Here is a 72,089-nt window from a genome sequence, read left to right on the forward strand (position 1 = left end):
ACAGGTGCCCTGAGACTTTACACCTGCCGTGATAGAAGACATAAACACAAGTTAATTAAGTCTATTGTTCAAACAATGTGTTTCTCACTGAGGCTGACTCGCTTGCAACTACGTCTGCACAATTTTATTTTCATAAATAGCTTTCCGCCTTCATTCTGGGTGTGAGGACTCTCTCTTTAGAAATTCAGTTTATTTCTGAGACTCTTGGGTCACTGACAGAATAACAACCAAAAAAAATTTTATATCAGCAATTTAATTAGCATTTTAATAAATATATATCTAATGGATGACAAGCTGGTTTAAAAAAAAAAAGTATGTGATACTTGGACCAGGTTCGGTGGCTCACGCCTGTAATCCTAGCACTTTAGGAGGCCAAGGTGGGCAGATCACTTGAGGCCAGGAGTTCGAGACTGGCCTGATCAACATAGTGAAACCTTGTCTCTACCAAAAATACAAAAATCAGCTGGGCGTGGTGGCACGTGCCTGTAATCCCAGCTACTTGAGAGGCTGAAGCAGTAAAATTGCTTGAACCTGGGAGGCAGAGGTTGCAGTGAGCTGAGATCGCACTATTGCACTCCAGCCTGGACAACAAGAGTGAAACCCCGTCTCGAAAAAAGAAAGCAGTATGTAATACTTGTAATTTCTTTTTTTCCCTATCTATAAAGTTCCGCAGAGTAACATCACTAAGAGGAAACTGGAACAAGTCGAATGTTGAAGTTTCGTATTGTGTAGCATTCTTACTCAAAGTCAGGACTGAAAGCTGCTATTGAAAGGCTTTCATGGTCTCTCTGGCAGAGTGAAGCACAGAAAACGAATGGAAGGTTGAGTCGAAGGAGAAAAATGTAGGCAAGACGTACACGGAGGGAGGTTTGAAGCATGCTGCTTTGTTGTGGTACAAAAGGATCAAAGGACATTTCTCACATTAATTGCTTCTATTTTTACTTGCATCCTTATTGTGCTTCCATTCATCTCTCGAACTGATGTCCTGGACACTCTTTTTGTCCTTGTTCCTCTCTCGTCACATGCCACATCAGTTCTGCCTTGAATCATATCCTCCTCCTCTTCTCTCTCGCTCCCTCCCTTCTCTCTCTCTCTGTCTCTTTCTCTCTGTCTCTCATTAGGTTCTGTATTCTAAAGCAGCAGAGAAGGCCGGCTGCTACCCATATGCTGCCCTTCCATGTTGTAAAGATGTCCCTGAGCAGCAGCCAGCCAGCAGGGCCCTCATTTCCCAGCTTCCCTTGTAATAGGTTGAAGCCAACTGACTGGGTTCCCCCCAGGGGAATGTGAGAGGAAGGGTGCACCCTCTTTCCAGGCCTTTATGCAATCTTCTTGCAATATATCTTCCCTGCAATCCTCTATGCTCTCACTTTCTACTTGACACCTGACACGGATGCCCATTCATGGTCACATTGGAAGCCATCCACTGAAGATGGCAGAGCCTCTGTCAGCCGAGCACCCTCATTGATTTCCCTTTTTATCTGCCTTCCTCCCACGGGTGGACCTTCTATAAGCAAGAGACAGATTTCCTGTTACTATTGAAACAGCTATGAGTACCTTAACTAATACATGAGGGCAATGAAAGAAATCAAAGCCATAGTCTAACACTCACAGAACAAGTTCCTTAATTTCTAAATCATCTTCTTCTCTTAACAGCACCTATGCTGTTGCATTTCATCTGACATCTCTGAAGTAGGAAAGCAATTTAGGCCTATTTTACATGTGAGGAAGCTACAGCCCAGGCAGAATGGCATTTGGGTAAGCCAAATTCATCTTCCTAACAGAGCTTCCTACACAGCATGGTCTGGAGAACCACCAAGTAAAGTAGAACTGGCTTCTTGATGTAGTTTAAATATCTGAAGCCCAAATCTCATGTTGAGTTATGATCCCCAGTGCTGGAGGTAGGGCCTGGTGGGAGGTGTTTGGATCATGAGAGTGGATCCCTCATGGTTTGGTTCTTTTTTCATGATAGTGAATGAGTTCTCGTGAGATATGGTAATTTAAAAGTGTGGGGCACCTCCTCCCTCAGTTCTCACTCTCTTGGTCCTGCTCTGGCCATGTGACAAGCCTACTCCTCCTTCATTTTCTGACATGATTGTAAGCTTCCTGAGGCTTCCCTAGCAGCTAAGCAGATGCCAATACGATGCTTTCTGTAAAGCCTGCAGGACCATGAGCCAATTAAACCTCTTTTCTTTATAAATTACCCAGTCTTGGCTATTTTTTTTTTTTTTTTTTTTTGAGACGGAGTTTCGCTCTTGTTACCCAGGCTGGAGTGCAATGGCACGATCTTGGCTCACCGCAACCTCCGCCTCCCGGGTTCAGGCAATTCTCCTGCCTCAGCCTCCTGAGTACCTGGGATTACAGGCACGCGCCACCATGCCCAGCTAATTTTTTGTATTTTTAGTAGAGACGGGGTTTCACCATGTTGACCAGGATGGTCTCGATCTCTTGACCTCATGATCCACGCGCCTCGGCCTCCCAAAGTGCTGGGATTACAGGCTTGAGCCACCGCGCCCGGCCCATTGGCTATTTCTTTATAGCAAAGCCAAGAATACACTAACATACTTCTCCACAAGCCCTACCAAGTTAAGAACATGAACCACATTTTCCAGCCACTAAACACGAGACCTCAGTTGCTCACTCAGTGAGCACTGTGGTTTGAAGCAAAAAAGGGTAAGAAAAAACATAACCAGAGATTTTTTTTAAGATAAATGATACAAACATCCAGGGTTTTCTTTCTTGTTATCTCTTTACAGAACTTAAAGAAATAATTCATTTTACGAATCATCTGCTTTTAATCACTTGTGTATGCAGTCTTAAAACTAGCATATATAAAGAAAGGAGACACAGCTAGATAACTCAGGCAAGGGTGAAACTTAAAACCTATACATTTTTGAAGATTCCTTTTAAGAAAAAGAATACAAAATTACAAAAGCAAAATTTGATACAGGGGCTGGAAAGGGCTCTGGCAAATGAAGCTTTTGCATCACTGGTTTTATGGCAAATCCACACACAAGCTGAAATTTTAAAAATTAAGTGATGAATTAAAACAAGGGTTGAAAATTTTTCTAGGTATAATCTCACTTTGTTCTATGGCCCAATTAATTGTGAATCAGCTGTCTATAACCAGATATAGCAACAGTCCATCAAAACTGTGTTTTTCAGTTCCTGTGTTCTGAACCACGTATCATGTCACATGCTCCTGCAGTATTCATATCTGCTTATATAAGACAACAAGAGTTTTTTAATGAGAACACAAATATGGATACTGCAACATAAAATAATAATGGCAGAAGTCTTGTCATCAATTTAGGAAACTTATTTTAATGATAGTTGAAAAAAAATTATTTTTGTCATTGATGGTTAGACCCAAGGAAAACCACCATGCCATTGTGTGTATAAATCAGTCAAGTATAGTAATTAGAAAATGGGCTGGGCGCAACGAATCGCACCTGCAATCCCAGCACTCTGGGAGGCTGAGGTGGGTGGATCACAAGGTTAGGAGATTGAGACCATCCTGGCCAACATGGTGAAACCCTGTCTCTACTAAAATACAAAAAACTAGCCAGCGTGGTGGCGCGCACCCGTAGTCCCAACTACTCGGGAGGCTGAGGCGGGGGAATCGCAGCACTATTCATGGTAGCTGAAAAGTGGAAACAACTCAAATGTCCATCAACTCGAGAGTGGTTAAACAAAAGGTAGTATGTCAACATGATGGAATACTACATGGGAATAAAAAGAAATGGAGTGCTGATTCATGCTGCAACATGAATGAATCTGGGACACATTATGCTTAGTTCACAAAGAAGCCAGACAAAAAAGAATATATACTTATGTAATTTTGTTTATATGAAATGTTCAAAATAGACAAATCCATGTAGACAATAAGTAGATTAGTAGTTGCCAGGGGTTGAGGGGAAGGGCAAATAAGAAGTGACTGCTAAGGGATACTTTTTGGAGTAATGAAAACATTCTGGAATTAGAGAGTGGTGCATTACTTTGTGAATATACTAAAAACCACTGAATTGTACAATTTAAAGGGGTAGATTGTATGGTATGTAAATAAAGCTGTTATTTAAAAACAAAACGAAAACACATTTATGTTCAGGAAAGAGGGTGCTCTGGTCACAACTCCTCTAGCAGAAATATTGAAGGAGATGGATGCCATCACTGTGTGGCGCCAGCAGTCAACAACATCTTCCAAGGAACCTTCTTTGCTCTGAATCTGAATGTAATCTGGCTTTCCATTTAGGTTTTCTCACAGAAAATACACTTGTTATCAGTGTAAAAGTACACGTTTCATCAGCATTTCAGTTCCCTGTTATTCATGCATTTGATAAATATTTTTGAGCATCCAGAGTGGCATGCATGGCAATATGCACACAGTGTAGAGCAGTGAGGAAGACAGACATGCTCCCTGAGCTCACTATTCTCAGCACGTAGTGGGAGGCACATGAAAAGGAAACAAGGAAATAGTATTATTTTTCATTTTTTATTATCTCAAAAAACCTTCTCTCCCTACCCAAAACCCTACCCTGACCTCATATAATAATGTTATTATAGCTACATAATCCTGTGTCTTTATATAATAATCTAATATATATATATATACACACACAATCATATATATCAAGATAGATATATAGTCTATTAATTGAGATCATATCTGTAAGCACTTAGACTGCCAGGCACATAGTCAGTGCTCAGTGACTGTCATGATGATCGTCATTGTATGATTTTCTCCTGAAGAAGTGTTTGTATGAATGGTATTGTAAGTAAAGATGATTTTAGGTGTTGGTTAGGCTGGTCTCCCTAGAGGGAGGGAGCCTCCTGGAGCCAGTCATCACAGAAAGAGGAAGGTGTCATTAGGAAACTGGGTGTGTTTTAGGCAGGGGTGGTGGTGATGCAGGGGACACCTTTGCTCTCTCCCCGCTCTCTCCCTTGACTTCACTCTTTCAGGCCTGGATTTCAGGGTCTTTAACTTGTGTTTCTGCAGCCTGGTTGCTCTGAATCCTTGGGGGAGCTTTTATTTATTTATTTTTGAATAATAAATATTGGGGTACAGGTGCTATTTGGTTACATGAGTAAGTTCTTTAGTGGTGATTTGTGAGATTTTGGTGCACTCATCACCTGCGCGGTATACACCGTACCCTATTTGTTGTCTTTTATAGCTCCCCTCCCACCCTTGACCCAAGTCCCCCAAGTCCATAGTATCCTTCTTATGCCTTTGTGTCCTCAGAGCTTAGCTCTCACATATCAGTGAGAACATATGATATTTGGTTTTCCATTCCTGAGTCACTTCACTTGTCTCTTGGCTGGGCGTGATGGCTTACGCCTGTAATCCTAGCACTTTGGGAGGCCGAGGCGGGTGGATCATGAGGTCAGGAGTTCAAGACCAGCCTGGCCAACACAGTGAAACTCTTTCTCTACTAAAAATACAAAAATTAGCTGGGGGTGGTGGCAGGTGCCTGTAATCCCAGTTACTTGGGAGGCTCAGGCAGGAGAATCGCTTGAACCCGGGAGGTGGAGGTTTCAGTGAACCGAGATAGTGCCACTGCACTCTAGCCTGGGCAACAGAGCCAGATTCCATCTCAAAAAAAAAAAAAAAGATTGACATTCTTATTTTTATTTCGGTATAGCTGAGTAATTTGGAGCAAATTACTTAACCATTCTGAACTTCAGTTTCTTCATCTATAAAAATGAAAGCAGGCCGGATGCGGTGGCTCACGCCTGTAATCCCAGCACTCTGGGAGGCCGAGGCAGGTAGATCACGGGGTCAGGAGTTCAAGACCAGCCTGGCCAAGACAGTGAAACCCTGTCTCTAATAAAAATACTAGCTGGGCATGGTGGCAGGCACCTATAATCCCAGCTACTGGGGAGTCTGAGGCAGGGAATTGCTTGAACCTGGGAGATGGAGGTGCAGTGAGCCGAGATCATGCCACTGCACTCCAGCCTGGGCAACAGAGCTATACTCTGTCTCAAAAAAGAAAAAAAAAAAAAAGAAAGCAATGATATAATTGATCACAGGAAGCTGTTGTGACGATGCAATAAGGTAATAGATTTGAGACACTGAGCCTGGCAGATGACTAAACCTCTAATAAATAGTACCCATTAGGTGGACATTGTAGCTTACATCGGTAGTCCCAGCAAAGTGGAAGGCCAAGGCAGGAGGATCACTTGAGGCCAGGAGTTCATGACCAGCCTGGGTAACCATAGTGAGACCCCATCTCTACAAATAATTTTTTTTTTTTTTTTTTTTTTGAGACGGAGTTTCGCTCTTGTTACCCAGGCTGGAGTGCAATGGCGCAATCTCGGCTCACCGCAGCCTCCGCCTCCTGGGTTCAGGCAATTCTCCTGCCTCAGCCTCCTGAGTAGCTGGGATTACAGGCACGTGCCACCATGCCCAACTAATGTTTTGTATTTTTAGTAGAGACGGGGTTTCACCATTTTGACCAGGATGGCCTCGATCTCTTGACCTCGTGATCCACCCACCTCGGCCTCCCAAAGTGCTGGGATTACAGGCGTGAGCCACCTCACCCGGCCATCTACAAATAATTTTTAAAAAATTAGTCAGGTATGGTAGTACGCACCTGTAGTCCTGGCTATTCAGGAGACTGAGGCAGGAGGATCACTGGAGCCCAGGAATTCAAGGTTATAGTGAGCTACAATCACACCACTGCCCTCTAGCCTGGGTGACAGAGTGAGACCCTGTCTAAAAAATGAAAACAAACAAACAAAAGCCTATTATTGGTAGTAATAGCAAATTTTTGAGGTAGTAGTAACATCAGCAGTTGAGCCACAAAATCCAAGCTCTGAATCTGTCAAGCTGAGGGCCAGCCCTCAAGCCACAGTGACTTCATTCATGCCAGTCAGGCAGCAGGCATCCTTTTTAAACTTCTTTGTTGAGTCTTTAGCTAAATACTTTAGTAAGTGTTTGTTTGTTTGTTTGTGATGCAGTCTTGCTCTGTCACCCAGGCTGGAGTGCGGTGGAGTGATCTCAGCTCACTGCAACCGCTGCCTCCCAGCCTCCTGAGCCTCCTGAGTAGCTGAGATTACAGGCTTAGGATATCATGCCCAGCTAATTTTTGTATTTTTAGTAGAGTCAGGGTTTCACCCTATTGGCCAGGCTGGTCTCAAACTCCTGAGCTCAAGCTATCTGCCTGCCTCGGCTTCCCAAAGTGCTGGAATTACAGGCATGAGCCACGGCATCCTGCAGTCTAAGTTCTTGATTTATAAAAAATGAAGGCATACATATTAGTTCTCACAAATTTCATAGTCTTTTTTTCCAGATACAAAGATGGATGGATGGATGGGTGGGCAGACAAAAGATAGATGATAGATAGATAGATGATAGATGATTAAATAGATGATAGATAGATAGATAGATAGATAGATAGATAGATAGATAGTTAGATAGATAGATAGATAATGTGTCATTGATCTCCTCATGCGGGACACCAGTTGTGGAGCTGGTCACATCAGGGTCACCACCTGAGATGCTGATCACCACCTGCAGAGGTCTGTCCTGCAGACCCTGATTCAGCAATGGATGAATGAAATACACTCACACACAGAATGCAGCGTTAAGAGTCAGGCTAGGGGGTCGGTTAGCTGCAATCACCCTCTGAAAGCAGCTAGCCTGACTCTTACACTGCATTCTGTGTGTGAGAAGTTTACATGAGTAAACAGAGTAGAGACAAAGGCATGTGAGGTAAACAGACTTAACTGGGGAAGCTTTTATTATCCTTAATCTTCATCCTATGACTTAATGTTCTAACATAAGAACTGGCTGCCTTCAGCCCAATCCATAAGTTAATGAAAACCTTTCAGCCTTCCAAAAGGTTTGAGACTATAATCTTATAACTTTCCTAATATTTCCCTTAATATTTTGCCAGCCACCCTGAGTGAATCCCAACATGGATGGATGGATAGATAGATAGATAGATAGATAGATAGATAGATAGATAGATAATCAATAGTGGAAAGTTTAAAATATTATAATTTGAATATTTTTAGTTTACCATGCCAAATTTTACTATCAATTCCTCCAACAAATATTTATTGAATGCGTATTACATGCCAGACATTTTGCTAAGTGCAGGGAATTTGATAGTGAGCAAAGCCAGGCATGCCCTCTGCACTCATGAACCTCGAACACAGAACATCCCAATGTAATTTGCAGGGCTATAATACACCCAGGCAGTGACCTGTATGATGCATTCCTTTTTCAATGTTTAAATCCTTTAAGTTCCTCCAAGAACCAGCATCAAGTGATTGCTAGCCCTAATCTTCCTGGGTACAAATCACTCCAAGAGTAAATTTCCCATGGTTTGGAGATCACGTATTCAGGTCTTGCTGGGTGTCGTTCATCACTGCCCTGTGGTGGGAAATTTATAAAAGAATATTCTGGGTCACAGACTCTTCGTGTCAACAATCACTTATAAGGCCATTCAGGCTACCCTCACTCTCCATAAGGGAATGCTCCCATTATATCTGAAAGTGTTCTTTCAGCTTCAGAGAAACACATGTACCTGCGGGAAAAAAAAAAACATCATTGCTCTCAAAAAGTAGCTTTTCCCTGATGGCATCATGCTAATTACTTGGAATGACTTTCCCTTAGTGAACATATTGTCATAAAATGATAAATTTCCTGAAGCTAACATTTATCATTTCCAGACCCTGGTCACGGACCTCACCAGGCTTCTTCAGTCAACTCTACTAAACAAATAAAATTAGATTCATGACATCTGAAAAGGCAGCATGGGCCAGGTGCGGTGGCTCACGCCTGTAATCCCAGCACTTTGGGAGATGGGTGGATCACAAGGTTAGGAGTTCGGACCAGCCTGACCAACATGGTGAAACCCCATCTCTAATAAAAATACAAAAAAAATTAGCTGGGTGTGGTGGCGAGTACCTGTAATCCCAGCTACTTGGGAGGCTGAGGCAGGAGAATTGTTTGAACCCAGGAGGTGGAGGTTGCAGTGAGCAGAGATCGTACGACTGCACTCCAGCCTGGGCAACAGACTAAGACCCTGTCTCAAAAAAAAGAAAAGAAACAGCAGCATGATTACAGTCATCACTTAGAAGACAATGGGGCAAAAGATACTCAAAAAATTAAAAAACAATAATAAAAACAATGAAATCCATAAGTCAAGCCTCCAGCAAACCCAAAAGATTTAAAATGAGACATGTAAGGTATATGTGCAATATATATATATATATACATAAATTGTAAACTAAATTGAAACAAAAAACATTTAGAAATTCTTTTTTCTTTTTTTTTTTTTCTTTTTTTTTCCTAATACAGATTTTGGTACTAGCATTTAGAAAATTTAAACTCTGGTTTCAGTTTAAATCAAGAGACAGAGGTGTTGGGAAAAAAAAAATGATCACATTAAAGCAATTGGTGAATATTTGCTAGGATTACAAAATTCCAAAATGAGCACAAAGCCCTGATTCAGGGTCTAATTGCTCCTGATGGCTACACTAGACCATCACTAAATTCTCCTTTGTCAAAACCTCTAGGGAAGAGTCTTAAGTAAGACAATGTAGGGGCGAAATATAGCAAACAATTTAGTACTGAATGATTTCACTTTAAAAGAAATCTCCATGTGCACTTTAGAAAAGATAGTCTTTATCCCCTCAGCATAAATATGTGTTCTATAAACCTGCAGTTTGTGTTATTAGAAAGCACTGAGTTTTTATCAAGTCATTTGAATTTTTTATCCATTTACTCACAATCTTGATAAGGTAGATAATTATTAGGCCAAACATAAAGATAAATGGACCTTCCCAAGTACAAGAAGCTATTAACTTTTTGCATTTGATCTTGGGTTCTCATTTTAACATGCAATGTAGACATCTAAACACCAGAGGACAGTGTGTGAATGAAAACAAAGTTCAATTGCTATTCATCTAACTCAATTCATTTACTTACTACATCAAAGTAAAAATCTTAATTTTAAGTGCTTTCCCCCCAAAGACATTTTATGTCATTTCATGCTTCAGAAATTAAAAGTAGAGGTTGATAGAAATGTGAATCATGAGACCAACTAATCAAGTTAATTTGAATCATAATGGAAATTAGAAAGATTAATTTCATAAGCAATCATTAATAATAGAAGCTCTCATGTACGAATAATCAAAGCTTTAAGTATTATATGGTAATTAATTCATTACTATGGCTTACATATTTTAAAATAGCTCATCTTCCTTGCTTTGGTGTGCTTTTTAATAGCAATCCTTAGGGAAAAAAGGCTAAAAGGTTTCTTTATAAAAGTTTTCTGTATATGTTTTTTAATGGGCAAGCAAGAAAGTCGAATTAAATTCTACAATAAATAGGCTTGCTCATTTGGGAACTGGCCTTCTTCAACCATGGGAGAAGTCAATTGTCACCCCTTGGTGAAAGAGTAGAAAATTGTGCCATTGACAAAGCGATGGCCTAAGGTGGAAGATTAATTGTATTATTTTGTTGTCCAACATTGAAACTAGTATTTTGTATATGTTTAATTTCATTTCTAAAGGCATTTGATTTGGGGCTTGATTTGGAAAGTGGTCTTGTATGCTCTCACCATTTCCCGCAGCACACATTCAAACATTAGCTGAATAGTTACACTTCTCATTTGCAATGCCCCTGTACTTTTCCCACATTCAAATTTATATGCAAAATACTTGTTATTATGAGTCATCTACGCAAAAATCAAGGCACAAATGGACTTAGAATGTGCTTTTAAATATCACCTCTTCTTGTCTTAAGGAACGTGTTAGTATTATCTTTAAAGAACTATGAAAACTGTTAGTATATTGTTTGTTATGATAATGGAATCTCTAGAATACAATGGATTCCTGTCATATTAAAACATATCTTCTGTATAAATCTTCTTATATAGGGAGAGATCTGACCTTGTTCTCTACCTCCCCTTCTTCCATTTTTCTCAGTTTTTTTTTTTTTTTTTTTTTTTTTTTGAGACGGAGTTTCACTCTTGTTACCCAGGCTGGAGTGCCATGGCACCATCTCGGCTCACCGCAGCCTCCGCCTCCTGGGTTCAGGCAATTCTCCTGCCTCAACCTCCTGAGTAGCTGGGATTACAGGCACGCGCCACCATGCCCAGCTAATGTTTTGTATTTTTAGTAGAGAAGGGGTTTCACCATGTTGACCAGGATGGTCTCGATCTCTTGACCTTGTGATCCACCCGCCTCGGCCTCCCAAAGTGCTGGGATTACAGGCTTGAGCCACTGTGCCCGGCTTTCTCAGTTTTCTAGGTGATCTGGATTTGACCTGGCTTTGATAATACTTTGACTATAATATTTCACTTCCACAATTCTAACTTTACTCATTCCTCCCGCCTATAGCCTACAAGTACTGGTGTCCCCCACCACCACTCTTTTTTTTTTTTTTTTTGAGATGGAATCTTGCTCTGTTGCCCAGGCTGGACTGCCATGGTGCGATACTGGCTCATCACAACCTCCACCTCCCGGGTTCAAGTGATTCTCCTGCCTCAGCCTCCCATGTAGCTGGGATTACAGGCATACACTGCCATGCCCAGCTAATTTTGCATTTTTAGTAGAGACAGGGTTTCTTCATGTTGGTCAGGGTGGCCTCAAACTCCTGACCTCAGGTGATCAGCCCACTTTGGCCTCCCAAAGCGCTGGGATTACAGGCATTAGCCACCACACCCAGTCTGGTATCCCCCATATTCTAGCCACTCTTTCTAGAACTGGAAATACTATATGGCAAATAAGACTAGATCTGGAGAAAGAGGTCTACAAAGAGGCTTGCAAAGACTCTGTGCTTCTCTAAGAATCTAAAAGAAGGCTATTACAACTGACCCACTGAAGTCAGTAAAGGAGAAAGTGACAGATACTGTAAGATACCACAGGGTCTTGGCAGACCGAGTGAGGGGCTTAGAATTTACTCTGTAATAGAAAGCCACTGGAGTTTTTCAAGCAGGGAAATGGTTTGATCTGATCCCCTTTCAAAGTATCCCTCTGCCAAGGAGGCAAGTGGAAAGGCAATGGCAGCGATAAAATGGTGGTTGCACTAGGATTGTAGCAGTGGAAATGATGGGAAGCAGGTAGACTGAGCGCATATTTGAGTTGGAGTGACAGGACTTCTTGATGGATTGGCCATAGTGTGTGAAGAACAGAGCAGAGTCAGCGATGGCTCCTGGGTTTTCAGCTGAGAAATCCGGTGACGGAGAAGTCTGCAGGAGAAGCAGGTTTGCTTGGGGTAAGGAGTTGTTTTGGCCATGATAAACTTGAGGTGACTATTAAATATCCAAGTGGAAAAGTTAAGTTGACAGCTGGATGTAGAAATATGAAGCTAAGGCCGGGCGCAGTGGCTCACGCCTGTAATACTAGCAATTTGGGAGGCCGAGGTGGGCAGATGGCCTGAGGTCAGGAGTTCAAGACCAGCCTGACCAACATGGAGAAACCCCATTTCTACTAAAAATACAAAATTAGCCAGGCACGGTGGCACGTGCCTGTAAACCCAGCTACTCGGAAGGCTGAGGCAGGAGAATCACTTGAACCCGGGAGGCTGAAGTTGCAATGAGCCAAGATTGTGCCATTACACTCCAGTCTGGGCAACAAGAGTGAGACTGTCTCAAAAAAAAAAAAAAATATGAAGCTCAAAGAGGAGGTCAGAGCTAGATGACTAGATATAGACCCTCATGAAACTTACCAATTAACAGGAAAAGAGAGAGTTAGGCAAATAGTATGAGTAATAGATAATTCTTTTCTAAAAAAGAGAGTACAGCTGACACACACAAGAGAAAAAGAAAGAGCACAATGAGAGGAAAGCCATATTTAAATTGCAGGATTCAAGACAGCCTCTTTGAGAGTGAAAGCTCTGAAGACTTCTTTAGCAGCATTGTATTTAAGATTTAATGACCTCAGATTACAGACAGGACCTTTACTTGTAAAGTGATAATTGCTCAGGTAAATAGATCCCTAATTACATGCACTTTCTAATTCACAGCGGCACCCTAGATCACTTTCCTACCAATTACAAATATTATCCTTCATAAATATTATATGGAGCATATGCTCACACAATGGAATATGACCAAGTGGCTAAGCCCTGGTTGTCAATTCTTTGACTTTTCTCTTGCTTGTAACTCTTTGTAGAGAAAATAGGGGGACAACAGCATCGATGAATAAGGAATGATATTTATTGAAGTAGCCTGTTTCATATGCTTAAACTCTCCCTTTCACACCTCTCAAAATTCCAAATTTTCTTTTCCATTTGGAATACTCATTGTTGTCGTAAGTTAAAGCCAGTATCTCAAACTTCATTTTCCAATTTCTCTTCCTTTCTTTGGGAGACTTAAGCCAAGTTCTTCCTGTAGTCTGTCAGACTGTTCACAGGTAACAGCACTCTCCCGTGGCAGGAACTGCAGAACAGCTTGCTATAAGTCTCATCTGTCACATAATTCATTATCAGAATGTTTAATATTTTTCCTCAGGAATAAGAAGTTGTACTTCAGGAAAAAAAAGTAGAATAACGTCCCAAATAATGGTTCATAATCCTCTTAAAAACCAACCATGGTGAGGCTAACATTGCCATTTTCAAATTGATTTATTCTACCTAAGCTCCTCACGCAGAAATTACTGGATACACAGACACAGACACAGACACAGACACACACACACACACACACACACACACACACACACACACAAATGTGCATAAAACAGACTAAATGGTTACGTGCGTATTTTTAGGGTTTGGTTTATGCTGCCCTTAGATGCTGTCACAGAGGATCTAGTTGAACAATAAAACCATTAGAGATGCAGTTATTTTTACTGAGTTGATTAGAGCAAGCGGATTGTAGCCTCAGAATATAACAAAGCTACTTAGACGCTGTCGAGCTGGTAATCAAATACTTTTTTATTAACATTTTAGTTTCTAAACCATAAAACCTAACTACTGACAATTTCTTTCATTTCTGTTTCAATGGATTATACCCTATTTGGACTGGATCATTCCCACTGAGCCTCTGACTTCACCCTTTTGTTTGATCTCCAGGCTACATACCCTTCCTGACAATCCTTCTGCCCAGCTCCACCAGATTACAAATCCTAAATGACCTCTTTGATCATGTCACTTTCCTGCTCAAAAACATTGATGGCTCAGTATTTCTCCGTGAAGTCCAAACTGCTCAGTATAACACCAGCTGACATCTCACTTCTCTCATACACAGACCCTGCAGCCCAGCTAAGCAGAGGTATCCACCATTGCTGTGCCTCATTCAAGAAGAACTTCCCCTCCACATCTTCATTGAAGCTTTAAGCTTCCTTTAAGGTACAACTCAAATGCTGTCTTCAAGATGATCTCTTTGATCATCTATTCTTCAAAAACAGCTTATACTCTCTGTAGCTATTAGTAGATAGCCTCCAAAGTGACACCTGTTAGGTGCCATGTATACTTGCAATTTGGGTCCTGCATTTGCATTGTTGTTTGCTTTTTAATCTTTCCCACTAGAGTGTACAGTCCTTAGGTTGAAGACAGCCTCTGTCTCCTTGTTCATCACTATAGACCCATGTTATATCACAATATCTGGCACAGAGTAGGTGCTCAACAAGTATTTCTTAGCTCAAATCACAAAGTTGTCTGAAACTTTAGTAGTGACATTAATTTTAGCCTGATCTGAAGAATCACTGTTTTTAGAATATTTACATTGACAGAAATTCTTCCTATTTCCTCTCTTACTGCATATCTTATTAATTAAATTTTCTTGTGATTTATGCTGTGCATTTTTACATTTGCTTACTGTCATCATGTGTTACATGAGAACAAGCAGGCTGCCTGTTTTATTTATCTGTATTTTTATTTATTTATTATTATTATTATTATTATTATTATTTTTTTTTTTTTGAGACGGAGTTTCACTCATGTTACCCAGGCTGGAGTGCAATGGCGCAATCTCGGCTCACCGCAACCTCCGCCTCCTGGGTTCAGGCAATTCTCCTCCCTCAGCCTCCTGAGTAGCTGGGATTACAGGCACGCGCCACCATGCCCAGCTAATTTTTTGTAGTTTTAGTAGAGACGGGGTTTCACCATGTTGACCAGGATGGTCTCGATCTCTTGACCTCGTGATCCACCCGCCTCGGCCTCCCAAAGTGCTGGGATTACAGGCTTGAGCCACCGCGCCCGGCCTTTACTTATTATTTTTGAGATGGAGTCTCACTCTGTCACCATGCTGGAGTGCAGTGGTGTGATCTCGGCTCACTGCAACCTCCACTGCCCAAGTTCAAGCGATTCTCTTGCCTCAGCCTCCCCAGTAGCTGGGATTACAGGCACGCACCACCATGCCAGGTTAATTTTTGTATTTTTAGGAAAGACGGGGTTTCACCATGTTGGCCAGGCTGGTCTTAAACTCCTAACCTTGAGTGATCCACCCGCCTCAGCTTCCCAAAGTGCTGGGATTATAGGCGTGAGCCACCACACTTGGCCTGTTTTACTTCTAAAAAGAACCATGCTTGAGAGGTTTTTAGATTGATCCTCAGTCCTACTGCCCAGTAAACCAATGGTTCAGCAACGGTAACATTGAGACTTTCAGCTTTTCAATGTAAGGTTTTCTATTTTCACCCTCTACAAGACTTAGCTTGAGCCATGAGGGGAATTACCTTAGTTTTCTTAAGGGTCTCTAGCCAATAATATTACCCATATGTCTTTTTAAAACCTTAAATGGAATCAATGCAAATTCACTAGCATCCATTTATTTCAGTTCTGCAAAATCAATTTAGTAGAGCCATGGCAGCCAAGGTCATACTGTTTATTCCAGAAATTTCTTTCCCCCGTGTGCCTTTTAGAGCTCCCACAAAGGACTACTAGTGTCATATTTGCCCAAAGTGAAAGCACAACATGAGATTCTTGTGGTGATCTGTATTCTCCTCCCTCTCTCTTTCTCTTCTCCCCTTGTTTCCCCACCCGCTCAGTCATCAATGAGTACTGTTCTGTTCCCACCCTAATAACTACAAATGACATCAATGTCCAGCATGGAGCAAAGGTCAAACAGCTCTCCTGTATTATTTATTTTTCTACAAAGATTGCAGGATTTATGTGGCAACAAAGGTTAATGAACTGGACAACAAATCCAAATTTGTAAATTTTGAGAACAGAGAGATTAAAACACAGTGCCCATGAGAAAAAAAATATGTAATTGTTTCAAGCCTTGAAAAAGAAGTAGTTTTTGCTGTGGCGATTGTTGCGTCGCAACTCCACTCAACAGGCAAATAACAACAGATTCCTGAGGGAATGTGATAGGCTTTTCCTGTGATAGGCTTTGAATCAAGTGAGTACAGGTCATGGATTTCCAAATATTTTTCTAGCATGTCCATTTCCTTCAAAGAGATCCATCTCTCTGCTGTTGCCACAGCTGCTGGGTTCTCAAAACAGAAAGAGGGAGAGAGGCTCCTGCAGCTTCCCCAGGAATATCAACCCCTCCCCCTACACATCTTCATAAAACATTCAGATACCTCTCTGCTCAATTATCTGTGCATTCAGCACTGCACACTAACTCTCCTAACCAGATGTTATCACAAATAACCTCGATGGCACCATTATGACAGAGTAGGACAAGGCATGGGGACCCAGCCAGGACTGTGTAATAGGGTTTTGACAATAAAGAGGGTTTTGGCCTGTCTTGATGTCAGGAGTGATTATTTCTACTAATAATAGCTATTGTTTATTAAATTGCCACCAGGTGCCAGCTGCTTTATATATGAAATAATGATGACAAGTGGTCACATTTATTGAGTTGCTCATTATATGCTAGGTACTGTTACAGATTTGTAAAATGTATTTTCTCATTTAATCCCTACTCTCCCCAACTACACTATGGACTAAATACTAATTTTTTTAGCGCTAGTAAATATACAAGGAAACTGAGGTGCCGACAGCTTAAATGACCTGCCAAGGTCACACAAGTAGTAAATGCTGGAGCTGGGACATGAAGCCTGGAAATTCAACTCCAAAACCACACCCTTAACCATCACGTTAAATTATCTTCCTGGTTCAGTTACCTTTAATCCTCATCAAAGCTCTACTTTTTTTTTTTTTCTTTTTTTTTTTTTTTTTTTGAGACGGAGTTTCGCTCTTGTTACCCAGGCTGGAGTGCAATGGCGGGATCTCGGCTCACCGCAGCCTCCACCTCCTGGGTTCAGGCAATTCTCCTGCCTCAGCCTCCTGAGTAGCTGGGATTACAGGCACGCGCCACCATGCCCAGCTAATTTTTTGTATTTTTTTAGTAGAGACGGGGTTTCACCATGTTGACCAGGATGGTCTCGATCTCTTGACCTCGTGATCCACCCGCCTCGACCTCCCAAAGTGCTGGGATTACAGGGTTGAGCCACCACGCCCGGCCAAAGCTCTAGTTTTATACCCAGTTCAGATGGGAAAACTGAGGTTCAGAGTTGTTAATTAATATAGGTAGTAGCTGGTTTCTGTTGAGGGTCATGAAACACCAAAGCCTGGGATGTGGGGTACAGAGCCCTATCACCCCAGAAACTTCTGTGGCTGTCTGGCCTTGACAAAGCAGTTAAGTCACTACAGTTTTCTTCAGAAGCTTCTACCTTCTCTCTTTCCCATGTTTGATCCCCTTTCCATCTCTGAACTCTTCCTGAGGCCCATCTCCCCCTGCCACCCACCCCCGACCCTACCATTATAAAACTCTTGTCTCCTTTCTAGAGGGGCCTCTATAAGATAACTCACAAATTAGCCCTTGCTACTTTTCCATGGTATAATATAGCAGTTTACAGTGCTGACTCTGCTGAAAATGCAAGTCTCAGCCCACAGACACAGTGGTCCTGACCCGGTAAAACTGGGTGGGACCTAGGGATCTGCGTTTATCAGTAAGCATCCCATAATTCAGCTGTGGGCAGCTCAGCTTGATTGACTCTCATCCAGTATGTCCGTATCTTCTGGCAGCAGATTTGCATCATAGAGAGGGATTCTATGGTGGAAATTTCAGGCCTGGGGAAGTGAGACGTTTTAGAGCAAAAAGGCCGCTCTCAAGTCACTCTGGCGCTGCTCTTGTGCCGTGTGTGTGTTGGACAGCCAGCCCACTTTGCTTTCTAATACCTGTGAGCCTTTTCTTTTCAAGATGCCTGAGGAAGTGTACCATGGAGAGGAGGAGGTGGAGACTTTTGCTTTTCAGGCAGAAATTGCCCAACTCATGTCTCTGATCATCAATACCTTCTATTCCAAAAAGGAGATTTTCCTTCGGGAGTTGATCTCTAATGCTTCTGATGCCTTGGACAAGATTCGCTATGAGAGCCTGACAGACTCTTCCAAGTTGGACAGTGGTAAAGAGCTGAAAATTGACATCATCCCCAACCCTCAGGAACGTACCTTGACTTTGGTAGACACAGGCATTGACATGACCAAAGCACATCTCATAAATAATTTGGGAACCATCGCCAAGGCTGGTACTAAAGCACTCATGGAGGCTCTTCAGGCTGGTGCAGACATCTCCATGACTGGGCAATTTGGTGTTGACTTTTATTCTGCCTACCTGGTGGCAGAGAAAGTGGTTGTGATCACAAAGCACAACGATGATGAACAGTATGCCTGGGAGTCTTCTGCTGGAGGTTCCTTCACTGTGCGTGCTGACCATGGTGAGCCCATTGGCAGGGGTACCAAAGTGACCCTCCACCTTAAAGAAGATCAGAGTACTCAGAAGAAAGGCAGGTCAAAGAAGTAGTGAAGAAGCACTCTCAGTTCATAGGCTATCCTATCACCCTTTATTTGGAGAAGGAACGAGGGAAGGAAATTAGTGATGGTGAGGGAGAGGAAGAGAAAGGTGAGAAAGATAAAGATGATGAAGAAAAGCCCAAGACTGAAGATGCGGGTTCAGATGAGGAGGATGGTAGCGGTAACGATAAGAAGAAGGAAACTAAGAAGATCAAAGAGAAATACATTGATCAGGAAGAACTAAACAAGACCAGGCCTATTTGGACTAGAAACCCTGATGACATCACTCAAGAGGAGTATGGAGAATTCTACAAAAGCCTCACCAATGACTGGGAAGACCACTTGGCAGTCAAGCACTTTTCTGCAGAAGGTCAGTTGGAATTCAGGGCATTGCTATTCATTCCTCGTCGGGCTCCCTTTGACCTTTTTGAGAACAAGAAGAAAAAGAACAACATCAAACTCTATGTCCATTGTGTATTCATCATGGACAGCTGTGATGAGTTGATACCAGAGTATCTCAACTTTATCCGTGGTATGGTGGACTCTGAGGATTTGCCTCTGAACATCTCCTGAGAAATGCTCCAGCAGAGCAAAATCCTGAAAGTCATTCGCAAAAACATTGTTAAGAAGTGCCTTGACCAACAAACATATGAAAAAATGCTCATCATCACTGGTCATCAGAGAAATGCAAATCAAAACTACATTGAGATACCATCTCACGCCGGTAAGAATGGCGAACATTAAAAAATCTGGAGACAACAGATGCTGGAGAGGATGTGGAGAAATAGGAACACTTTTGCACTGTTGGTGGGAGTGTAAATTAGTTCAATCATTGTGGAAGACAGTGTGGCGATTCCTCAAGGACCTAGAAATAGAAATTCCATTTGACCCAGCAATCCCATTACTGGGTATATATCCAAAGGATTACAAATCGTTCTACTATAAGGACACGTGTACACGAATGTTCATTGCAGCACTGTTTACAATAGCAAAGACCTGGAACCAACCCAAATGCCCATCGACGATAGACTGGATAGGGAAAATGTGGCACATATACACCATGGAATATTATGCAGCCATCAAAAACGATGAGTTTGTGTCCTTTGTAGGGACATGGATGAACCTGGAAACCATCATTCTCAGCAAACTGACAGAAGAGCAGAAGATCAAACACCGCATGTTCTCACTCATACACGGGTGTTGAACAATGAGAACACATGGACACAGGGAGGGGAGCACTACACACTGGGGTCAGTTGGGGGGAAATAGGGGAGGGACGGTGGGGGGTGGGGAGCTGGGGAGAGATAGCAAGGGGAGAAATGCCAGATGTAGGTGATGGGGAGGAAGGCAGCAAATCACACTGCCACGTGTGTTCCTATGCAACAATTTTGCATGTTCTTCACATGTACCCCAAAACCTAAAATGCAATAAAATAAAAATAAATTAAAAAAAAAAAAAAAGAAGTGCCTTGAGCTCTTCTCTGAGCTGGCGGAAGACAAGGAGAATTACAAGAAATTCTATGAGGCATTCTTTAAAAATCTCAAGCTTGGAATTCATGAGGATTCCACTAACCGACGCCACCTGTCTGAGCTGCTGCGCTATCCCACCTCCCAGTCTGGAGATGAGATGACATCTCTGTCAGAGTATGTTTCTCGCATGGAGACACAGAAGTCCATCTATTACATCACTGGTGAGAGCAAAGAGCAGGTGGCCGACTCAGCTTTTGTGGAGCAAGTGCGGAAGAAGGGCTTCGAGGTGGTATATATGACTGAGCCCATTGATGAATACTGTGTGCAGCAGCTAAAGGAGTTTGATGGGAAGAGCCTAGTCTCAGTTACCAATGAGGGTCTGGAGCTACCGGAGGATGAGGAGGAAAAGAAGAAAACGGAAGAGAGCAAGGCAAAGTTTGAGAACCTCTGCAAGCTCATGAAAGAAATCTTAGATAAGAAGGTTGAGAAGGTGACAATCTCCAATAGGCTTGTGTCTTCACCCTGCTGCATTGTGACCAGCACCTACGGCTGGACAGCCAATATGGGGCAGATCATGAAAGCCCAGGCAGTTCGGGACAACTCCATCATGGGCTACACGATGGCCAAAAAGCGCCTGGAGATCAACCCTGACCACCCATTGTGGAGATGCTGCAGCAGAAGGCTGAGGCAGGCAAGAATGAGAAGGGAGTCAAGGACCTTGTGGTGCTGCTGTTTGAAACCTCCCTGCTCTCTTCTGGCTTTTCCCTTGAGGATCCCCCGACCTACTCCAACCGCATCTACCGCATGATCAAGTTAGGTCTAGGTATCGATGAAGATGAAGTGGCAGCAGAGGAACCCAGTGCTGCAGCTTCTGATGAGATCCCTCCTCTTGAGGGTGATGAGGATGTGTCTCACATGGAAGTAGTAGATTAGGAGTTCATAGTTGGAAAACTGCCCTGGTATAGTGTCCTCATGGCTCCCCCTGCAGCCTTGAGTGCCCCGACCCACCTGGCTCCCCCTGCTGATGTCTAGTGTTTTTTTTCTCTCCTGTCCTTCAGTTGAAGGCAGGAAACAAGGGTGTCAAGCCCCTATTCTTTCCCTACTCTGACAGCAGGATTGGATGTTGTGTATTGTGGTTTTTTATTTTGTTTGTTCATTTTGTTCTGAAATTAAAGTATGCAAAATAAAGAAAAGAAAAAGCCTTTGAGTTTTGGGTTTTTTTCTTTTTCCTTTTTTTTTTTTTTTTTTTGAGACAGAGTCTTGCTCGCTCAGGTGCTCAGCCTGGAAAGCAATGTCGAAATCTCGGCTCACTGCAATTTCCACCTCCCAGGTTGAAGCAATTCTCCTGCCTCAGCCTCCCGAGTAGCTGGGACTACAGGCGTGGGCTACCACACCCAGCTAACTTTTGTATTTTTATTAGAGACAGGGTTTCACCATTCTGGCCAGGCTGGTCTTGAACTCCTGATCTCAGGTGATCCTCCCGCCTCGGCCTCCCAAACTGCTGAGATTATAGGCATGAACCACCATGCCTGGACAAACTTTGGATTTTGTTTCCTCTAGCTATCATATTGGTCAGATTTGGGTATAAATTTTACTGATGTAGATTGTAAAGCAAGGGCCCTTCAAATACTCTTCTCTTAAATTTAAATAATTGGTCTTTTTAAAAGACAGAACAAAATCAAAACCTCCAGTTTATTACTACAAAGCTTACTAAATTAATAACCTTTCCTTTATTTGGTCATTAAATATATGCATACATCCCATATGTGACATAAACAGTACTGGAGTTCCTCCTTCCTTTTATGCTATAAACCGAAACCAGGCTTCTTTCCCAGGTGTTTCAAAGGGGGTGTCCTGAGGAATAATGCATAGTTTTTAAATACACAATTTCCTTTTTTTTGAGACAGAGTCTTGCCCCGTCACCCAAGCTGGAGTACAATGGCACGATCTCGGCTCACTGCAACCTCTACCTCCCAGGTTCAAACAATTCTCCTGCCTCAGCCTCCAAAGTAGCTTGGACTACAGGTGTTCAGCCCAGCTAATTTTTGTATTTTTAGTAGAGATGGGGTTTCACCATGTTGGCCAGGCTGGTCTTGAACTCCTCCTGCCCTTGTAAATCTGCCCACCTCGGCCTCCAAAAAAGACACAATTTATTTAACAATACCTTAAAAGTTATGTTTTGAAAGAATTGAGTATTTATCTCTGTAGTATTTCTTCCAATAAGATTCAAGATGATAAAGTTAAAACTACTAATGATAAGAAAATATATAGAAAGTAGAAAAACTAGAGGATTATTTTTTAAGCCTCAGAAGGTTGAACATGAAGCATTTTGAACCATTAGACACCACACAAGGATGAAGAGTCCCACCCCAAGGGGACTTAACAGTGGGCAGAGACAACCATAATGTCATAAATAAATTAAGCCAGAAGAAATATGAATGTATGCCCTACCTCTTACTTTAAGTGCAGAGCTTTCTTGCAAAATTCTTATTAGTAATAAATTCCCTTTGCTACCATGGTGACCTTACAGTTTAAAATGTTCCGTTCTTTTTTCCAGCCAACTTTGGATGTGTTCTGAAGGTTTTATCTGAACTTTTTTTTCCAGATACTGTACTCTTCTGGTTTGCATTTGCATAGTCATTTGCATAATGTTATTCCTGATAAAGCTCTGGTTCTCTGAAGAAGAAAATTAGCAATTATTATTTTGCCATGGAATGAATGATAGCTCAGGGTGTTAGCTACCAACCTCATTTAAAAACTTTTGAAACAGGGCATAAAAATAATATGAAGACATGTGGGATTAAAAAAATTGCCATCCCACCAAGCATGGCACAGGCTTCTCTTGCAGTAATTAAGGGTGTCCACGGAAGGTCTGGAGGGAGGGCTAGAGGGGCCAAGTTTTCAGTTGCTAGAAGGGCAAAAAGAGCAGGCAAATTATTCGGAGCAAACCATTTAATGAAGGCTTTGTTAGCATGTAGGGCTGCCATGCTGTATGACAGCTGGCACTTAAGAGTCTCATTATTAAGGCAACGTAATTCTGTCCATCTGCAAGCTTGGGAAAAGGGCAGTAATGGCTCACTATGGCCCAGAGCAACAGTGGCTCTAATTACAATTTTCCCTACTCAAAGACACTGTACATAGATGCTACCCACACCCATACAGGCACCCACTGTTGTTTAGAGTAAGGGAGGACATTTCTTCATCTCAACACTTCTCTTAGATGACTCCACATTTTCTTCCAGCCATTAGGGAAGACCCCTCTTGTTCCTGAGAAAGAAGTGTCCAGCTGCGCATTCTCCCCAGGGTTATGGTAACAGCGCATCAAGTCTCATCATTAACAGGACTGCCACAGAAAACAGGGTGAGGGAGAGGGCTTCCAGCAGAAGCTCATCAGTGTCATCTCACACATCCAAAATATTAAACAACCTTAGCATTTTTTAGTGGGTTGAAAAGGTCAACGGTCACTAGCACTGATTTATTTATAGGATAATAGCAAAGTCTTTCATAAGAGGACCCTGACAAATTTAAATTTTGTCTTATAACTGAAGTTATAGAACAGTCAGAACATAAAAATAAAGAAAAAAGAAAAAACTCTACTTCTATTACTCAGAGAAAAACAATACCCATATAAAATCCTTTTATTCCATGTGAGATATATATATATATATATATATATATTTGTTGATATCTACAGATATATACCATGATACTGATTTACAGCCTGCTTTTTCCCATAAATATTCTGCTAACATATTTTCCTTGTTATTTAATATTTGACACTACAATATGGTTTTTAATGGCTGCCCAATATTTCAATTATGAAAATGTACAGGTTTTTTTTTGAGACAAGAGTGAGAAAACAGTTTCACTCTTGTTTCCGAAAAAAAGTTTCACTCTTGTCCCCCAGGATGAAGTGCAGTTGTGCAATCTCGGCTCACTGCAACCTCCACCTCCCGAGTTCAAGCGATTCACCTGCCTCAGCCTCCCAAGTAGCTGGGATTATAGGCACCTGCCACCATGGTTGGCTCATTTTTGTATTTTTAGTAGAGATGGGTTTTACCCTGTAGGCCAGGCTGGTCTCAAACTCCCAGGCTCAAGTGATCCTGCCACTTTGGCCTCCCAAAGTATTGGAATTATAGACGTGAGCCACCATGCCCAGCTTCTTTCTTAAACGTAAAAAGAGATAATCACAGCCACATAATATTCTAGTATTTCACTGACTGAAGACATTTCTAGAAACAGCTACTATTAATTTAGCAATACTTTTCAATGAATTTTTACTTTATTAATTACAATAGCATCTATACATATTTAACAGGTAGTCATACATACACAGAACTACAAAACCTATTTGATTCCCATATAATTCCCTATATCCTGTACCTTCCAGAGACTCCTCTCTGGGGATCTCTAACCCACAGGAGGGAGATATTTGGTTACACCACTTATCTGGGAAGAATCTTCCAAGTGTAGATGTAGAGGCCGGCATTAATATCTCCTCAGATTTTGGAACCACGGTGATATCGGCTCCTTAAAAGTCAAGTGTTAGGCCAGGCACCGTGGCTCAAGCCTATAATCCAGCACTTTGGGAGGCCGAGGCAGGCGGACCACTTGAGGTCAGGATTTCGAGACCAGCCTGCCCAACATGGAAAAACCCCATCTGTACTAAAAATACAAAAATTCGCTGGGTGTGGTGGTTCGTGCCTGTAATTCCAGTTACTAAGAAGGCTGAGGCAGGAGAATCACTTGAACCTGGAAGGCAGAGGTTGCAGTGAGCCGAGATCGTGCCACTGCACTCCAGCCTGGGCAAGAGTGAGACTCTGTCTCAAAAAAAAAAAAAAAAAAAATCAAGCGTAAATTTGTTGTCAATTTTCTGTATTTGTTCTTTTATAAAGTTTAAGAAAATTTCTTAAATCTCAGAGTTAGAAATTGCAATTTCGAACTGTGCATGTCAGAAGAGGTCATGGGATGGAAGGAAAGGAAGAAGCAAGTCTTCAGGTCCCGGTTAAGAGCCAAGTGCTCTGCTCGAAGCTTTCACACCTGGTATCACAGGTCCATGCATCTGCTTGTATGAACAGCTGATATTCAAGATCAATATTTTGCCTTAAAAACAAATGAAGAGTTTGTATGCACCAGAAAAATTCATCCATAGTCAGTTTTGAAAAAAAACAAAGAAGCTGGCTACCTCATTGACCCTGATGTGATTATTACATATTGTATTCCTGTATCAAAATCTCTCACATACTCCATAAATGGGTACACCTACTATATACCCATAAAAACTGTTTAAATAAAAAGTTAAAGAAAGAAGCTAGCCTCAGTCGGGTGTGGTGACTCATGCCTGTAATCCTAGCACTTGGAAGGCTGAGATGGGTGGATCACCTGAGGCCAGGAGTTCAAGACCAGCCTGGCCATCATGGTGCAACCCCATCTTTTTTTTAAAAAAAAAAAAAAAAAAAGAAGCTAGCCTCATGGCATAAGGCAAACTCAGCCTGGGTCTTCATTCTTACATCCAAGAGTTGAAGAATAATGCAGGAGTAAGAGGAAAATCAATTTTGAAGAAGGAAAACAACCACACAAATCTGTTTTAATTGTCCACATCAATTAAACTCAGCACATCACATTTATTTTGAGGTTTTGGCACATTTTATGCAATTTTACTACTTAAAATTCAAGAGGACAACTCATTGGCTATTTCAGCATTTAGTTATTTATAGGCACACAATAAAAATTAAATACTTGTCCAAAGTGACCCAAATGAATTTATAACAACTGCACAAATATCTTCCATTATCATCCAAAGTAGCAGGCCTATAAAATTTCATTTTATGTTTTTGAACGGGAATAGGATATAAATCATATTACAGTTTTTAAGAATTCATATTTAGATAGAATATATTTTCAAAAACATGAAAATGCTTCAGATATGTCGGCGGGGGGGAAGTACATAAAGCTGCTCAGTGACATGGTATTTATTTTAATTCTATCAATGCAACCCAGGTGTCAGCTGATACCTCTTGCCTTTAAGATTTAAATACAATTGTTTTCACATCTTTCCAAATTTCATGGGGAGCTTGAGATCGTCTCCAAAATTCCCGTGCATTCTGGGATGTACTTTGTCACTGTCACTTGTGGTACCAGGTTTCTTCTATTAAACTTGACCTCCTGCAAACATCGCCACCCTCGGCACTTCTCAACCCCCTTTGTCCACCTCGACCCAGATGTGGAATTCAGTCATTTTTATTGCCCCCAAATACATGAAGCATTAGGGTATGAGGCTAGACAATACAGAGTTGGGATGTCCAAGACGATCACATATCAGGAACACAAGCTGGAATGAAATTGTTTGTAAAAGTTCTCTCACTGCCCTACTGTCGGGATCTCTCGTATTGAATTCAGGCAGTAGCGTTCTGCCTGGCTGCTCTGCTCTCCCCTCATTGTCTCTCTTTCCTCTCTTCTCTTCTCTTCCCAAAGCTATACTCCTGTTCATTCCACATAGAGGGGAATTTCACTGTCTCTGCTGTTTCTTTCTAAATGTATTCTGGAACCTCATTGTCTGTATACTAGAGTCTCACTAAGCACTTTTCCAAAACAATGTATCATCTTCTTCCCCCACTTCACTTTATCCTCTCCCCCATTTCCTCTGCCCCTCCTCCCCCCTCCACACACACACATGCAAACGTGCACACATACACAGTGTGATAAATATTTTTTTGATTACATAAAATTACTTTTATAGTTAGAGAACATTATTTAAAATATGTATTTTGGAATAAAGACTTAATGGGCTTTCTTCTCTTTTTTGGTCTGGAGGCTGCTGGCAAAGTTGCTTGGGAAAGGCCCATTGTTAGAATGAATGTAGGGTCAGTAATAACACTGTTTATTCTTTGTAATTTCCTAATGCCAAGAAAGTTGCACTCTTACAAGGTTTGTTTTCTTCCTTTTTTTTTTTTTTTTAAACTAAGAGGTGTTTCAAAGTTCCTGTAGGTGTTGGGGGTGGTTATTTCTGCCAAGTTACATTCCAAATTGTTGAAAAGAGGTCTAGATTATAAACAGGATCCCCCAAAAATGGCCTTACAAAAAAGAAAACATATGTATATGTACTCACATATCCCAAACCGTATGTGTAACAGGTACTTTTGGTTGCCAACACAACAGCGACCTCCTAACTGCTCCTTTTTAAAAATAATGTCAGAGCCCTTATTTCATTCCTGAGGCAGTTCCCCTCCCATGTGATTCAGGGATAAATCTTGATTGGTCTGAGGCAATTGTGATGGCGCAGTTTTCCTTGCCAGCACATTTTAAGCATGTGTATGTGATCCAGTTCTGATCAATCGGCTATGAGCAAATTTTTGCTCAGGCATTGGGGAGGGTTGGACAGTGGTTTCTTTATTCTTGAGAAAAAAAAAGCTCAAAGAAGAGACTCCCGTCTACTTGTAGACATTTTCGTGTCTGCACAGAACACCTGGTGGTGCTGTGACAGTGTCTTATATCTGAGTATGGCCAGCGAGGGGATGAGACTGAAAAGATGAGACGGCAGAGTGAACACACAGAAAGAAAAATGGAATCCTTCATGACATCCTTCCACCTCTGAATTAACCAACCTTTGAGCTGCCTCAGCACTTTTTTTTTTTCTGAGAAAAAATAAATTGCTCTTCTTACTAAAGCAGGTGAGTTTGGATTTTTTGGCTTCTTGTGCCAAAAGCATCCTCCTGATATGCTGTAGTTCAAGTCCATTGACGAAAACTAAACCCCCTTAACACAATATTTATAGGAATTCGTGTGGACTTCTATCTCAGGGGCTGTCATGTTGTCATCAACATGATTAAAGATACCTCTTTCACCAACCCCTCCGGAATTGTTCTCTTTATGTTGTCTTCCTGGCAACTAATAACAGCTATTTTGGCTCAGAAAAATCAATAACTGGACCCTGTGTTTTTTCTCCATTGTACCAGACACTGTCTGGAAGAAGAAAGGTGCCATAGAGAAGATGGGTTGGTGACATCACTGGAATGGCTCCCCTTGACTCATAGCCAAATTTATGGGGAAAAGAATCACCAAAGCAGTCAAGGTTCTACAGTTTGATGGAGGTCACTAACAGCATCCATTTATTCTGTCTTGTATGTAGACCTAAATTCAGTTCAAAGATAGCAGAATGACATTTTATAGGAAATTGACAAAGACATCCTAGTGAATATTTAAGACTGACTTGTTTCAAAAATGCCTCTGTTACCCTACCCTTTCTTGCTATCCAGCCAAGGGGGTTTCCGGACCAGCAATGCAGCTTTGTCATGTCCTGATCGTGCTGGCTTGTAATATCTGTCTTACTAGCAACCCGTACGCAATAGAATGGGTGTGGCTAGAAGCAGTAATGGAGCAATCCTGACATGAGGCACTTTCCACACCTCCTGACAGCGGAGTCCCACCCCCCGTCTTGCAGCATAACTAATTTCTGTGTTATTTACCAAAAGTATTCTGTTTCAACATTTAATTTAACCTTGCAAATAATTTAAACAATATGATCCACCCCACATACGAGCTGATTATCCTTCAAAATATCACAAAAGGAAAAAATAAAAACCAAAACCCTATGGATTATTTACATCTCTCTCAGCTAATCTCCTGAAGGCCAGGATTTGAGAGAGCAATATGTGCTTATTATTCTTTGTTCCTATGTCTCCATTTAGGATCATTGATATTAATCCAATTTAAACTTCAGCAATTGGTTATGTGACCTTGAACAAATTGCTTAACCTCTTTAAGCCTCAGTTTCCTAGTAAAATTAGACTAATAATTTTACTGCAAAGAGTAAGATAATTTAAGTGACATGCTTGGCCTAATGCTTTGCGCAAAGCAAATGATAATAAATATTAGCTTGTTACTGGTGGAAGTTACCTGAGTTAATGGTGGCAAATCCCTACCGGTCTGTAGCAACCTCAATTCTTGCCTCCTCAAAAGAAAGAATTCAACTGAGGGGCATAAGGCAGAAAAAGAGACTGAGACAAGTTTCAGAGCAGGAGCGGAACTTTACTAAAAAAGCTTTAGAGCAGAAAGGAAAGTACACTTGGAAAAGATCCAAGCGGGCTACTTGGAGGTCAACTGATCCATTTGACCTTGAACCTAGGATTTCATATGCAGACTCACTTCTGGCATTGTGCGTCCTTTTGCCTTGATTCTTCCCTTAAGGTGAGCCTCCCACATGTGCAGTAACCTGCTAGCACCTGAGAGGTGAGCACGTGGTGTGTTTACTGGAGTTGTAAGCATGCTCACCTGAGACTTTCTTCCCTTTTCCAATGGAATTCCCTGAAGGTCATATTCCGCCATTTTGCCTCTTAAGGCGCCTGCTCGAGCCCACTTGACCAATTCCTGAAAGCTGCCCATTACCAGTGTCAGGTGTTTTTGTGTACAGGGAAACTGCCTCTCCCTGCCGCTGGCTCCAACCTTAGAGAGGCACTGTGACAGCTGCCTGGTGAGTGGGAGATGCCTTCTCCTGCCCTGCTGATGCCTGACTAGCCGCCTACTGTAACAAGCTATTGATGTCTTGTATCATTGTTGCTAACAATTCTGCAAAGAACTTTGGAGTCTGGCTGAAGAAACATGAATTTAGTTTTGTCATGGTCCTCCTTTTACCTTCCTTATGTAAACCAAAAATAAAATTCTAACCCCGCCCCCAACCATCTGAATGGCTTCCTCCTCAGCCAGGGTGCTCTTAAAATTTAACCTGAGAGACAGGTTCAGGCAATGACAGGAAGTGGGAGTCAGAAAGATTCATTCTACCTCTCCACGCATTAAACATCAACACAGCTCTCTAGTCTGATAGGAAGTATTTACAATTCATTCTCTCTGAAGCCTTCATCTGCATGATAAAATTTTGATCTCCACAACCTCTTATTAACCTAGACATTTCCTTTCTATTGATCCCAGGTCTAGATAAACTCAATCAATTGCCAACCAGAAAATTTTTAAATCTACCTGTAAACTGGAACCAGCCCCCTACCAAGTTCGAGTTGTCCTGCCCTTCTGGACTGAACCAATGTATTTCTTAAATGTATTTGACTGAAGTCTCTTGCTTCCCCCAAACATGTAAAACTAAGCTGCACCCCAACAACCTTGGGCACATGTTCTCAGGGTCTCCTGAGGGCTGCGTCATGGGCCATGGTCACTCATATTTGGCTCAGAATAAATGTCTTCAAATGTTTTACAAAACTGGACTCTTTTTGTAAACACTTAACCATAAACTGGAGAAGAAATTCAGTATAATATTGAAGAATTAAGTAAAACTAAATCTTTAAGCACTAGATTTTACAGGCAGAATTTTGGTACTATAAAGGGTTACACTGAAAGTTTATTTCTAAATATTTGTTCAATTCCGAAAATTAAAGCTTTTTCTTTGATAATTACAATACTGCTGTCTTTTCTTGCACAAAGACAGACAACGGAGAGACAAGAAGTCCCCATAAGTTTTCCTCTTATTTTACCAAACCCTGTGCAACCAAGAGGTGGAATTAATTCCACAAGAGGGAGATAGGTCCATGCTGAATTTCCTCAGGGAAAGCAAAAAAAAAAAAAAGAAAGAAAGAAAAGAAATGATGATTCTCTTCAAGGACTTCTTGAAATTTCCAAAGACATTTTAGATTTTGTCATATTTTTAAAGAGGTTAGTTTGTGTGCTCCTTCCTTTTTCTCTCACCTTTCAATGAGTTATTAGAGAAATGGGTCCTGTCTAAAGATAGCCAGAAATTGAAACCTGGCTCCCAAGCAGACCTTTCAACAAAGGCCACAGCCATCTCCCAATTGGCCTTTGCTCCTCCGACTTGACATGTGACACTGGTCCCACCAACCATCTCTCTCTGTGGCAACCAGCTTCTGTTTCTCCCCTTCGTTTTCTGGTCTCTCCCACAGTCAGCCCCCTCTCCTTCACCCTGGGACAGGAGACAGCCGAGGGACAGGAAGGCAGAGAGGGAAGAGCTGAAGCTGCGGCTGCTCTGGTGTGTTTCCACCAGATGCCTGGCAGCCTGTGGGCCTCCCAGCTGGCAAGGGAGTGAGGAGACCCAGAGTTCAGTGTGGGGAGGACAAGAGACCTACACGCAGTGGGATCCCAGGAGCTGAGCAATAACCCCACTTCTGGCTCAGCCTGCTGCGTTTGGCGTGTTTCCCCAACAGCTATAATTTGCTTTGTTTCTGCGCCAGAGTGGGCTTCCCCAGCATGGGAAAGGATTCATTTCTGGTTCATGCCCACAGTTTTCAGAAGCCCCACTACTTCAAGCTGCTGCGGTGTATGCGTCTCTGCTGAAGGATAATAAAGTCGTCTTTGGAAGGCGCCTTCCTGACTCAGCCACTTTCTACCTGTGCGGCTTTGGCCTCAGGTTCACCTTTTATTGTGTGGGGATGTTAACAGTCTGCAGAGTGTCAGAAGGATAAATGAGGCAGACCAGTCTGTGATTTTCAAATTGTGCCCTGAGGAGCCCCAAGGTTCTGGAGGACATATAAAAAGACAAAACAAAACAAAACAAAACAAAAACTGCTGTGGCAATGCAGGAGGAGCTCCAGCAGTTGGTTCAATATCACCCTCTTCACACACACACACTTTAATCACAATAGCTGATTGGCCTTGCCTAGAAGAGATTGACCCTCTCCAGATTACAATCTTCCTCTTCCTCCCTGCACTTTAGAGCTTGGGTTTCTAATCATTAGCCTTGTGCAGTTATTTTCAAATGAGGCTTCCCTGGAGCTGCACTGGGGTTTGGATCCCCAGCCTCAGATCTACTCCGCCCCCGCCCCTTAACCCCACAGGGCAGCTCCACTTCCTGTCTTATGTAATGCACTGTGGTTCTGAGTAGCATTGGTAGGGAGGCATCGATTTAATGCTCTCAGTCTGAGAAGCCCCTGGTGGAGGGCATCTGGAAACACTCAGGGGAGCAGTAGTGATGAGGCACGATGCCAAAAGGCATGAGGACTGTGAGCAAGAATTGGGTGGGGCTGGGGCTGCCTCTATCAATCAGCTTGCCAGCACAAGTGCTCCAAATACTTCTCAGTCCCAATACCTACTACTTGCCAATTGCCTGAGCCTGCTTGCTTTCTTGGTTTCTGCCAGTTTCAACAAGAAGGAAGAAGGAAGCTGTTCGGCTTAAGCCAGGACATCACATGTTGTGGGAGCAGCCGCCCAAGGAGGAGCCAATGCAGAAGCCAGGGTGGCAGAGTGCAGCTGTGCCCACAGCCAGCCCTGCCTCTGAGAGGGAATACAGCTGGCTAGTGTGACTGGTCCATGCCACTGTGCCATATAAGGGACAAGGATACTCCTCAACTGTGAAACATGCAACATACCACATTCACATGTGTGATATACATTTTATTTTGTTTTGTTTTTATTTATTATTTTTTGAGATGCAGTCTCACTCTGTTGCCCAGGCTGGAGTGCAGTGGCACGTTCTCGGCTCACTGCTACATCCACCTCCTGGGTTCAGGCAATTCTTCTGCCTCAGCTTCCCGAGCAGCTGGGACTACAGGCACTCACTACCACACCCGGCTAATTTTCGTATTTTTAGTAGAGACGGGGTTTCACCAGTTTGGCCAGGCTGGTCTTCAACTCCTGACCTCGTGATCTGCCCTCCTCAGCCTCCCAAAATTCTGGGATTACAGGCGTGAGCAACTGCGGCCAGCCTGCAACACACATTTTATTTTTGCCTCTCTATATAACTTTCCTGTCATTTTATTTTATTTGAATTGTTTAATTTTGTCACACAAAATATGACATCGTGTCACCCAAAGGAAGAAGCAGTCCAAGTGTCTGTCAACAGGTAAACGGATAAACAAAATCTGTTTATACGTATACATTCAATGTTCTGTTATTGCACCTTAAAAAGGAAGGAAATTCTAACACATGATACAACATGGATGAACCTTGAGGATATTACAGTAAGTGAATAAGACAGTCACAAAAGGGCAAATAAGTATGATTCCAGTTATTTGAGATATGCAGAGTAGTTAAATTCATACAGCCAGAAAGTAGAATGGTTGTTGCTGGGGTCTGGGAAGAGTGAGGAATGGGGAATGTATTAATCCATTTTCATGCTGCTAATAAAGACATACCTGAGACTGGGCAATTTACAAAAGAAAGAGGTTTGTTGGACTTACAGTTCCATGTGCCTGGGGAGGCCTCACAATCATGGCAGAAGGCAAGGAGGAGCACATTATATCTTATGTTGCTGTCAGCAGGCAAAGAAAGCTTATGCAAGGAAACTCCCACTTTTAAAAACAATCAGACTCGTGAGATTCATTCATTATCACGATAACAGCACTGGGAAGACCCACCCTCATGATTTAGTCATCTCGCACCAGGTCCCTCCCATAACACGTGGGAATTATGGGAGCTACAAGATGACATTTGGGTGGGGACACAGAACCAAACCACATCAGAAAGCTAGTGTTTAATGGGTACAGAGATTCAGTTTAAGAAAATGAAAGAAGTTCTGGAGATGGATTATAGTGTTTGTGTACAACGATGTGAATTAATGATGTTAATACTACTGAACTGTACACTTAAAATGGTTAAAATGGTAAATTTCACATTAGGTATTTTTTACCACAGAAAAAAGAAGTTTTTAATGTTTAGTTATGAAATATTTTAAACATACAGAGAAGTACATAAAATATCAGTCACTCATGTAAGCCCTTGGATTTAATAAACACATTTTGTCATACTTGTTCTTTTAAGAAATAAATCATCATGGTTGCAGCTAAACCTTCCGTCCTCATTCCAGTTGCATTCATCTTTTTCCCTTGTATATTTTAATGTTTTACTGTATATTTAATGTTTTCCCCTTGGATATTTTAATGTTTTACTGTATAAGAGCATACTGTTTTGTGTGATGTTTTAATCAGACACAGGATAGTGTGTTTTCCAACTTACTTTTTGTTGTATTTTTGGAAATTGTTCCATATTGACCTATGCAGTCCATTCATTTTTAACCTCTGAATATTATTCCGTTGTTTGAATCCCCCACTGAGGGACATTTAGGTTGTTTCTCCTTTTTTGCTACACTATAAGTGCTGCAGTGAATATCCTGTGTATGTCACCCTGAGTGCATGTGTAAGAGTTTCTCTGGTGCAGAGTCCTGCAGTGGAAATTTTGGGTTGTAGAGGACATGTGTTTTCCACTTCACTAACATTGTCAACTTCATCTTTGAAGTGGTTGCACATTGAATTCCTACTTTCACTGAAAAATACCTCTTGTTTCCACCATTGCCCTCGACAAACTTTGGAATTATTACCTTTTTCCCATGCCACTAGATGCAAAGTGACATCTCACTGTGAGTTTAATTCGCATCCACCTTCCCTCCAACAACAGTGAGAGTGAGCAGGTTCTCACAAGCTTACTGGACATGCTAGTTTCTTCTTTGATAAATTGCTTGCTTCCTCAACTGTAATTTCCAGAAGGCCAGTCACAGTCTGTGTTTTTCATAGTTGTATATTCATTACCTAGCACAATGCCTGGCACATGGTTAGGTAGGCATCATTATCAGCTGAATGAATGAATTGCCAGGCATTCTGAGAGGTGTTAGGTAAAAACATTATTTAAAAATATTAATGACAGTAGGTGCTATAAATACTCCTGACCTTGCAGTTCATAGAAGTTAAATAATTTGCCAAGGCCATGAACAAATGCATTAAGGATCCTTACTGCTGTGAACAATTCTTTGTTATAATATAGCTCCTTTATCTTGATTAGATCTCACAAGAAAATGTGTTTTAACGTCTGAAAGTACCTTTGCTTTTGGAAAGTCAAAGGATTTTCTTAGAGGCCTTGTACCATGCAGAAAAAAAAAATGTTCCTCTTATTGAAAAGAAAAGCTGGCACCAGCTGCTGCTGCTTCTAGATCATTTATATCTGTAACCCATACTTTTCACCTAAATGGTAAGCTTACCCAACTGCCTGTACCATACCCCTTAGCTTGTCTCTCCAACATTGAACTCTAGTCACTATCTCCCCCAAATCTGTTCCAGCCACAGCTTTCCCATCCCAGTTGATGACAGCTGATGACAGCCCCACCCTTTCAGTGGCTCACAACAAAAACCTCTGCTCTTTCTTCCCCAGCTCACATCCCTCCCCATCAGTGTATCTGCTGGCTCTGCTTTAACAACACATGCAAAGCTCAACCTCGGCTCACACCCTCCACTTTCTCGCCCTGGTCCTATCATCTTTGTCTCTGCATTCATTTCCTAATAGGTGCCCCCATTTCTTCCCTTGCCTCCAACCATCTATTGGCAAGACAGCAGTCAGAGTGATCCTCTTAACATTCAGATTATGTTCCTCTTCTGCTCAAAAGCCTGCCGTGACTCTCCATTTCATTCCATTTAAAAATTATAGTACTTCAGCCGGACATGGTGGGTCAGGCCTGTAATCCCAACACTTTGGGAGGCCGAGGTGGGCAGATCACCTGAGGTCGGGAATTTGAGACCAGCCTGACCAACATGGAGAAACCCCATCTCTACTAAAAATGCAAAAAAAGTACCCGGGCATGTTGGCGCATGCCTGTAATTTCAGCTACTCAAGAGGCTGGGGCAGGAGAATCGCTTGAACCCGGGAGACAGAGATTGCGGTGGGCAGAGATCACGCCATTGCACTCCAGCCTGGGCCACAAGAGTGAAACTCCATCTCGAAAAAAAAAAAAAAAAGTAGAATCCTTCAAAGAACCACAAGCCCCACATAATCCTGCTCCTCACTCCTTCCCTGAGCTTATCTCCTACCACTCTCCCCTCATTGGCTCCTCTCCAGCTACAGTGACCTCCTTACTGTCCCTTTCATGTGCCACGGCACTCCTCCCGTAGGACATTCAAGAGAGCCCGGAGAGCTGCTCCTCACACAGTCACGCAGCTCTCTTCCTTTCCTCCTTCAAGCATTCACTGAGCTCTTCAAGAAGTCCCCCCTAAGCACCTACTTAATAACTTGATTCTTCCTCCATCTCCAACCCCTACACTTCCAATCCCTTGCTCTGATATTTCTCTTTTCTAAATGATTTATCACATTGTAGCATGACATATATCAATACCATATACTTCATCAGTAACGTCTGTCTCCCCCTGCTGGAAGATAAGCTCCTCCAGGGCAAGAATCATTTTCATTTTGTTTAATGATGTGTTCCAAGCAACTGGAACAGTGTCTGGCATTGTTAGCACCCAGCTATTTGAATTCAACAAATAGTATTTGCATATTCAATAACCTTCCTCTTTATCCCTTTCTTACTAAGAAAATTTCAGGGTTTTTTGCTGTTGTTTGTTTTTTGAAACAGTCTCATTCTATCACCCAGACTGGAGTGCAGTGGTGTGATCTCCGCTCACTGCAACCTCCATCTCCTGGGTTCTAGAGATTCTCGTGCCTCAGCCTCCCAAGTAGTTGGGACTACAGGCATGTGCCGCTACATCCAGCTAATTTTTTTGTATTTTTAGTAGAGATGGGGTTTTGCCATGTTGGCTAGCTAGTCTCAAACTCCTGACCTCAAGTGATCCCCTCTCTTCTGTCTCCCAAAGTGCTGGCGTTATAGGTGTGAGCCACTGCACCTGGACAGAAAATTTCAGTTGTGATGGAGAGAAAATACCAGCCCTTGAGAATGAATCACAATCTTTTCCAATCACTGATCCTGAGGTAAGCATGTGGCCCCACATTCAATAAGAGTTACATTTCAAAGATTCTATTGCAGCCAGGCTAGAGGCATATGACCTTGGTTTGATCAAGTAGATTTAATGCTGTTTGACTTGGATTGTGTATGTGAACACTATGGCTGATATCCTGGCATCCATGGGGATGAAAGAATCTGGTTCTTAGGAATCAAGTGAGGTGGGGCTCTGGAATTAGAGCTGCTGCAAGGTAGGCGGCAATTGTAGGCATGCGTCATCCATAATGGCCCTGTGGTTTCACAGGGCATTGTGTCTCGAGGTACTGGCCCTAACTGTATTGTTCCAGGTTAAAAAGACTATTTGCTGGCTGTCCAAGAAATTCTGTGAACTATTTACTATGCTTTAATAGGTCTTTTCCTTCTTACATTAACTAGAGTGGATTTGGATATCTGCATCTAAGAAATGTGGCTCCAACACTAGCGCCATTGAGGACATTATTTGTTAAATCTTCAAATTAATACTGGGACTCATTTCCCCCAGATTTCTTACAACATGGTAATCAGTGTCATAGTGATTTAGTTAATAGTGTATTTTCTTATACTTTGAGTTGAATACATACTGTTGTAAGTTGTACATAGTTCTTTAGTCCTATAAAAGACCTTCATGTGCTCTTGTTTCATTTTGTTTTGTTTTTTGATTAAGAAAAGTGAGGACACCTAAGCATGGCCTGAAATGCATAAGAATGAAACAGAAAGAGAGCTGAAATTCTCTGCCTAATGGAATCAGAAGGACTCACATTTCTGCCAATAGCTTGGAGTAAGAAGTGAAAGATGTGTGGAGGTTATAGAGAGAGAAAGAGTAAGGCATTTCTACCTAGTCTACAGAAAGCCAGGAAGAGCATCCCTCCATATCAACAAGAAACAAATGAACAAGCCACAAATAATAATTTTCTTGAACCTAGTTGAGAACACAGGGAAACCAATTAACCTAAAATCTAAGGGAAAACAGGGCCCTTCAAAGAGATGGGATGCAAGCACTGGCTCAAGACACAGCAAGGAAAAGGAACTGGATGCCATCCACACAGGTAAGCTAAAGTGTTTAATAACTTGCTAAATGCTAAGTCTGATGATTCCCAGGAATTTCACAGACACAGAGTAAGAATGCAGCCCCACACAGGCTCCTCTCCACAAACCTCCACCTCACACCAGGCACTCAGAGAAAGGTTGGGGCAGGGTGGGAGACCTAGCATTTTCATTTTGTGGTGGATGTCTAGAAGAGAGGAGCGGCTGCCACAGTGGGAAAATCCACAAACCCTGTCTGGAGCCATCGCCCTTGTGGAAAGAAAGCCTTAAGCTGCTGGGTGAGTAGGAGGAGCTCTGTCTATCCCAAGGTGCAGATGAAACCCACTGGGGTGGGAGAAGGGAAGAGACACCTTCAATATAGCATTCAGGTCCCAGGCTGTTAGAGGAATTCTATTACTGGGGGAGTGGCAGGAAACTCCCCACCTCATGATTCCTTTAAAAAATGCAAGGCAGTTTGGCTGCCACTGGAAAAAGAGGCAGGAGCATGAAAAAAATGTTGATTCCCAAGATCCAGTGAAACAGGTTTTACCTAAGACTGGGTAGAAGAGAGTGTTTCCCTGGCAAAGACCCCACCCTCAAGCCTGGAAACCTGTGGCCCTAAATGGGAACCGGTATTCCTGCTTTCAGGCCCAAATGTGCCTTTTGGCCCACCATGCCCTTCTATCCTCTACCCATATAAACCCAAAACTCCAGGCTCCATGAGCAGACAAGTAGAAAAGCAGCACAGCAGAGAAGAGAAGGAGCACCTGACTGTTGAGAAGATTTCAGCTGGGCATCAGAGAGGAGATTGGCTACAGAACAACTGAACTCCAGGGGAAGATCATCCTCCCATTCCATCCTCTTTCCAGCTCCCTATCCATCCCAAAGTGAGCCACCTCCATCCGGCAATAAAATCCTCACATTTACCATCCTTCAATTTGTCTGTGTGACCTGATTCTACCTGGATACTAGACAAGAACCTGGGTACCAAGAGGGCACTGAGCTGGTTAACCCTTAGGCTGTCTGCAGATGGCAGAGCTAAAAGGGCATTGGGCATACACTCACTGGGGCTTTGGGAGCCACAGGCACCCACCCCTAGATGCTACTATAGGGTTGGAGCTCCAAAAGCACTCACCCTGGCTTCTGCACCTTCCCGTCTGTATGCTCCCCCTCCCATAATGGGTTTGAGTGGATGCAGCCAAACAGATGAGCCACATCCCTGTCAACTGCCCTGTGATGGGGGGTCAGGGAACTCTCCCATTTCATCTCCAGCCACCCAATCTCTACCCTAAACACAAGATAATACTAAAAGAATTTAAAGCTGGTGGTACACTAAGATAACCATAGAAACTATAAAACCCAGCCCAGCTCAAACTCTTAGATTGATTCAACTTCCCATGTGAATGGCCTGGCAGTTAGAGTCATGTTCATTTTTAGGTATAAATTCCATTTAACTCAGTCTTTCCAATTCTATACATCATACCCTAAATTCAAAAAAGAAAGTTACAAGAGAAAACAAACCATGAGACACAATAATTAACAAATCAGACACATATTATCAGACAGGAAACTTAACTATGAAAAGAAAATCAGATACTGCCACCAAAACAAAAAACTGGCCGTCAATGAATGCTGACAGAATGCTAATTCAGGGATTCAAGCATGGATGGAAGTTGGAAAAAATAATGAATGAGTGTAACAAAGTGTTAGGATACAAGGTCAATATAGAAAAATCAGATTTTTTTCTATATAATAAAAGTAACAATTAGAAATTGAATGTTTTAAATGTACCATGCATAGTAGTATTAAAAACATGAGTACTTAGCCACAAATCTAATAAAATATATGGAATATTTGCATACTGAAAACGAAAAAGCATTGATGAAAGTAACCAAAGAAGACTTAAGTAAATGGAGAGATTTGCTATGCTCATGGAGTCAAAGACTCAATATTAATTCTCTGCAAATTAATCTAGTGATTCAATTTAAATCAAAATCACAACAGGATATTTTATAGAAATAGACAATCTAATACTAAAATGTATACGGAAAAGCCAAGAAAGTAGAATAGCCAAAACAATTTTGAAAAAGGACAAAGTTGTAAGGTCTTACATTACTTGATTTCAAGACTTCCAATAAAGAAACATTAATCTAAACTATGTGCTATTAGTAAAAGGAGAGACCACTGGAACAGAAGAGAGAGTCCAGAAATAAAGCCACACATACATGGTCAATTGATTGTAATTGACCATAGTAATCTCATAGAGAAAGAATCATATTTTCGATAAATTGTGGTGGAACAATTTGACATTCATACAGGAAAAATAAACTTTGACACATACCTCACATCAGAGACAAAAATAGATTTAAATGTGAATGTTAAAACTAAAACTATAAAATTTATAGAAGAAAATCTTTGTGACTTTGAGTTAGGCAAAACATCTTCAGATACCACACTAAAAGCACAATCCATAAAAGAAAATATTGATAAATTAGAATTAATCAAAATGTAAATCTTCTACTCTTTGAAAGACACAATTAAGGAAACGAATGGATGAGGCACAGACTGGGGAAAATAGTTATAAAATACATGTCTGATGAAATATTTATACCTAGAATTTACAAAGAATCTTCAAAACTCAATAATAAGAAAACAAAGCACCCAATTTATTTTAAAAATGGGTGAAAGATTTGAACAAACACTTCACCCAAGAAGATATACTGGTGCCATACAAGCACGTGAAAAGATATGCAACACTATTAGTCAATAGGGAAAGGCAAATTAAAATCTCAATGAGATATCACTCTGTATTCTTGTTCTGTTTTGTTCTGAGATGGAGTTTCACTCTTGTTGCCCAGGCTGCAGTGCAATGACACAATCTTGGCTCACTGCAATGTCCGCCTCCCAGGTTCAAGCAATTCTCCTGTCTCAGCCTCCCAAGTAGCTGGGATTACAGGCATGTGCCACCACACCTGGGTAATTTTTTTGTATTTTTAGTAGAGACAGTTTTCACCATGTTGGTCAGGCTGGTCTCGAACTCCCAACCTCAGGTGATCCATCCGCCTTGGCCTCCCAAAGTGCTGGGATTACAAGTGAGAGTCACTGTGCCCAGCCTGTATTCTTAGAAAGAGAGAAGGGATCTTGTTATGTTCCCCACACTGGTCTCAAACTCCTGGCCTCAAGCAATCCTCCTGCCTCAGCCTACCAAACTGCTGGGATTATATGTGTGAGCCACCATGCCCAGCCCCTACTGCACATTCCTCAGGATTGCTTTTTAAAAACCTGACAATACCAAGTGCTGATGAGGATGTGGATCAACTGAAAATTTCATACATGGTTTGTGGGAATGCAATGTGGTACCACCACTTTAAAAATTGTTTGTTGGCCGGGCATGGTGGCTCACGCCTGTAATCCCAGCACTTTGGGAGGCTGAGGCAGGTGGATCACGAGGTCAAGAGATTGAGACCATCCTGGCCAACATGGTGAAACCCCGTCTCTACTAAAAAAATACAAAAATTAGCTGGGCATGGTGGCATGTGCCTGTAGTCCCAGCTACTCCGGAGGCTGAGGCAGGAGAATTGCTTGAACCCGGGAGGCAGAGGTTGGAGTGAGCCGAGATCGAGCCACTGCACTCCAGCCTGGCACCTGGCGACAGAGCAAGACTCTGTCTCCAAATAAATAAATAAATAAATAAAAATAAAAATTGTTTGGCAGTTTCTTGTAAGGTTAAACCTTACCTCATGTTTCAGCAATTTAATTCCTAGGTTTTTACCCAAGAGAAATGAAGACTTATGTTCACACGAAAATTAGTATGCATATGTTTATAGTGGTTTTATTCATAAATACCAAAAATAAAAATCAGCTCAAATGTCTTTCAACTGGCACAATGATTTTTAAAAAACAACTGTGGTATAGACCTACAATAAAATACTATTCAGCAATAAGAATGAACAAACCACCGATGTGTGCGACATGACAAGAGTCTCAAATTCATTATGCTTAGGAATAAAGCTATGATCCCTTGTTAACTCCTTTTTTATGACTTAAAAAATAATGTTTTTATTAAATTCTCAAAAAGGCAAATATTAGGGATGGAAAACAGATCAGGGGTAGCCAACAGCTGGGGATAAGATAAGTGCTGCTAGAAAGGAGCACAAGGGAATTTGAGTGGGACAGTGAGTGGGGTGTTGACGGAAATATTCTGTCCTGATTGCAGTGATGGTTATACAAATGGAGCATTTGTCAAAATTCATAAAGCTGCTGTACACTAAACAGTGAATTTCAACCATATATAAATTATACTTCAATATACCTGACTTTAAAAAGAAAAGGTGGGAGAGGGACAGAGAGAGAGAGAGGGAGAGACAGGAAGAAAAAGAGGAGAATGACAATGATGACAGAGGTAATCCAGGACTTTGAGGAGATTAGAAATTCTCCATGAAGAAATGACTAAGAAATTTTAAGAAAGGAATAACTATATTTCATTTCCATCCTTGGTTACCCTGATCCCTTAAAAAAAAAAAAAGTGTCTTTTACCCCAGACAGAATAATGGGAAATCCAGGATCTGAATGAAATTGAACATGGCAGCCTTTCCTATATTAACGCTCTGCTGAAGACGATAATAGTAGCATGCTATTAGGGAAGGATACTGGCATCTACAGGCCCCAGGACTCAGGTGAGTGGATGTCTGAGTGAGAGGTACAGCCAGGGGACACCAGAGAAGTGGGTAGGTTTGGACTGACCCTGCGGTAGAAATGGGACAAGCTCCCCTTTTTTCCAAAGCTACCGGAGATGATAATCCTTGAATAGACATAGGCAGACACTTGGAATATCATTCCCAAAAAATTCAGAAACTCAAACATTTTCCTCTACAGAAACTCAAACATTTAATACAACTACCAAGCTGTGTTAAATCAACCTTTCATGGTAGAAGATGGAAGCATAAACCCAGCCCTAATTCAAGAATCATCACATTATTTTACAGCTTTGTGAATTATCAACACTATAGCAGATACATTAAGCATTTGTCCCACTTAGTTACAAGAATATCAAAATCCATCTTTGGGCGGGCCGTGGCAGCTCATGCCTGTAATCCCAGCACTTTAGGTCAGGAGATCGAGACCATCCCGGTCAACATAGTGAAACCTCATCTCTACTAAAAATACAAAAATTAGCTGGGCATGGTGGTACGTGCCTGTAGTCCCAGCTACTCGGGAGGCTGAGGCAAGAGAATTGCTTGAACCCAGGAGGTGGAGGTTGCGGTGAGCCGAGATCACACCATAGCACTCCAGCATGGGCAACAACAAAATTCCATCTCAAAAAAAAAAAAAAAATCCATCTTTGCATAGATTGCTAATTGCATAGATTGTTAACAAATATGTCACTGCTCTTAGCTCATTTTATGTAAAGTGAATGACATCTTTGACTGTATTTTTTTAAATGACGTAAGATTCAATACAGAGTTCAGGAGTTCTAACGCTGCTCTTCAGAAATGCTTTCTTATAAATTAGTTAGATTCAGGATTTTATTTGATTTAGGTCAGCTTTTCATAAACAGACACCCTAAGAATAACTTGTTCTACTTGTAAGTTTGAAAATAGAGAGAAGTAGCTTGGCAAATAATCAGTTTGGAAAATGTGGCACAGCGTTTCCCCTTGGTATTCAGAATTCACATCAGTATATTAGACACTCTCAGGAATATTCCAGAAAGGAAGCTTGTTTACCTGTATTCTAGTAGACTGTGAGCATCACGTGGACTGAGACTAGCTGTATTTTGTTCAGTGCGCAGCACAGCTCCTGAGACAAGGGGGTACTCTGTAACTCCTTTTGAACAAAGCCAGTATTTCTCACACTTTATTTGACCAGATAATTTTTTCTTGCTGTAACATATGTTTAACAGCCTGCATTATCATATCAGGGTTCTTGGGAATTGCTGACTTTGCTATTCAAAAACATATAAATCAATGTACAATTTAAAGGGAAAATTTGGGCCGGGCGTGGTGGCTTGTGCTTGTAATCCCAGCACTTTTGGAGGCCGAGGCAAGTGGATCACCAGGTCAGGAGTTCGAGACCAGCCTGACCAACATGGTGAAACCCTATCTCTAAAAAAAAAAAAAGAGAGAGAAAAAAAAGGGAAAATCTGCATTGCCCAAATAGAAGAGGGAAATTTTTATTAAAAAAAAATAAAAACTGTCAGATGTAGTTACTTCCTCAACCATTCAGAGTTCAGCTCAAATCTGTGGCTTTTTTCCCTCTGGCACTGGGAAGTTCATTCAAATGATATTCTAACTTTTTACCACGTCAGTTCATGTTTTTAAATGTGTTTGTTGGGGTAGGGTGCGTGGGAAATAATAATGTGAGAAGCTACAAATTATGTATTTTATAGGGATTGAAAAAGTTCAGTTAATTATAGTCCTTTCAAGATTGATTTTCACAACGTAACTGGAAATAGGACCCATCAAAATAGATTAAGGAAGCCCATCTTCAGCTCTGCAGATCGATTAGACAATAAGGTGACAAAAGCTTTATGGTACCTCTTAGTTCTTTTGTGGGAGGTGAGGAGTAGGAGAGGACTTGGCGGGGGTGTGTGGCATTGCAAAGGCTTAGGAAAGGCTTTGGGATGGCAGAAGCATTGTCCTGGTGGGCAGGCCCACTAGAATACACCGCTCTCAGGTTTCCCCAGCCCACTTGACTGCCCTTTGCCGTCAGAGTCAGACAAGTTCTTTGTTCACCTGAGGAATCTTCCAGCGAGGTGCTGACAACATATATTACCTGCATATAGTAAGAACACTTCCTGGTTCCTCCTTTGCCACATCGGTTTCGTGTGGATTGCCAAATGCAGGGAGAGGCAAGTGAATTGCACTGCCCCGGGCTCTCCATTCCTGGAGATCCAGTATGAATCATCAGGGGTCAGTCAGGGGAGCAGAGTCACTTAAGGTGCTATAGGATAAAGGACTTCTTAAAGGAATTAGACCTTTCACAGGTGTGAGAGGAGCTGAGCAAGTAAAGGTGTGTAAGGGTGAGTTGGAGAATGAGGGAGTCACAAACCAGTCACAAAGAGGAGTTAGTCACAATCCAGCAACTGAAGTAGGACAGCGAAGTGGGGATTTGTGGCGAGGTCTACACATCATTGTATCAGCAGCTCCCAGCCTGCCACTCGATACTGGCCTATAGTATCTAGTGGTACAGCCCAATATCCAGCGGCAGGCTTGGAGCTGCTATTGTTCAGCAGGGCCAGCATTTTGGAAGAACTGGACGCAGAGCAGAAATTGGACAAGTTTTGTCCGTCACCACATAGGACCCTGAAAAGATTTTCAGAAAGTAACAGCCACTGCCTCTCTTCTGCCTTTCAAATCTCACGCAAATTCCATCCTGGCCATCTCTAACCTGACTCCTGTAAGGAAGAGGACTTTGGAAAACAGTCCCCAGCTGAGATACTTTGACAGCACAATCTGCCACACACAGTACTTGGCAGAGTGAAAACATGAAATATACGTGAAGCCCCTCTGGGCAACATGACCAGTCAAGCTTAAGCTCTATACAGCTCTGCAGGCTCCTCAGCTCACTGGTCTTTGTGCTCCTATTTTTATCCAGAATGGCATGAAGACGTTGTCTTTCCCCAATAGCTATGGTTATCAGAGTGTTGCAGACCTCAAAAGGAGTGTCAATACAGTGTCATTTACAAAAGAATATTCTATCCTCTCCAATGACTCTATTTCAGACTACCAGAAGGCTTATGGAGACACCCTTGTAGTTTCCATGGCAAAAATGCTGGACTCAAAAACACAATCCAGGCCTTAATTAGCAAATTATGCAAACTCAAGTGTTACCTGGTCTCTCTGCCTCAGTTTCCCTATATCCAAGTTGAGAAGATGGAAGAGATGATTTCTAAGAAATTTCCTAGTTTGAACGTTACATAATTCTATATCTGTGGAAATTTTATGTTGGGGAGGCGAGTCTGCCATTTCATGCAGAAAATGAAAATCCACCAAAGAAAACCTCCTGTATGTGGAAAAGAAAAGGCAGTAGTCATCTTTTCTCATTAGCAGCACCAGTTTCTGCTACCTCAGCTGAATGCTGTTTAGTCATCTGCAGTAATAATCTCCATTCCCAGCTCCAAGCTGCTTCTTGGGCCTAGGCTGAAGTCTCTGTGGTTATGAGTCACAAGCTTGTTAAAGCCAAGAATTGACACGAGACCTTGAAAGGCAATTTGCCTTCCATAGCTGGCTTCCTAGGAACTGGTTTCTTCCCAAAGAGAAAACAGTATTTGTGGTTTATGAAATATCACATAGTATTTCCTCACAAGCTCGTGGCTCTAGAAATGAGCTCCTAAGCCTCCAATTGGAAAAACCTAGAGTTTTGACTTTAGCTATTATTATCAGTTGTTGGATCCATAGCTCCTAACGGGACATTAAGTCTTAGTGAATGCAGTACTGAACAGAATACAGTCACTGATACAATCTGCTTTTATCCAGGAATTCTGCTGCAGCTACTTGTCCTTTTGGCCTTTTCCCTTTGCTAAATGCTAAAGTATGGATTCAAAGCAAAGCTTTGCAATAACGGCAAACCTCTAAGAGCAGTCCTTCACCCCCATGGGTATGTTCACATTAGCTCCTTGCTGGACGACTAGATGTCTAATAAATATTCACTGATAGTCCCCTCCCTGCTGCTACCACATGATAAATCAGGAAGGAGGTGGTGCCAGCCCTACTTTCAAAGAACTACAACCAGGTCAGCCTAGACTCCCTAATTTCAAAGCCTGAGAAGAGGCAACACAATTTGCAGACTATAAAAAGAGCTTCGCAGGTTGGATAGAAATGGAAACCTAAGTGGTATCGTCTGCAGAGCAAGCACAGTGGGCTCCGGGGAATGGAGGGAAGTGACCGCATGGACAGTGTTATTACTAAAATTTGGCCAAGGGAGATAAAGGGCAAAGCTGAGGGTGGGAGCATGATCCTGGGAATCCAAAACTAGCGCCTGAGAGGACAGAAGCACCAAAAAGAATGAGAGTGAGGGCCAAAGAGAAGTGAGGAAGACCACAAGGACCCTGTACAGGATTTAAAGACATAGCAAGATGCCACAGTGGCACTCATGCTTGAAGCCTGGAATGCACTGCTTCTTCTAAGGCATCCCCAGGGAGGAGGAGAGGAGTGGGAAGGCTTTTTCAGAGGATCCATTTTCCTTCCAGCTTCCCAGGAGAGGTGACATTTGTGCTGGTCTTAAGGGCTGAGTTGGTGTGAGTTAGTGATACTACACAGGCTATGAAGCCGGAGTCTGGGCCCAAGCAAGGCCCTCCTCTTCACGAGTTGTGTCATTTTAGGTCAACTCTGCCTCAGTTTCCTCATCTGTAAAATTCATTCATACAAAAAAAAAATCTTTGCTGACCATTACAATATACCACACAGAATTATGGTGAATAAAACCATAAAAATTCCTTTTTCCTGTAGCTTGCTTTCTAATGAATGAGAATACTACTATTACTACTGGTAATATCCATCTCATAATGTTGCCATGAAGATTAATTAGTGCATACACATCAAACACATAAAACTGTGACAGCCCATAATAAATGCTCAAGATATGCTGGCTATGATTATTACTATGAGGTGGGCAAGCAAGCTGAGGCCATTTCAGTAAGAGATGGAAAAGGATGTAGTAAGTGTGGAAATAGAAAGAAGTTAATTATGGTCATCGTGGTAGGCACCTGGGGTAAAGACAAATTTGGACAGTTGATCTGGGGCAACTGTTCCCTGGCCCTTCAATCATTTTTTATATCTTGAGAGGCAGAAGGGTTCAGGCTGTGGGGAGTGAATTTCAGCTCAGTTACTCACTAACTTACATACTTGATTCTAGATAAGTAACTGGAGTTTTTTGTACCTGTTTCCTCATTGGTAAAATGTTGAGATCTACTTCACAAAGTCAAAAGGAAGATTAAGTGAGTTAATATTTGTGAAGCCCTTAGAACCCTGATGTCATAATTCAGGAAGCATTTGATAAATCTAAGCTACAATTAATCATTCTTATTACTAGTATTTCTATCATCTTCCTCCACTCTCTAGTTTGGCAACATGTCCTATCATAATGTGTTATCCTTGTTCTTTGCCTTTCCTGCTATTCCCAAAATAAGTCGCCAGGAAGTTCTGCTTCTTCCTTGAAGAGTCTTTCCAATACTTCCTTTCTCTTCTAGGGCTCCTTTTCTAGTCTAGGCCCTTACTTTTTGTTCTAAGAATACCGCAGCAGTTTCCCAGTTGGCCTGTTTTTCTGAAGCCATCCTTTATCCCAGTCTGTTTTTCACAAAGCTGCCAGAATAATCTTTCTCAGCATGTTGTCCACATGTTCATCAATCTGTCTTGTACATCTTAGACTTATTCTGGCATTCAAAACCATTTTATTAGCTCTACCACCTGCAACCATCACCACCACTATTCTACAACCTCCCTCCACAACTCCCTGGATGGCTAGTTCAAGTGCAAGGCAGAAAGAGGCACCTTGTCCTCAAGATATTTGACTGTCATCTGCAGCAGAATTGTTGCTATCAGCCAGGGTCTCATCAGGAAACAGATGGTATGCTCAAATTGGGTAATTTAAGGACAGTTTAATAAAAGAACTACTTACAAAGCTATGGGCAGGATTTAGAGAAACAAATAATAGGGAGTATAGTACCTTAGGACTTGTAACAGTTGGGAACCATTATTACCTACTAGGCATGAAGGTTCAAGGACAGGGCACAGTTACCACAATCCAGAGAAAGGCAACTGTAAGAAAATGGCTGTTTGACAAGAACCATGACCTTAAGCAGGGGGATGTGGCCAAACCATGGTGACCCAGCAAAGAGAGAATTAGGGGAAGAAATACTCCCACCTCAAATTTCTTTTGCCCTCTGATCTTCTCTGAATCCAGCCAGAAGTCAGAGAGCAAGACAACCCATGGAGACAGTTCATACAGGGCAATTTCTTGAGACATAGAAAAGGGTAGAGAAGTGTAGAAATGGAGCAGGAGGAGTAAATAGGAGACACTCAGCATAATTGTAATAATAAATAAAAACCTACGATGACCCTATAGTTTCACAACTGTACAACCAAACGTAGCAGCCTACCACTGACCTACGGCCATGCCTACCATCACCTCCAACCAGCATTACGTTCCCATTCCCTAACCCTCACTACCAGCGCCAACACTTGACCCAAAGAGGTTTTTGTGCAAATTAGAAAAAGACACACTTTCTCAAGATACCTGACTTTAATCTGATGGAAAATAATTGGAACATACTGTATTTTTTAGAATAAGTCATCTTACAGCCATCTGCCCTGAAGTGTTTATAATTATCAACATACAAATCTACTATGCCTACAATGTGAATGTGACCCATGACTTCAGTATGGCAGCATGAGGAGTGCCACCGACTTACTCCCTAAAGAAACAAGCAAAATTGGAGGAAACTATTTAAAAAGAACAACATTTAAAGTCTCTGGAAGTTGTCCTATAAGAATACAGCAAATGAATAAATATTTAGGAAAACTACTAAAATCTGATTTAAAGAACATAGAGATTCTATGACATTTTGTAGCAGCCTTGCCAATGCACCACAATGTTTCAGTTTTGCTGTTTGAAGTAGGACCCAATTTTCTTTGTCTCATGACCAAGAAAATTAAGGAGTGTAGACACAAGGTTGAGGCTAGAGTTAAGTTTAATAAAGCAAAAGGAGAAAACTCACAGCAGCAAAGAGGGGGCCAAAACAAGAGTTGCTGTTCTACAGTTGAATACAAGGGCTTTTATAAATAGGCAAGTAGGGCAAGATATTTCATTTACATAAGGCGTAAAAATCTGGTAGAACTAGGGGTTTTATTTACATCCATGCAAATTCAAATTCCTGACAGCTCCTCCCTGTCCTTTTAGTGTGCATGTGGACTCAGCCTAAGTTACTCCGTTACTGTGGATGTGTAAGGGGGTGGAATTCTCCATTGCAGACGTGCTTGGTTCTGTGTTTCTCCTCTTAGTCATGTTTCAAGCAAACCTCCCCGCACCCCTATACAAACTCCCTTATCTGAGTATGTCCCAAAAAGGAAAGGAATGTGCTTGCTGAAGCCTACCGTGTATATGTGACCCTTGCTAGGTACACAGAAGGCATCTTTATGGTATATCTTGCCTCCATATCTATGCTTGCAGCCTAATCTTTTAGGCTGTTCCTTTGTTAGAAAAACAAGGGAATTCTACCAAGGACTTGTCATCAAATAGAGAATACCAATAAAGAGATAGAAATTATAAAAAAGAACTAAATAAAATTTCTGGAGTTGAAAAGTACAATAAATGAAACAAACATTGACCAGAGGGGCTTAGTGGTAGATTTGAGCTAGTAGAAGAAATAAACAGCACACTTGAAGATAGATGGATAGAAATTGTATAATACGAAGAACAGAGATTGAATAAAGAAAAATAAACAGAGAACCAACATATGTATAATGGGTATGCCAGAAAGACAAGAGAAAGAAAAGAGCACAAAAATATGTTCTAAGAAATAATGAGGCTGGGCACAATGGCACATGCTTGTAATCTCAACACTTTAGGAAATTAAGGCGGGAGTATCACTTGAGGCAATGAGTTGAAGATCAGCCTGGGCAACATAGCAAGATTCCATCTCTACAAAACGTACCAAAATTAGCCAGGCATGGAGATACGTGACTGTAGTCCCAGCTACTCAGGAGGCTGAGGCAGGAGGATTGCTTGATCCTAAGAGTTAGAGGCTGCAGTGAGATATGATTACCACTGCACTCCAGCCTGGGTGACAGAGTAAGATCCTATCTCAATAAAAAGGAAGATAAAGAAACAATGGCTGCACATTCTCCAATGTCAATGACACCACTTTCTATGTGATGCTTTTTGTGTGGCAAGAACCATCAACATACAACGTACACAGCTACACATGGCAGTCCTGAGTTCACCACCACAACCACCACCACCACCCCTGAATATTTTTTTCTTCTTCAAAAGAGTAGTTGTGCTCTAGCCAGGTCAGTCTTCATATTACCACCCAAACTTGCCTTAGTCATTCTAGTCTACATATCTTTCCTTTGACATCTTTTATTTCTGGATTACCCTTTTGGGTTTTTTTTTAATCAGCACAAACCCGTCTTCTTCCCCAAGCCTCCCTAGTGCCTATATTTTTGCCTAATTGCTTATGTTGCTTACATGTTTTTTGGTGGTTGTTCTGTCACTTTCTTAAAATATTCAATATTTATTGAACACGTATTATGTTGCAGGCATCATACTGGGCATTAACAAAGAGCAAGACAGAGACTCTGCCCTAATTATTCTACACACAAGCAAATGAATAAGTAGCATAATTTTAGATAGTAATCGGTGCTCTGTAGAATGCAAAGCAGGGTGACTGAGATTACATGGAAGAAGAGGGCTACTTTAGATAGTTTCCAGGGAAGGCTTTGCCAATATGAGAGCAGAGACTGTGTGAGAACAAGGAGTCAGCCAGGTGACAGTATGGAGAAAGGACTTTCCAGGCAGGGGAAACAGCATAGGCGAAGGCCTTGAGGCAGGACATTCACAGAGAGTCTGGAGAAGAACAAATAGAACAATGTGATTGGAAAGTAGTAAGCCAGTAGGAAAAGGGTGGGAGACAGAGTTTGAGGGGTGGTGGGGCCTCTATCATGTAAGGCCATATTGGTGTGCCTTGTTTCTCCCTGAGATGTCAGTCTGGGAGTGCCAGGCACTGGTCATTTCCTGAAATACCCAAATCCCACCTTCTTCCCTACCCAGGGTCTATCTGCCCAGGGAAAGAAAGGCAATTTCCATACCCAGGGCAATTTCCATACCCTGTTCTTAAAACTTGGGACTCATAGAGCCAAGAGTGAGTGTCAGATTCACCAGGGGAGCAGGGAGAATGGTAGCCACAGGATGGAGACCAGCAGTGGCCGACAGAGAATGTTAGGGCCCCAGTAAGTCGACAGAATACATTTATTGTAACCACCCTTAATGTGTGTCAAGTCCTTTCTAAACACAATGCCATTTAAACTTGACCACAACCCTGTGAAGGCAAGGCAGGGGAAAGCAAGGGAGGGGACAAAATGGGAAGCCCCCTCATGGTGCTGGGAATTCCCCCAAACTGCAGAATCTTGACTGAAATGCAACTGACAGGAAAGCCCAAGCCGTCTAGCATCTTGAACCCCTAGATCAGAGGCTTTTCTGAAAACTGTCCCTCCCTCTGGCTGCCCGACGTGTGGCAGGTTGAGAAGCCTTATTAAAGGCCTTTCAAAAAAGCTCCAGTCGAGGAGCATCTGCTCCTGGTGTGTGAAAGATTACACAATGAGTGATCTTAGCCAGGGAGACCTAGCCAGCTCCAGGCTCCACAGGGGAGACAAGACTTCAAAAGGCAGCCGCTCAATTAGGGAAACAGCCTTTCCTGGCTGTGCCTCTGAATTTCATTTCCAGCACAGGCTCCTCTGGTTAATGATAAGAAGCCCGAGATAAGAGCCTGCTTGTCGCCTGAATGGCTTCCTTCCTGAAGGAGGAGAAAAAAGGAAAGAAAAAGATTAGCGAAAGCATCAGACTCCTGATTTAGCTTCCCTTCTGAAATAACGAAATCAGCAAACAGCAAAGAGTTTCTTACCATTGGAGGCCATGTGGATTTCTCTTCTTGCACTGCCCCATTCAGGTTGTGTTTTATATTCTAAGGTTGACCCTCTGCCTTGTGGGGCATTCTGTCCTCTTTCTATAGGAAACACTTAATGGATTAAATTTGCAAAGAGTCAATGGCAATCTGCCATCCATTAGAGAGGTCTATTTACATGCAGTCACTCCTGTAGTTTTTGAAGAGTGCAGAATTAAAAGAAAAAAAAGTTGCTGGAAAATACAATTATTAGAATCTTTTGTCCCTCTTGGCTCCACCTCTTTATAACCTTCCATCTGCTACGGGGGAAGGGAAGGCCTGTGTAACGTGTGCGGACAGATGCTTGAAGGCTGGGCGTGGCTTCTGGGGTGAAAAGGAGAATCAGTATCAGTGTGTGAGCCTCCTGGTTCTTAGTATTTTCTATTCATCTGCGGGTGTTTTCCTTGTGAGTGCATGGAAACCATTCTGAACAATCCAATTTAGAACAGCTTTTAAAATTCTTCACAAAAAACAAGACGGCCTCAATTAAAATTTGAGATTCAAGCCTGTCAGCGTGTCACACTTTCAGAGTGGTTCAGGGAATTTTACATCTCCTATTCCATGTAGGATTTGCACCGGTAAATCCTTCAATGAAATGACCATGTTATTATTTGCAGCCTTTGAAAATCTGCACATTGAGGATTCTGTTTTTTGCTTTTTGTGTGCTTTGTGACCTTCATATATTTAACACTGTTATTAGCAGGACATAACTTATTAATGGAGAAAGCTGGTTGCAAACCCCAGGTCAATGCGTTTTTTAGGTCACATTCCTTATGGGTACAGAAATAGAATATTTGCCTGATTTGCGGACATCACACAGCTGAGAGGGAATGCTGAAGCAAAGTTCTTATCTCAAATCACTTTTTAGAGTAGAAAGATTTAAGCATTGTAAAATATTAAATTAACAAAGCTTCAAAAGCTTTTAAAAAGTTGTATTCACAGCCCAAAGCAAAGTGAAAATCTATTCGATTCAACAAATATTTATTGATTATGCTAGATACTTCTGTGAATATTAAGATAAATTTAACATGAATGAGTATCAGCCTGGTGCAGTGGCTCACACCTGTAATCCCAGCACTCCCAGCACTTTGGCAGGCCGAGGCAGGCAGATCACAAGGTCAGGAGATCAAGACCATCCTGGCTAACATGGCAGAACCTTGTCTCTACTAAAAACTACAAAAAATTAGCCAGGTATGGTGGCACGCAACTGTAGTCTCAGCTACTCGGGAGACTGAGGCAGGAGAATCACCTGAACCTGGGAGGCGGAGGGTGCAGTGAGCTGAAATAGCACCACTGCAGCACTCCAGCTTGGGCAACAGAGCAAGAATCTGTCTCCATATATATATATATATATATATATATATATATATATAGAGAGAGAGAGAGAGAGAGAGAGAGAGAGCACGAGCAGTATCAAGTCTTCAAGTCTTCCATTTAGGTTCAATCAATTGCATAAACTTACAATGAAGCAGCTACGTTGTCTGGGTATATACCTTGGGCTTTGTCTTCAGGTGCCAGGAAAATTCAGGACATGGACACACACAAGGAGTGGGTTTAGAGGCAGAAAGTTTAATAGACAAAGAAAGAGAGAGAGAGAAATCTTCCTCATGCTGAGAAAGCAGGTTGCCCAAGAGAGGTCTCGAAGTGGAGATGGTCTGCTGATGACAAATGAGTTTTATAGTCCAGTTTGAGGAGGCGGTGTCTGATTTACATACGGCTCATAGATTAGTTTGATTAGGTATGACGTTTACATAGCATGGGGAGGGGGAAGCTGGGAAGGCTATTGCCCCACCCTAATCTTCCTATGCAAATCGTTCCTGCCATCTTGTCTGTTCCTTACAGAACTCAGGGCTGGCAGAGAAGTGGAGATGGAGCCACCATATTGAAAATGTCTACTCCTTAGTTCCTGCCAGCATTTGCCCGTGCAAGCTCCCAGCTGGCAGGCTGCTCTTTGCTGGAAAATGATTTGGGGCTGTTTTTTATTAAAATGAAAGGACTTACTGAGGACTCCCATGTCCTTGCTATCTGCCTAAGTAATTCCTTCTTAACTCCTGTATCAACAATACATAGTACATGGATAGATTAATTAGGTCTTCATGCAAGCAAGGCTTTGAACCTATGGTGTGACTGAAAAACAGCTCATGAAACCTTGGGCTGCACCAATTAAAGTGCAATATCTAGGTAGAGTATATTGCCTCAGAGTCTCCCCTCTGGTGGGAGCATGTCTGGAGTATTACATTCATTCTGGGCATCACAGTGCTCTACCCTATGTTTTGAAGTAGATTTTGACAAAGTAGAATCCACACAATGGAAGGCACACGTGTGGTCTATAATCTTGGAAAACATCGTATGAGGAAGAGTTGAGGGATAGGAGACTATTTAACCTCCAGAAGATCACATTTAGGGAAGACCTAGCATCACAGAATTGTAGAGTGAGAATAACCTACTCTACATCTCTTTCTTAACCTCTTTTACAGATAGGAAAACAGGCCCAGAAAAGGGAAATGCCATGCTGGTCCCCATCTACAGTCTTGCTTAAGTCTGTTGGGTTTTTTCCTGTAGTACCAATACTCACTACATAGCTCAACTTATGCTTCTGGTCAGCTGTTGATTCCAGTTATCAGAAGGATGGACCTTTTCTACCCTCAAAACTATTTGAACGTTGGAAAGAAGAGCAGACCAAGAGTCTAGTTCTTTCTCCTTTATCTATTGCCTGGCAAATTCCTGCTTATCCTTCAAGACAGTTCAAATGTCACCTCATCTCTGAGACCTCACAGTCCTCTTTTGAAAATTAATTACATTCTCCCATCATTTCCCACAGCTTTCTGGAAACATCTCACTGTAGCATCTTTCACTTGAATTGTAATTGTTTACTTATACATCCATCTTTCCACTAGATGTTTACCACCTGGTCCAGCATGACTAAAGACTGGGCATCCTCATATGACCTATCCATTTGACTAGGGCTTCCTCACAGCATGGCTGCCTCCGGGTAGTCACTATCTGTGAACAAGTGTTTCTGTGCACAAGGCAGACACTGCATGGCCCCTTATGGTATTACTTTGAAGTCACATACTATCATTCCTACCACACTGCCAAGATTCAAGCTAAGGGGCCATAGAACCTACCTCTCTATGAAAGAATTGTCAAAGAATCTGCAGTCATGTTTTAAAATTGCCATCAGTTGACAGAAAACAAACTAACAAATATGCAAAATACTATATATAATATGTTTAGTGGTGATACATGTTATAAAGAAGAATAAAGTAATACAAGAAATAGAAACGACTGTGACTTGTGGAACTAGGGTTGTGATTCTAAATAGGATAGTCAGAGAAAGCTTTATTGACAAGCTGGTGTTTGGGCAAAAGTTTAAGGAGGGAAATGGACTATGCTGATCCCTGGGCATGACCATGCCAGTCAAAAGGAACAGCAGTGCAGTGGCTCTGGGGCAGCACTGAGCCTCGCATGTTCACAAAACACCAAGAGGGCCAGTGGATGGGAGCAGAAGAAAGCAGCAGATGAGGGATGGAAGGTGATAATGCAGGGGGCTCAGATCCTTATAACCCACTAAAAAGACTCTGGGCTTGACTTTGGGTGACATGGAAGCCACTGGAAAGTTCTGAGCAGAGGATTGAGTATACGCCAGGTGTTAATAACATCCTCAGATCAGATATGGCTGAAGGGTAAAGCAAGGAGACTTTAGAAGGCCAATGTGACGTTCACAAGAGAGTTCATGGTGGCTAGGGGGATGGTATAGAGGGAGTGAGGAAAAAAGGCCAGATCCTCCACATAGTTTGCTGCTGGAATGGATGTAGGTTTAAGAGAAAAAGACAACTCAAAGATCATTCCAAAGTTTTTGGTCTGAGCAACTGTTTGGAGTCACATTAACTGAGCTGAGGAAAGTTTTATGGAAAAGATTAGGAATTTAGTTTTGGATATACAGTCAGTTCTGCTATAATATGTGCTCCTAAATATTACCACAAAATCATACAATAAAAATCACCAGGCTTACGAGGGAAAAAAATGGGATTGAGGGTGTTGAAAAATGTGAGTTTTGAATAAAGAGACTTTCCAAAAAGGCTTTGTGTGAGCAACATGGCTTTTTATTTACCTGGGTGCAGGTGGGCTAAGGCCGAAGAGGGCATTAGCAAAGGGCAGTGGGATAGGAGTTGGTTTTATAGGTTTGGGTAGTTTTTTGGGGGACAGGGATGTTGCAGAGTAAGTTCAGCTACAGTGGTGGGGATAGGGGCAAGGAGTATACAAATTTAGTGACAATGGCAGGTTGGATGAGAGGTATTTATATTATCGTAAGAACAGTTAAGATGGCAGGGTTGGGTGAGGGGCTTGTGGGAAGCTCCGCTGGGCCATCAGGGACAATGGTGAATGCAGGCAGGGGTAGGAGACATCAGCCAAGGCAAGCAGGACTTCAGACTTTCAGGCTCCAGGCTTGCATACGGAGACCTAACAGAGGGTATAATACTCTCCTCAGTGACACTTTTTTTTTTTTTTTGAGACAGTCTTGCTCTGTCACCAGGCTGGAGTACAGTGGTACAATCTTGGCTCACTGCAACCTCCGCCTCCCTGGTACAAGCAATTCTCCTGCCTCAGCCTACCAAGTAGCTGGGATTACAGGCACACACCACTATACCCAGCTAATTTTTTGTATTTTTAGCAGAGACAGGGTTTCACCATGTTGGCCAGGATGGTCTCCAGCTCTTGACCTAGTGATCAGCCCACCTTGTCTTCACAAAGCGCTGGGATTACAGGTGTGAGACACCGTGCAGTGTCAGATTTAAAAAATGCAAATAGAAACTCCATTTGACATATACTAACTGGTTAAGATATGCATAAATACTACAATCAGTGAGTGAGGTGCATCACCTTATAAAGACCTGATGTTTGTGTGTGGAAGTAGGCTGTAAGGATGTTATTGTGAAGTGGTGAAAGAGTTATCTGAAAAATCATAGAAAGTTTTTTTCAGTAACACCAGATGTGGATGGTGTGGCCTTTGTTCAAATTGTCATTGAACATCAAAGTGATCTCTCTCACCATTGAAGCCTGGTGCAAGTTTTTCCTTCTTTGAGATATAGGTCTTCAAATGTATGCCTTTATAATAGTTACCTATTTCATCAAAATTGCAAATTTGGTCCAACGTGTAACTATCTACTTTAACTTTTGCGTTGCTAGAAATTCTTCTGGAACTTCCTCATATGTCTGATAGCTGGAAGCTCTGGAAACTGTAGCAATGTGTAGGGTCCAGCCCTATAGGTTTCCGTGAGCCCCTCCGTGGTATGTATAAAGTCCCTTTAAAAAAGAGGTCCTTTAAAAAAAAAAAAAAGAAGCAGCTACTCTTGCCCTTTTAAGAGCTGAAGCCTTATCTCCAGGACTGGGTGTGGGGCCCCCCATGACGGAATTATCTTTAAGATATTTGTGGAATGAATAGAATGATTGTCCCTCATGGAGGAACCAGAAGCAGCGTGTGGAGACGACAGAACAGCAGATGTATACTGCAGAGGAAGAGCTCTCCAAAGAGGGGTGGACTGCTCTTGGCGGCAGTGACTCCCTGTGATCGGAGGAATTCAAGCAAAAGGCAAAAGGACAGTGAGAGGGATCATGAGACCAAGCGACACTTTCTCTAACGTGATGGCTTACAAGTATTTGTCAACGCTGCCTAACTCCATCGATGTGGAAAGGAGGGAAGAGGTTCTCCAGGCCAGCTCTTCTTCCTCCACTTTCCAGCATCACATGAGCTTGAGCAGAACAGGACCAAAGCCCCACACTCACACCCTCCAAATGCACACCCCCCTATCCTAAACCAGATGCTCTGAGCGCACATCACAATCTGTGAGCAAACATCCCAGTCCAGGGACCAAACAACCCCCTTTTGTTTGTAATCCAGAGGCCAAGAGCCAGAGGCCTGTGCTGGAGAATAAACGTGTCTTCAGTTTAAACATGTAAAAAAAAAAAAAAAAGAAACTGTAGAAATAAAAGACACAAAGCACCGAGATAGAGAAGAGAGAGATTGGGCCAGGGGTCCACCACCAACCAAAGGGCGGAGTCCTACAGTGGCCCAGAATGCCTGGACGCTCTCACTTTTATTGAGTACAAAGCTGGGGGCAGGGAATTTAGGGCTTAGGTAGGGCATGGCCTTGGTAGTCGGTGGCTGGGGGCAGGGTAAAAGAGGGTGTGGCAGTGATAGGGTCAAGTACATCATGTGTCATGCAGGTAGGGGCTCAGGAATTTTCAGCAGCAGAGATGAGGTAAGGGGTATAATGTGTCAGCACTTTTTCCCTACTTGTCACAAAGACATTAAGATTTACCTGACTTTTACTGATTCATTCTTACAAGAAAAAAGGAACCAGGTGCAGAAGCAGAACATGAGATTGACATGGAACGTGACCACTGAAGCACAGCATCACATAGAGACAATTAAGTCCCCAGATGTCTGCAGGCCTACCTGACAGCCTTCAGGCCTACCACAAGAGCTTGGAGAACTGGGGTTTTCTCCTAACTTCTCCGGGGAAGAAGATGTCTCAGATATTTTGAACATCTCCTTCCCTAGCTGGCTAAACAGCAGGCACTTTCCCAGCACTGGCGCTGCCGCTCAGCTGAGGTGCCTTCCAGCAGCCCTTATGGGGGCACGACAGAGGGCTTAGAGCATCTTGCTTTAGGGTCATTCATTTCAGTGTCGTCCCAGGTTCACACTTCCAACCTGAGAGGCATTAGCAAAAGAATTAAGATCACCTATGAATAACTAAGATTACCTATGAATAACTAATAAGTACTATGGTTATATTTCTAGTTACTTTCTTCTTATTTATATGGAAATAGTCTGAGGCTTTTAGCTCCTGCCTCGGCACTGATGGGGTCTCTCCTATAGCAATGTTTGCAATCTTGCAACCAGGCATCAATAGCATGAAAAGAAGTCACTTCTGCGGGATTTGAGAATTAGAGATTTCCTTTTGAGCTCTTTGAGTATAGAGAGTGCTTTCTCATGAGAAAGAGTGTTCCTGTACTTTTTACTATTTGGTCTTCAATCTATACATTCAATTATCTTTTCATTTCTTTTATATTTCTAGTCTTTGTTTGTATTGACTTCACAGTACTCAAAGTTGTCCTAAGCATGGATTTTTAAAATTTCATGTTTGTGACTGTCTATCGTTGTCTACTATGTGAATTCCCTTATGTCTACTGCTCAGGAGAAAGCATATACAGCCAATGTTGCATGATGCTGTTCTGCATGACACTGTGTTAACAGAAACACATATCAGAACTTTGTTCAAGGTAAGATTTGTCAACTACAAAGGGAGCACATCACTCCCTCCAATCTGCACGGGTTTCAATGAACACGGTGCTGTGCAAAACGAAGATTGCTTGTGTTCTCCTAATTAAAAAAAAAATTCTACATTGTTATTTCAAGCGTCTCCTCAATATTTAAATATTTTTCCTGGCCGGGTGCGGTGGAACGCCTGTAATCCCAGCACTTTGGGAGGCTGTGGGTGGTTCACCTGAGGTCAGGAGTTTTAGACCAGCCTGGCCAGCAGGGTGAAACCCCATCTCCACTAAAAATACAAAAATTAGTCAGGCATGGTGGTGCACACCTATAATCCCAGCTACCCAGGAGTCTGAGACAAGAGATTCGCTTGAACCTGGGAGGTTGAGAGACAGGTTGCAGTGACCTGAGATCATTCCAATGCACTCGAGCCTGGGCAAGAGAGACACCACCTCAAAAAAAAACAAAACAAAAAAGGCCAGACATGGTGCCTGTAATCCCAGCACTTTGGGAGGCCAAGGCAGGCAGATCGCAAAGGAGTTTGAGACCAGCCTGACCAACATGGTGAAACCCCATCTCTACTAAAAATACAAACATTAGCCAGGTGTGGTGGCACACACCTAAAGTCCCAGCTAATCATGAGGCTGAGGCAGGAGAATCGCTTGAACCTAGGAGGCGGAGGTTGCAGTGAGCCAAGATTGCGCCATTACACTCCGGCCTGGACAACAGAGCGAGAGTCCATCCCAAAACAAAAACAAAAATAAATTATCCTTTTGTATGCATTGCTTGGTGTTTTTGAGCCAGGACACTTAGATCCATTGTTTGGGATATAGAAGGACAGTTTTTTTTAAACATAGGAAAGTTCATGAAGGGGAAAGAACAGCCAAACATAACCTAATAGGGGTAACACACATGTGAGGGGAGGTGGCTGATGGATGTTGCATGCATGTGTGCACTCTGTGTATTCCTATGTGGCTCTGCTGCGTGCAGTTTTCTGCATTCACCTAGCATTTCTCAGACAGATGCACATAAGCAAAGGTGAAACTAGTGTTATGCTCAAATTATACCCTAGTGTATTAATCACGTTGGAAGAAATTAACAATTTTGAAATGCTACAGCAGAACTGGCTGTATTGAGATTGAAATGCCTATTGTCATGCAAATGGAGATACCGAATAGACACTTGTCTTGAATTCAAGGAAGGAATCAAAACTGGAGACATAAATGAAGGCACCATCAGTTTAAACATATATTTAAATCTATGAAATCATCCAGTGATTGAGTATGGATAGAGGAGAGATGCAGAGTGAGGTCCTCTAACCTTTAAGGATTAGAGACAGAAGGAGCAACTGACAAAGGAGCCTAAGAAAGAACAGACGGTGATCAAAACTGAAGACTGTTCTAGACACAAAGGGATGTGTTTTCAGGAGAAAGGAATGACTGGCATTGTTAAATGCCACTGGTAAGTCAAACAAGATGAGGACAGAGAACTGACAGCTGGAGTTAGTCGTGCAAAGAGTATTGGCTACCTTGAAAATAAAGGTTATTGTGGAGTAGTGGGAGCGAAAGCCCAATTGCAGCAGGTTTGAGAGAGAAAGGAAGGAAAGGAAAGAAATTGGAGAGTATGAATAACTCCATCAGGGAGAGCCAAGAACTGGGAAAATAATTGGTATGGGATATGGGGTCCAAAGAATTTTTTTTTTAGTTTATTTTTTAATATAGGAAAAAGTATAACAGACATGTATGCTGATGGGAATGGTGAGAAGAAAGGGGAAAAAATGATGCTCTGAGGAGGGAAATAATCGTAGGAGGTCAGTCTTTCGGCATGTGGCAGGGATCCAGAAACCAAGTAGAGGAACTGGTCACAGACGGGTACAGGTAGCTGGTTTGCAAAGCAAGAGTGCAGGCAGAGAACAGAGGTACAGGTAGAGGTAGGTATGCATACCAAGGGACAGGTGCTCTTCTCAGTAGCCGCGTTTTCCTCAGTGAAATAGGAAGCAAGTTCATCATCAGCATAAGGACTTGGTGGTAAGGAGACGGAGAAGTATAAAGTTATGAGACAGTTTTCTAGGAAATAGGAATAAACTAGGAAAATACGGGAAGGTGGCCGGGCAGCCATAAGGTAACCAGTGGAAATCAGTGTTCATGAGAGGATAACGGGGGGATGATCGTGTAAAGTACTTGGAATAGTGCCTGGAGCTCAGTCATTGGTAGCCATGTTATTATCATTATATTACACTCTTCACACTTAATTTAAGCAATCTTAAAAGAGGGGAAGGAGACTTCATACTGAACTAATGTAGCATCTTACAAGAATTTTTCATTACCATTTCCCACTACAAGCCCCTGCTTTTAACCAGCAGTATACACACTGCTTGAGACACACACTCTAGGGCTGCTATGCAGACTGCACAAGCCGTGATGTGCACAACTCTGGGGGTGCCACTCACATTCAGTGTGGCCCACGTTGAGCTTCCATAGCACCCAGTGTCCCTGGTAACAGGGGTCAATCCTATGGTAGACACATGGGCCCATCAGATTATTTTGCTATATTGGTGTAAAGATTTGGGAGAGAGATTTTCTTTCTCTTGGGTTGCGGAAGATGGGATATGCTACATACCATTGTCCCGCAGATGCTTTGAACTGAGTTTCCACTGAGCATTAACTGGTGCTCTCCATTCCTTCTTTAGAACATACTACATGATACTAACAGCACTTGGAATACTTTCTCACTGCTTCTAGTGTACTATCTTGTTTTTATATGTCTGTTCTTACTAGTTATGTCCTACCAAGAATCAGTTGCATTTATTCCCAAACCTGTTTATGATTCTGTTCTTTAATTTTATAGAATAATGTATGCTGTATAAATCAATAATTTATGAATACATAACTTTTATTTTCCAGGTAGCCAATAACCTCTTCATGGCTAAATCCAATTATCTTTGCTCCGTCCTGATCTTGTTTGACTTATCAGCAGAGGTGTACCTGTGAAAATGAAGTCAAATGTTCTGGGAAGACTTGATGAAAGCAAAGTATTACACAAAATAAAGTTGTGCTCAATTTAAGTGTGGATAAGAAAACTTTAAAAGATGGAAAAAAATCATAAAAATTTATATTTAAAAGCATCTGTAAGTTCTCCATCCACTGTAAGGAAAATAAAACTAACAATTATAGACAATACACTAAGGAGTGGTTTATGCAAGAAAGATAACTCAGAACTCTAATCAGAGAGAACCTGGCCCTTCATCCATTGGTGAATAAATGTATATTAAAATGTTTTTACTTAAAAAAAGTTTAAGATATGTACATATCATTTTTATAATTTTGTGCTTTAATCAACTTTTTTTCTTTGAGACAGAGTTTTGCTCTGTCGCCCAGGCTGGAGTGCAGTGGTGCGATCTTGGCTCACTGCAACCTCCACCTCCTGGATTCAAGTAATTCTCCTGCCTCAGCCTCCAGAGTAGCTGGGATAACAGGCATGCACCACCACGACTGGCTAATTTTTTGTGTTTTTAGTAAAGGCAGGGTCTCACCATGTTGGCCAGGGTGGCCTCAAACTCCCGCCCACCTTGGCCTCCCAAAATGGGTGATCCGCCCACCTTGGCCTCCCAAAATGCTAGGATTACAGGTGTGAGCTACCAGGCTCAGCCCAACTTCATAATTTACCTACCAACTCCCCAGTCCTGACCTCACAGGATAAGAATGATTCTACAGCAGCTCTTAACAGTTGTATGCTCCAAATTCACTAGGAGGCAAAATATGGACAGTAGAGGGTCCCATAAATGTCACACCAGGGCAAGCATCGAATGGGAAGGAAAAGGCTGAGTCACGTTCTGACCAGGAGTGTTTATATTGGTGATGGAGAGTGTTCCTTGATTCCTCTTACAGATCTAAAGAGGAAAGAAAAATATTGAGGGCTCTTAACCAAAGCAGGAGGATTTGTGTTTCCAGAAACAATATGTAGATTTGAGAGGTAAGACACGTGGATCATTCTAAAGTTAGACTTCAGCAGTCATGCAAACAAACAGCCACAGGTGACCACTGATCCTGGGGGAAAGACTTTCTGCTACCTGCCCCATTTCATGCAGCTAATAAGGCCTGAGTAGCCTCAGGCCCCAAGCTGCTACCCAGAGGCAGAAGGATGTAAAAAGGCCTCAAGGTAAATCTTGACCCAATTCCTGAAAGCGAGAGATGCTGAGATTAGTTCACATTGTGAAAGATTATAATATTAATTTTTTAGCATGTAGGTTAGTCTTGTTGAACAAAATTATTTGAAAGTAGGAAAGCAAAATACTCTCTTTTGGAAAAAATCATTTCAGGCCTGATTAATGACCTCGATTTTTCCATATATACTCAATGTCAGCAGGCCTATGAAGGATTTTCATTCCTATTCAAATGCTGTATGAAAAAAGCAAACCTTACACACCCACCTTGCACTTAATCGTTGTATGATCATAGGCTTTAAAGTCCTCATCACTTTTACTAAATGCCAGAGGCCTATTTTATGCATTTTGAGAATTATGCCATAAAGCTAGTTTGATCACTGATACAATGGAAGTCCAACTTGAATTCTTTGCTATATTCAGGATTAACTCTCTAGAGTTTTATGAGGTTTTCTCAGGCAATTTGACTACTACTTAGGTATAATTATACTTGGCAATCAACTGTTACTTTTCTAAAGACGTTCACTTGCTATGTAGCAGAATTAAATAGTAACCATGGAATCTGAATATCTTTTATTTCAAAAAGAAATTTTATAATCATGTATGTTCCATTTGCTTGGACAGATACTAACCTGCTAAACACCCCATGTTATTAATACCTATTTAATGCAATGGCTAATATTTGTTTAAGGCTCTATGAAATCATTGTCTCCATCTACAGAAGAAAGTGACTGTAATAAATATATGGAAGGAATTGGAGGTATAACAGACTAAGTTCCCCAAATATTTGGGGGATTTGCGCCTCAATGGAAATCTGACTACACAGCTGCAAGGACAAGCAACAACACAATCCAAGAAAGCTTCCTAATGAACTTAAAATTGCAATGGAATATTTTCAGAGCATTAAGTTATCATCTTTCATTTGTTTATTAGTTCTCTTTCTTCAACATCAAACATATTTGAAGGTTTTCTGAGGCAACTGTAAAGATAAGCTATGACATGCTTATACGGAACTTAGAACAAGAGTTCAATTACATTATTTAAAAAAAGGAGCAACTAGGCAATCTAGTTCCAATTGCTGGTTGAGAGATGCCTGACAATAAGTGTCATGAATTACAGGGAAGAATGAATCTTCCTAAGACATTGTGCAGGATGGCAAATAGGAAAAGCTAGGACTTCAGCAGGGTCCTGAAGGGAACATGAGAATCAAGTAGGTAAAATGCATAGGATGACTGAGGAAAAGGAGAGAACAAGACAAGGGGATGGAAAGGACCACGCCTGTTTAGAGACCATTGACTCCTCCAGTCTGCCTGTGACAGAGGGCTTGAGAAAGGAAGTTAATGACTAAATTGGTTTGCATGTGGCTGGTACTTAGTATGTTTCTATTTAACATAATTGAAGGCACACTGGAAGAAAGTTTTGAATGCCAGCCTTCAGGTAATGGAAAGTCTTTGAAGTCTCTCTAGCAGGGGCCTGGCAAAATGAAATGACATCAGAAATTCCTGCTGTAGTTCAGCAATCACATAACAAAGGCCTGGGTTGGGCTAGTCAGTGCATTAGCCACAGGGATTGGTTCAGGAAAGTGGAAATATGTACCAAATATATCCATGCAGGGTGAATTCCTAGATTTTTGTGAGAAGTTTTTGGAGAAAAAATAGGCCCCTGTGTGACAGAATTCTGGGCAATGAGATATAATTTGAAGTTTTAGAGTGGGACTTCTAGGAAAACCCCTTTAAAAGTTAGGCTCCATAGGTATGCACCATTTTTGTTCTTTTTGCTTTTTCCCTCATTCCTGAAAAATGGAAGTGCTAACAGGAGCCATGAAAGAAGGGTCAGAAACTTACTGAGACCTTGGTCTTGATGTTGAGCCACCCAATCAATACTAGCAAATATCTTTCTATCTCTTACTTACCACATGAAAAAAACTAATGCCTATCTTATTAAAGCCACCATTATTTGGATTTTCAGTTGCAGACAGCAAATCAGCTTCTGCTCACTTCTTGACCTCAATTTTGCAGTCTCTTCTCACGCATTCCATTCCCTTATTCTTCAGTCACACTTTCTGCTGCAGCAACAGCAAACTACTTTCAGTTCAACCAAAAGCCATGTCTTCTTGCTTACAGGCCTTTTATTAAATATATGCGATTCCTGTATCTCCTGTGTCAACCTCACACTCTTCACCTGGTTAATTGCTATTCAACTTCTGGGGCTCACTAGAGATGGCACTTGTTCCTTAGAGATGTCTGTCACTTCCTAACCCCTACCACCACCAGCATCCCACCTGCTTTCTCCATGTAAAGCCTTTCTTATGTATTCTAAAGCACGTATTACCCTCTATGAGAAAAGTTATACATCAAAAGGCTCTTCTGAGAATGCCATGTCCTCAATATGCTCAGCACATGTGAAAAGCACAATGGGGTAGGAAGATGCACACATCCAAGTGAGTGGTGTAGTTTCAGTCTTTCCCAGAGAGCCTTGCTGCCTGATAGCCTGTCAGAGAACTGCTGGATCCCATTACTCCTAAGAGATGATCTTTTATCCAACAGAGCAGAGAAGAAAAAATAGAGCAACTTCATTCTTATCCTTGACCATATAGTTCTGACAGTCTGCCTAAATCACAGGCAGGCTCAGCCTGTTCTTTCCCTCTGGAAATTTAATCTCTAGTTCACTTTAACATGCTGTTATATAAAAGAGCCAACAGCATCTATTGTCAGTTTTATTCTGGTTTCAACCTTTATAGCAACATATTTTTATTTAAAAATTAGCATTGTGTAGCTGAATACTTTTCTTTACCTTGTATTCCTTCCTTCTTCTCAAATTGTTGGTCAGTCCTATGCTTGTGGTCTCCAGAAACTTCTGTAGCAGGTCTGGAACAGTAGAGGAAGTTCTGGCTGTGTCCTGCAAGAGTCTGAGCCCTTCAGGGAATGCTTGTTTGCCCATTTTTTTCTCTCTCTGTAGACCAGAAAAGGATCACCTGTCCCATTCGTGGGTAGAAAAAGCAGAATGTGAGAAAGAGATAGCAAGTGACAGTGAGAGGTGAAAGCAGAGTTGAGGTCTGAGAGGGTGAGAACCAGGAGCAGAGGGTACCAGTGCAGCCCTTTCCAGAAGGCCAAGGGAAAATGGCTGCATGGTACATCTGGGGAAGAGACCACAAGCTTCTGAGCAAACATTTTGCTGGCGCACGAGGCATGGAAACAACAGAGAGGTGTCAGGCCTGCAGGCATTACAGACGAGCATGATGGACGTCACCATGGTGATGTGTATGGACAAGGAGAAGCTGTCCTGCTCCCCTCCCCACCCCCTGACCACTTCCTGAGATCTGGGAACTTCCAGAACAGAGTTCAGTGTCTAAGAACTCTGGCACCTACCCTGGCCGGACAGGGGAGAAGCCCAGGGAAGATGAGTGTTGTCAGCATGACTGCATACGGTTGTGTCCTACACAAAAGTGCCTGGCCAAGGATTAGGGGCAGAGAGTGGGTAACATCCAGTGTTCTCTGCAGCCCAAGCACTGCAGTCAGATGAAGAGGCTTTGAAATTTGCCCACCCAGACCCTGTACAAAATTGTACATGCACTTTATGTGTTTTGTGATTCTACTATCTGGAAGAGGTGCTTTCTGGAAATTATGTGCTGGTGGAGCCCTGAAAGTTAACAATTCCCACCCACCCAGAGTCAGAAATTGATGTAAGTTACAGACAAGTTCCATTTTCCACTCTTGAATTATGAGTTCCATATTCACTATATAATGTTTGCCAGGCCTACCTAATGAACTGCTGAGAAAAATCAAATGAGATAATAAAAGAAACTGTTTGAAAACTGGTGAAATGCACATAAATTTAAGGCATTATAATTAGCAGCTTTGAGCTTTGGAGCTAGAACACTTCCTTTTGCTTCATGCTATCAATATAAAACATTACATTTTTCTTTGTACTTTACTTGGAAGTGGGAAGGGCTCTGCCTACAAAATTGTACATGCACTTTATTTATGTCATTGCAATCTGCTTAGAATTGTCATTCTAGGCCCTTAGATCATTTATTTACTTAACACATGTTCTATGTACTATTAAATGAACATTGATGACAGTAAAATTAAAAAATATAAAATATCATGAAACTATTAAATTATTCTCAAGGGACTCAAAGGCAAACTTTCACAATGCCAAAGTAATTTCCTCTTTTGGAACATCATAACAAGTTTCAAAGGAAAACATTTTATGTACATAAAACCAACTGATTTTGCCCTACATTGTCACAGTAAGTTGAATCATATCCATAGAGCTGTACACAGGAACTCTATTTTTGGAATGGAATCCAATAAAACTTCTATTTTGGCTTTATAAAGGTCTTTCTCTCTTTTCCATTCCTAGCTCATTTTATTTTTTAAGCTCTAACTAAAATTACTTGGTAAATTATTTTTGAGATGTGAATTCATTTAAAAAGTTGGTCTGCTGTAAAATATCTTTCTGCCCTCAAGTTGAATGAACTCGCTTTCCCCGTATTCTTTTGTTTAAAGATGATGGAAACTGGTAGGAGGGAGAACTTGATGCGGGGAATGTTTGGAGCCTTCAGGATAGCCTGTAATAGGAAGTCCCAATGGAGCAACCCACAGTTACAGGAAGTGAGGAGCCTTTCTTCCCAGAGTCTTCTGAAGCTGTGTGGATCCAGGAGGCCACATTCCTGGTTTGACCTCCACTTAATTATTCTGACCAAAAAGGCCTCAAACTTTGTCCCCAAAGTTGTAAGACTATTAAGTAATTAATGAATTCCTCCCCCCCAGTCTTTCTCTATTGCCCAGGCTGGAGTGCATTGGTACAATCGCAGCCCACTGCAACCTCCACCTCATGGGTTCAAGAGATCCCTCTGCTTTGGCCTCCTGAGTAGCTGGGATTACAAGCATGCACCACCATGCTCAGCTAATTTTTTTTTTTTTTTTTTTTTTTAAAGACTGAGTTTTGCTCTTGTTGCACAGACTGGAGAGCAATGGCGCGATCTTGGTTCACCGCAACCTCCGCCTCCTGGGTTCAAGCAATTCTCCTACCTCAGCCTCCTGAGTAGCTGGGATTACAGGTACACGCCACCATGCCCAGCTAATTTTTTTGTATTTTTAGTGGAGACGGGGTTTCTCCGTGTTGACCAGGATGGTCTCGATCTCTTGACCTCGTGATCCACCTACCTCAGCCTCCTAAAGTGCTGGGATTACAGGCGTGAGCCACCGTACCCGGCTAATTTTTGTATTTTTAGTAGAGATAGGGTTTCATCGTGTTGGCCAGGTTGGTCTGGAACTCCCGACCTCAAGTGATCTGCTCATGTGGGCCTTCTAAAGTGCTGGGATTACAAGCCTATTTTTTGATTTTAAAAAAAGCTTTGACTCTTCATCAGTGAGAGTCTAGCCACTGCTGTGGGCTCCACCCACTAAAGAGCATCTCTCCTCTTCTTGAGTGAACCATTGCCTGAGACTGTTCCTAGGCACAAAGTGGAAGAGCTTGGTAAAACCAAACATTCTTTAAAGAAAGAATGTCAAACTGAAAGTCTGCCAGATTTTAAGCGTTCTTACCATCTACCCTGTTTTCTTAGTAAAAGTTCAACCTCAAAGGATTAAATTTATAATTAAAAAAAATACTAACTGGTTAGCGAAAACAGAAGCTATTGACTTAGAGTCTTAGGATATTTATACTTAATATATTATATATCTATTTAGTATATTTTATATAATTTATATTTTAATTTTATAAATATAAAATTTTATAAATTTTATAAATTTATAAATAATTTAAATACACTAATTATAATTTAAACTTTTATAAAATTATACATCTATAATTTTATATTATATCCATATATATATATAATGACTTTTCTAATACCCAGGGTGGGAATTTAATTTAATTCTAGGAGGTTGCTATATTTCAATGCCAGGAACCAGCTTTTGCTGAATTTAAATTATATGCTTTATAAAGGTTTGATACAGTTGACTCTTCACCCTGAAAGTTTCCTAACACTAGACTAGTGTTTCTCAGCCTTTAAATCAGTGTTCTGACAAGGAGTCTCTGTAGACATTTATTTTCCAATGGCCACTGATAAGGACAGGAGTCAGGGAAATACTGGGCGGAAGAGGGCGGTTCCCTGGCACAGGCCCCACCCAAAAGCCTGGGCCCATGGCCCTAAATGAGAACTTCACATCCCTGTTTTCCTGCCCAAATATTGCTTTTTCAAAAACCACCCTGGCCTGCCACACCCCCAATCCTGTAACCAAAAAACCCCCAAACTCCACTGGCAGAGGAACAGAGAGGCATGGCAGAGAGGGAAAGAAGACAAGTGTCTGAACGTCAAAGAGGTAGCTGGATGGTCAGAGTTCAGCTGGGGATGGCCAAATTCCTGGAGAAGATTGTCTTCCCACACCATCCCCTTTCCAGTTCCCCATCCCACTGAGAGCCACTTTCATCACTCAATAAAACCTCCACATTCACTATCCTTCAAGTCTGTATGTCCTGATTCTTCCTAGACACCAGACAAGGCCCTGGGTACCAAGATGGCAGGGTGTAAAAGGCTGTCACCCTGACTCTCCACTAAGCTGGTTAACACTTAGCTGTCCTTCGAGGGCAGTTGCTAGAAGAGCATTAATTGTAACACACCCCTAGATGCTACTGTGGGGCAGGAGCCCAAAAGTACTCGCTCTGGCCCCAGCACCCATTCACTTGTGTACTCCCCTTCTCACAAGGGGTTTTAGTGCTGCAGCTGAGTAGGTGAGCCACACCTCTGTCGCATGTCCCATGAAGGGGTCCAGGGAACTCTCCCTTCTCATCACTCTGTCTCCAGACAATAAGTACTGGAAAATAAGACTGTCAGGTAGGTTGAGCCATATTTAAGTTACTATCCCTGTTGAGAATACATGCATTAGACTAGGATTTCTCAATGTGGTCACTTAGTGACATCTGGGGCCAGATAATTCTTTGTTGCAGAGGGCTGACCCACGCATAGTAAGATGTTCACAGTAGGATGTTTAGAGCATTCTTGCCCTTTGCCCACTAGATGCCAGCAGCACCCTCTCCCTGCAAGTTGTACAAACAAAAATATCTCCAGACATTGCCAAATGTCCCTTGGGGGGCAAAATTGCTCCCACACTGCATCAGATATGTAAACAAGAAGGTACCTAAAAGAATAAGAAAAGTCAGAACTGCATTTTTGGCAAAGTGCAGGCAAGACTATTTTTAAAATGTGCACTAAGGAAAAGCCTATGAAAGAGAAGGTGAAATGCAGAAGACAATACTACAGCAAGAAAAGTGAAGTGGGAAAGGCAAGGTTGTGTGAGAACAGGAGTAAGAGAATGGTGGGAAACCAGACCATTTATTATTTGTCCTGGAGGGCAGGCAGACGTCACTCTCCTCACCTATCCTGTCCCCTCTGTCCACAGGGCTTCCAACACATTAAGGGCCTGATGGCAGTTTGTTTGCTTATGTTTTATTTACAACTCTGTGGGTTGGTTTCCTGACTTTTAATCATTAGCTCTGCTTACTGAAGATTCTTAGGGAAATGTGGGCAGGGTTTGTCCTGGCTGGGTTGAGTTGCTGGGCAACCAGGTTTCAGGTATAGCTGGAGTTATCCAAGTGAATGAGAACTTTGACTTCCTTGTCAATCCCTTTTCCTAATCAGTAGCACTCATCCCTTCCTAACTGATTCTCAACAAGAGATGATCTAGAACAGTCTTTTGCAAAGACCTCCATCTCCACAACACGCAGTAAAATTGTGCTTTAATCTGTTTGAGGGATATCTGTAAGATTTCCTTTGAAAAAAGAATTCCTCCACTTAAAATAAAAACATTGATCTTTTGGAGACTGTTAGTGATATCCTAGGCCCTCACTTTGCATGCAGTGCTGATAAAAGGGCTAAAGGTATTACAGCAAGCACACATAAAATAAGGTACATGTACCTTATTACACCTTATCCCAAGGAATCCTATGAATCTGAGGGATCTTGTTTGAAACCTGAAATCAAGATGGTTTTCTTAGGAAATACCTATGCTGATGACAGGTCCACCCAAGAATGGACATCAGTGGCTTAGCATCACCAGTAACAGCCCTACTTAGATTGGTATAAGTAGATTTAATCTCTACCTGTAAGAGTTGGACAATATACCAAGAAGATTTAGGAAGAGTACAGCAG

At 41.9% G+C, this 72,089-nt stretch overlaps 2 pseudogenes across 2 annotated transcripts; both read left to right on the forward strand.

Annotated features, from left to right (window-relative positions):
- Positions 1-18,005: 18,005 nt before the first annotated feature.
- On the forward strand, positions 18,006-30,702 carry LOC116561226 (annotated as a pseudogene). Its single transcript, XR_004273342.1, has 2 exons — positions 18,006-19,187; positions 30,692-30,702. The product of XR_004273342.1 is annotated as a heat shock protein HSP 90-beta pseudogene (transcript).
- On the forward strand, positions 19,187-21,360 carry LOC116561005 (annotated as a pseudogene). The gene is made up of 2 exons (XR_004273253.1): positions 19,187-19,323; positions 20,158-21,360. The product of XR_004273253.1 is annotated as a heat shock protein HSP 90-beta-like (transcript).
- Positions 30,703-72,089: the final 41,387 nt, after the last annotated feature.

This window comes from Sapajus apella, unplaced genomic scaffold, assembly GCF_009761245.1.
Source record: "Sapajus apella isolate SASKATOON/1434 unplaced genomic scaffold, GSC_monkey_1.0 scaffold28, whole genome shotgun sequence".
Taxonomy (NCBI): Eukaryota; Metazoa; Chordata; class Mammalia; order Primates; family Cebidae; genus Sapajus; species Sapajus apella.